The 59,028-nt window shown below is 41.2% G+C and overlaps 1 protein-coding gene across 13 annotated transcripts; it reads left to right on the top strand.

The window, feature by feature from the left end:
* The first annotated feature begins 1,335 nt into the window (after positions 1-1,335).
* On the top strand, positions 1,336-58,649 carry LOC103024189 (MLX interacting protein). 13 transcript variants are annotated; one of them, XM_049470745.1, is made up of 17 exons: positions 1,336-1,922; positions 14,823-14,929; positions 15,018-15,103; positions 15,691-15,780; positions 17,439-17,480; positions 21,077-21,254; positions 22,642-22,731; positions 23,036-23,130; positions 24,290-24,797; positions 25,993-26,102; positions 26,425-26,557; positions 29,325-29,437; positions 32,051-32,164; positions 32,789-32,916; positions 35,660-35,783; positions 37,248-37,377; positions 56,002-58,649. In XM_049470745.1, exons 1-17 carry the CDS (start codon positions 1,594-1,596, stop codon positions 56,118-56,120), a joined length of 2,496 nt encoding a protein of 831 aa, XP_049326702.1. In that variant the 5' UTR covers positions 1,336-1,593; the 3' UTR covers positions 56,121-58,649. The 13 variants fall into 13 exon arrangements, with proteins under 13 accessions (XP_049326702.1, XP_049326699.1, XP_049326696.1 ...); XM_049470742.1 differs by having other exon boundaries at positions 20,993-21,254; positions 26,005-26,102; XM_049470739.1 differs by having other exon boundaries at positions 20,993-21,254.
* The last annotated feature ends 379 nt before the right edge of the window (positions 58,650-59,028 follow it).

Here is a 59,028-nt window from a genome sequence, read left to right as displayed (position 1 = left end):
GTCATTCGAAAATTAAGGTGCCAGAGTCTGGAGGAAGACTGGGGAGAAGGAAATGCCAAAATGCCTGAAGTCCAGTGTCAAGTACCCACAGTCAGTGATGGTCTGGGGTGCCATGTCAGCTGCTGCTGGTGTTGGTCCACTGTGTTTTATCAAGGGCAGGGTCAATGCAGCTAGCTATCAGGAGATTTTGGAGCACTTCATGCTTCCATCTGCTGAAAAGCTTTATGGAGATGAAGATTTCATTTTTCAGCAGGACCTGGCACCTGCTCACAGTGCCAAAACCACTGCTAAATGCTTTACTGACCATGGTATTACTGTGGGATATTGTGAAGAGAAAGTTGAGAGATGCGAGACCAACACTCTGGATGAGCTTAACGCCGCTATCGAAGCATCCTGGCCTCCAGAACACCTCAGCAGTGCCACAGGCTGATTGCCTCCATGCCACGTCGCACTGAAGCAGTTACTTCTGCAAAAGGATTTCAGATCAAGTATTGAGTGCATAACTGAACATAATTATTTGAAAGTTTACTTTTTTTGTATAAAAACACTTTTCTTGTATTGGTCGGATGAAATATGCTAATTTTTTGAGATATGGATTTTTGTTTTTTTCTTTACTTTTTTGCCCAAATCATTAATATTAAAACAATAAAAGGCTTAAGCTACTTCAGTTGTGTGTAATGAATCTAAAATATATGAAAGTCTAATGTTTATTAGTACATTACAGAAAATAATGAACTTTATCACAATATGCTAATATTTTGAGAAGGACCTGTATAACATATAGAGCTCTAAAAAAAAATAAGAGACCACTAAAAATGAGGAAGCTGGATAATCAAAAGCCATCAAAGTTACCCAAAAGCAGTGTGTAAGACTGGTGGAGGAGATTATGCCAAGATGCATGAAAACTGTGATTAAAAACCAGGGTTATTCCAACAAATATTGATTCTGAACTCTGAAAACATTATGAATATGAACTTGTTTTCTGTAGTCTGTAGTTTCTAAAATAAAACAATGTTCATTTTACTCAAACATAAACCTATAAATAGCAAAATCAGAGGAACTGATACAGAAACTGAAGTGGTCTATTAATTTGTAGTAGAGGTCCTCCCTGAAACTAATTTTTGCAACTTGGGATGTCTGGTATGTTTTTTTTATATTTTTTTGCTGGATCACTAATCACTATTTATACTCGTTTTGTCAGAGGGGTGTATTTTTATACCAGCAGGAAAATATTCCACTGACATTCTCTCCTATTGGTCCATATGACCCAAACCCCGGTCGGTGGGCGTGTCAAGTCGCTTTTCTAACCAATCAGAAATCAGTCAGTTTTTGGAAACGCCACAGTCTCAAGCCCTTCATCATCCGCGCGGAGTCCCTGGGCTTGGGTTTGTTGTGTACGTGCGCTGCTGGCTGCTAGAGTGCAGGAAGGGGGGCTTAAAGTGAGCTGGTTGTAAAAACATGGTTCGGGAGAGTCCTTGGCTTCGCGATAAGCTAAAGGAGGGACGGGAGCGGGATAGTATGCGGAGTTAACGGCGCAGGAACGCCTCGGATAACAGCGGAACAAAGAAGCGGTAACGTTAGTTAGCTACAAGTATGGCTACCCGGGACAGCCGAGCGTACCGGAGAGCCGCGGCGGCGGCAGGGGCGAACGTCAAGCGGGAGCAGGACGACGACTCAGACGCGGAGGAGCTTCCTCCCCTCGGCCTGAGGAAAGCTGACGGCCGGGAGTCGCAGATCATCCACAGCGGGCATTTCATGGTGTCCACCCCGCACGTCGAGTACCCGCCGAAGAAAGGCTACGACTTCGACACAGTTAACAAACAAACGTGTCAGACCTACCACTTCGGCAAGACCAGCACGTCGCACCTCTCCATCGACGCGTCCCTCACCAAACTCTTCGAGTGTATGACTCTCGCCTACAGGTGGGATAACCTAGTTACATTAGCCCAAAATTAAACCGGGTATAGACTAAGAACCAGCAGCAGACTGCCGGTGTTTTATCAAATTGTGCTACCCATCGATACGTGCTACTTATTGGCTCTGCGCATGCGCGAAACATTTTTACTGTTTTTATGTGTATTTTCCTAGAGTTGGATAACACAGGTCCAGAAAGTAAAGATTGTTATCCACCTCTAATTTATCCTGGTACTTTAGTTTTTTTAGTGTTCCAGGGTGCACTGTACAATCTGGACTCACAAATCATCGTTTGCTTGTGTGTTACAACCGTTTAAAAAAATAAGTAATACAAAAATATAACAAGCAAATTTTAGGGTTGGCACGGTCATGAAAAACTTGAAAAAAATCATTGAATTTGAACATAGCAATTTCCAGGCCTGGATAAGTTTTGGAAAATAAAAACACCCAAGAAAGTTTGCGAAAAGTCACGGGGATTAGGTACAAATCTTTGTTTTTCAGTTTATCGACGAAGAAAATATATTTTAAGCTAACATAACTGTCAGCTCAGAGTTAATTCAGTAATTTAGACCTTACTACACAATGGAGCTCTTAGGATCTGACACACATTTTATTATTATTAAAGATTGCTTGTTTTTTTGTAACATTTTATCTGATTCATTTTATACCTACTATATTATATCTGTTTTAAATTATAGTTTTAGTGTGTTTTTGGTTTTATTGTCCATGTCTTCACTGATGTTTTAAAAATCGTATGGTGATGAAATTTTGCCTTAAAGGCATTAAAGAATCATGGAAATGTATTGGTTAAAATGTGGGTGCACCCTGAAAAAAAGTTGAAGTACTAGTAGTGTCACTGTATCATGGCAAAGTTATGGCAATGAGAGGTCATTAGAAACTGCTTTTGTATTTTTTTAAATAAGAATTATATTTATTATTAATTTCCGTTTACACTTTTGTGCAATGACAGTGAGCCCAGATTGTTTAATGCACACAAAAAACACGTAAAATAGTTAAAGTATAGATCAGCGCATGCGCAGTACTTTTAGGACGCACGTATTGATGCGTAGCACATCTCGACGGAACACCGGCAGGCTCTGTGGTCAGAAGAAGAAGCTAAGTTAGGTTTGCTAACTGAGACCATAATATAGAGTTTCAGCCCACAGATGGCCACAACAACATTAGACACTGTAGCTGGTTAGCTAAAGTGTTAGCCCTCCAGCCAACCTAGCTTAGTTTAACTAAATAATGCTGCTTTAAACTGAAAGCAAAACAAAGTATGTTAGCTTGGTTAGCTTAGCTTAACTAGCTTTAATTAGTCGGAAACGACACTAAATACAGTTAACTAACTACAGCAAAACAAACAACTGTTAGCTAGCTACGTCCACCTGCAGGCAGTTTAAAGGGAACTTCGGGAAACTAGCTACAAATTTATGCTTAGCAGTTAACCTGGCTGTTCACTAACTCTACTAGCTAGCGGTTAGGTCAGCTAACTTATTATTTAAAAATTCACACGCACAATCCAATCAACAGCACAGCATAACAAACATAAACATACAGCTGTTTATAGATATGTGTTTGAGAGAAAAAGAACATTGTTGTTTTATTTTATAAACTACGCACAACATTTCTCCCAAATTCCAAATAGAAATATTGTCTTTTTTTTTTTTGCAGAAAATGTGAAATGGCTGAAATACAGTCTTACACACTGCTTTTTGATAACTTTATGCCACTTCTGGTGCAAAAATTCAAAGCAGTTCAGCTTGGTTTACTGGCTTGTGATTATTCATCATCCTCTCAATTATATTTCAGAGATTTTCAATAAGGTAAAATCAAACTGGTCATTTGTAAGTGGTGATGATTTTGTGAAAATAGTTCTAGGGATTTGCAAATATTTACAGTAGGGGTGGGCTTTACTTGTGTCAGACTTGAGCTGTCCTTGCCTGGCAGTGTCAAATCTTCATTATCTTGCTAATTCTGGAATAAGGTCAATTAAAGGATAATGTTAGCTAACATCTTCCATCACAGAGGTCACTCTTAATTCCTTTCTTAGTTAGCTAACTAGTGTTCGAGTTGGGCAGTGATGCTGTTCTGTTCAGGTCAGTTAGGCTGAGAAACGCATTGCTTGGGAAAATTGTGAACTACACATACACTGTAAGCTCGGATAAGTTGAATTTACTTTAAAATTTTGAGGAAACCGGTTGCCTTAAAAAAGTTAAGGAATGGGGAATGAAAACTTAGAACATCAAGTTATTACAACTAAAGGGGAACTTGATTTATTTCTATGGTAGCCCAGGGGGAATCACTACATACTGATGGCGAGTGTCAGAAACTGTTGGACACACCCAATATGCAAATAGATTGTGACAGAAGCCAATGGAAAAGAAGCTGCCAATGGCAACAGACTAAACTCATTTACTATAAGTTGATTTAACACAAATATCTCAGTTTAAATGTATACGTGCCCACAAACTAACTCAAAATAGTTAATATCTAATTTTAGGTAAAACAAACTCAAATCATTTGAGTTCAAATAACGTATGGGTTTACAGTAGCTAGTTTTGCAGGTCTGTTATTCTTTTGTACACCTATGGTTTGAAAGTCAAGTCGACACAAACATGCTAGGTTACCGCTTTTAGACAGTTTCACTACCTCACTGACTGAAATATTAATATTGATATATAGTTAATTATGTCTGACAGTTATAACTTACTTAGAGATTACATTACCCTCCAGTGGAAAGTTAAGTACAGTGATTGAAGAAACGGTTAAGGAAAATTACATTTTACTCCAGCTCTATTGCTTAACTACGTTAGTAGATGTTAATATCTTTGTGTTGAGCCTGACATCTCAGTGTCCTGCGCATGTGACTGATGTCACGAGTAAGCAGTTTCCTTTCCCTGGAGGCTTCTTCTGGAAATGTTGTGGTAAAGTGAAAAACAGCCTGCCTCAGTATAGTGCTCTGAACCGCCTTTAACTTATAAAGAAGTGTAGATGTGACAGCTTTTGTTTCCTTTATCAGGAAAGAGTCAGAATTCAAACATTTGTCCTGCTTCTGTCCCTTAGAATCAAACACCCAGTTTTTGTTACTGTGCCTTTTAAGACTGCTATATGTAAACAAGCTCTTTCCTGATTGGTTTGTACAGCATTATTTCGCTTTAAAAGATGACAGCTTGGGTGGGTCTCAGGTGCTGTAGGCTAAACAGGTGGATGCCTAAACTCTCAAACTTGTTGGTTAGATATTGAACATTTTATTGATAATGATATTGGGGTACTTACTAATTGATTGCTTAATTTGTCTTCTTTATTATTGAAGGGTATTAACAGGAGAGTTTATATTGTGTCTGCTTAAGTAACTGTCTCTCTTATCTGGGCAGATGTTCTGCTAGATTTTTTATATTCAATGACAAGCATATTAGCAAAGTTTATTAGTGATGATCATCACCCACCTCATTCCCATGCTCATTCCTATTTTACTTCCTCTACAGATAGACAAGCTGAGTGTCTGCATTTGCACATCTGTGTCAACAATGGGTACACCTTCAAGTAGCTGAAACTTTTGTGCACATATGAACTGTACCCATAAAACTTTGACGGAATATGGAATACACTCTTTAATGGAATTCCCCCCCCCCTCCCCCCCAAAAGTCAGCTTTACTAAGCTGACACTGTTTTAGACCCTGTTAGCTTGGTATTGGATATAGGGCACATGAACAATAAGATTTAAAATATATATATATTTTGCTGCATCTCTAGTCAACAGAGTGAATAACAGCAAGTTAAACAAGCAATTTAACTTAAGTCTCTCATTTGGTCTTTCCAGCTTTAGCTAAAAGGTGATTTTTCCCAAGGGAAATATCTTTGACAGTTTTATTGTCTGTATTCCAGTGCATCCCTATGACATTCTGTAGAGATACATTTAAATCTTTAGCTCTTCCTGAGAATTTGCTCAAAATTACATGATTTAAACAGACACATTTTTTTTCGGTTTATCTGAAAGTAATTTATTGTGTGTTCTTAGTTTTAAAGGTATTCAGGATTCAGAAAAGCACAGTACACACAGTTATTAAGGTGGCTTGTACTTGGAAATTAAACATTTGTTCAGGTGACCCAAAAATGACCTCTCAGCCAGTTGTATTACAGCATTTTAAGTAACTGTTATATTACAAATTTTACAAAAAAAACATTTAATAACTATTTGATTTTTAAAATTAGAATATAGAGATATTGGAAATGGAATATAATGAAAAAATGTATTACAGTATTGTGAAAATTTGGGAGGTTTTGGAAATCTAGTAAGTATCTGGTGTGACAACCATTTACCTCTCTGCAACACATCTCCTTCGCATGGAGTTGATCAGGTTGTTCAGATTGTGTGCTGTGTCTTCAGTGGTTGTGCAAAGTTGCTGAATATCAGCAGACACTGGAACTCGTGTCGTATTTGCCGATCCAGAGCCTCCAAAATGTGCTCAGTGGGTGAGAATGCTGACCAAGCAAGAACTAGGATGTTTCCAGCTTCCAGGAACTGGGTACAGATCCTTGAAATATGAGGTTAAGGTCATGGTTGTTAAAGTCTTAGATCTTTAAGTTTAGCTCATGAAAAATGGGACATCAGGTTTAATCAGTTAAAAATATTGACTTTAGTTAGTTAACAAAATGGGCAATATCATAAATTATATATATATATATATATATATATACAGGTGCTGGTCAACGAATTAGAATAATTTGAAATAGTGCAATCATGAAATTCTTTGAATGCATTTTTTGTGCAGAAAGCAAATCAGGTGTTCACCGCACCTGTCCTACTCGTTAGACTAATCACAGAACTCGTTACCTGGAAAAAAATTTGCTCAGCTGAGCTTTCCAAAAGGCCCATTTAGGCCATTTAACTGTGACACTGTTGTTTTATTGAATTAGAATAATTTTTATTATAATTACAATCATCACTTTCTCAGTATTTTGTGGCTGCCCCCTTGGCTTGTATGACTGCCTGAAGTCTCTGCGGCATCGATTTGACCAGCTTGTCGCAAGTTTCCGCACTCACAGCTTCCCAGGCAGTGGCGATGTTCTGCTTCAGTTGGTCCAGCGTAGTAGGCTTTCTGTCGCGAATTTTCCGCTTGACGATGGCCCAAAGGTTTTCAATGACATTGAGGTCAGGCGAGTTGGCCGGCCATGCCAAAACTTCAAGCTGTTTTTTAGTGAACCAATCTTTGGTCGACTTTGCCGCATGAGCCGGTGCAAGATCCTGTTGAAATATGAAGTCTTCTTCGCCGAACTGTTCCTCAACAGTCGGAATCAGGAACGTTTCCAGAACATCTTGATATACGGCAGCATTGACAGTCTTCTTGAGGAAGCAGAGTTTCCCTACACCTCGAGCGGACATGCATCCCCAGACCATAACGCTCTGGGGAAACTTGACGGATCTTTTCACGCACTCGTGGTTGTAGGTTTCGCCATCACGACGCCAGACACGAGGACCTTGGTCACCGAAGGAGATGCAGAAGCGTGATTCGTCACTGAAGACCACTTTCTGCCAGTCTTCAGCAGTCCACTCGCCGTGTTCTTTGGCCCACTTCAGCTGTTTCTCCATTTGTTTCTTGTTCAGCATCGGTTTTACTGCTGGAACGCGAGATTTGAAGCCGAGCTCGCGCAGACGACGGTAAGTGGTTGATCTGGAGACGTCAGCGCCGGTCTGCTTGTTCCACAAGTCGGTGAGCTCGGAAGTGGACTTGAACCGGTTGCTGACTGCAATCTTTCTCAGCTGCTTGTTGTCGCGAGCAGAAGTTTTTCGGACGCCGGAACAGTTGGTGCGCTTGCTGCAGTTTTTCTTGAGAGCTTTGCAGACGGAAGACTGGCTGATGCCGAGCTGCTCAGCAATTTTAGTTTGGGTCAAGCCTTGTTGGCGAAGGGCTTGAATTTGAGCCACTATTCCGGTTGAGAGGTCGCGCTGCTTACCCATGATTGATTTTACAACTTAGAAATTCTACTCAACCCTGACTTTTTACTGCACAGTGAACACTCTTCACAGAAAACAAAAATTCGAGCATTTATTCTAATTCAATGAAACTGTTTCTCCATTATTCTAATTCAATAAAACAACAGTGTCACAGTTAAATGGCCTAAATGGGCCTTTTGGAAAGCTCAGCTGAGCAAATTGTTTTCCAAGTAACGAGTTCTGTGATTAGTCTAACGAGTAGGACAGGTGCGGTGAACACCTGATTTGCTTTCTGCACAAAAAATGCATTCAAAGAATTTCATGATTGCACTGATTTCAAATTATTCTAATTCGTTGACCAGCACCTGTATATTGCTAATTGATTATAAATAATTATTGGTAAACGCCTATAATCAACAGGAATGTCAGCTGTTTAGCTATTGGACAGATTTTACTTTGGCCCTAAGCTTCTTAAGTACACTTAGAAAAATCTACTTTATTAAAAAGTACCTGCTTGTAAATGGGCAAGATCAGAAGTTGGTCAGAAGCTGGACACCTTCCAACATCCATGTATCTTCAGTGCAGCTCAGCTCTAGTGACCACTTGAGACCACTTCAGATCTCTCACTATGTTTGTTGTCAGGCAGAAGTGTCCTGTGAGTCCAACCTGCTACTAATGTTCAGATAGCATTGATTGCAAACACAAAGTTCACACAGTTAGTAAGCTGTTCATAATGTTATTGCTGGACATAAACAAGCCCTGAGGCTTCTGATTAAAAGCAAAAGAAAAGGCAATGATGATTTTTTTTTTACTCTTGAATTGCCAATTCAAGGTTTCATTTACTTTTGCAGTACACAAACACACACACACACTCACACACACTCACAGAGGAATGCAGAACTACCTTACAGGAAAAACCCACAGCCGCCCAGTCCTGTATTCCTGTAAGAATGTTCAGTCAAAACAGGTTAACGATGGTTCCTTGAAGCTTTATATAGTGTTATGGTATGTTCTACCTGGACATAGACTTACCTGGTTATGCAGAGACACACAAAACATGCAGTAGGTTCAGAACATAACAGGCAAAGTTGTATTGTTTTGTATTTGTACACCAGGGAGTGATCATTTTGCTCAACTAGGGCTCATGTTCACTATGACATATTGCGTGTCCCCTATAGTAATTAAATGTGTAATTATTCCTTATTTGTTTTAGCTGCTGTGCTGTTTAGGGCGTTTTGGAATAAGCCTTCACCATGAGACCATTGTAGGAAAAACTGGATATTAGGGTTCTATGGTTTTGTCTGTAAGTTAAATATGCAGAAATGTTGTTGAATTCCTGCACTTGCTGAAGTGCACCTGATTCAACTCACCTGTTAATTGCAGGTTTAATAGGTCTTTTAGATCAGAAAAATCAGCAGGCTGTGCTGAACAGATATCTCTCTGCAGATTTTAACTCCAACCAAAACTCATTCCTTTCGGCCAATTAAGGACTTCTTAAGGCAGTAATTAATTTGATAGAGTGGGTGGATCAGGAATGTAGGATGCAGGGTTTGAAAACACTGAGCAGATCTAATCAGCACAGAGACAATTTCAGTATTAGTTTAGCATAATAACCTTGAGAGTAGAAAAAATGTGCTACTTCTTTGCTGCAGACTGTGGCCTAAATCGATTTAAATGTGGTCTGACATAAGATATAACCTGAACCTGAACATGTTCACTCTCTTTCTTCACTGCTTTGCAGACAATTTTGACAAAATGGTAGACATTTTTGGCTATATTTTTGTGTAGCGGAATAGAAGGAACCACATTGTCCATGTTTAACATAAGTGAGCTTAAAGGGTCTTTGATCAATATTTTTAATATAATAAGCAATTATAAAATTTTAATAAGTATGATATTTTAAGTACAATATTTTGTAAAATAAATATTTAGGTTATACATTTTTGTAAAATAAAAAAAACAACAACATTGATAATTCCTATAAAATTAAACTGTTTTTTTTTTCTTCGATTGTCACACAGACATGGTTTAGTGTATAGTCAGTGTTAGTCAGAAGCTTCCCTGTTATGGCATTGTGTAAGAGGTAGTTTAAATATTACTGCTTAAAATGTAAATAACACATGTTAGTATTTAAATGTAATTGTAGAGAACATTCATGTTTACACACTGTCCAGGTTAACAAGAGACCGGTCTGCAGCTTGAGGAAGAAGTGTTGTTAAATCCTATGAATAATACCAGGACTCATTGCTATGATAACTTATGCATGTTTGTTATAGAACAGTGCATCGTGCATTGAACACTTGCATGCTGAGCCACATGTTATCCTGGGTATGACCTGTTTAAATGGTGCTAGAGATCTGTGTATAGTGGATGTGGTTTCTTAGAGTGGAAACATGCACCATGACAGTCTGACTGCCCTTTAGATATAGTAAACAGATCAGATTACCCTGGATCTCTCTATCCTCTGCTCTGACTTGGCACTGACCAAATGCTCTTAAATGAGTAGTAAAATCAGACAGCATTTGTGGAATTTCTCCCTGTGCTCTACATCTTCATTTCAATGGACAGATGCCTTCTTTATTTGCTAGGTGGATGACCGTTTAAGCAGTTGTAAAACTTAACAACGTGTAACACTGAGGTGAAGTGTCACTCAGAGCTGTGAAGCTTATAACACCTGATTTCCACTGGTAGTTCCCAAACCTGCTTTATTCTACAATGAGTTACAATGTCATTCGTTAATGCAAGCACTAAGAGGAGACTGGGCAATAATATAAATTGCGTTTATACGTTTTTATATTTCCACTGATTCATTTACGAACAGTAAATTAATAATGTAAGATAATATCATGATGTTTGTTCATCTAATACAATACAATAGATTATTACCCATTCTATAGTATAATAGCAAATTATGCAGGTATTGTTTATCTGACTTGTTGGACTCAACTGTTTCTTAACTGTTATGTAGTAATAGGGTTGTACCACATATATGGCAAAAGTTTTTGAAAATGACAAAATTATGGAAAAGCCTTAATAATTAATAAAGAACAATGAATATTTTAAAAGAATGAACTTTTGGTAAGCAAACATCAGCTGTGTAAAAGTATTTTAAACGGTCAGAAAACGACACAAGAATGGCTTTGTTCTTTGAAAAACGTGGCAAAATTATTGAAATTCAGCAAAAAACTGAATAGACAAGTGTTTAATTTTGTTTGGTTGATTTTTAACATGTACTGTATCAGGAAAACAAGATTGTTGTCTTTGTTGGCCTTTCTATCCTATCAGAAAGAATGAATTGATTCCAAAAAACTACTGTAGGGCCAGACTAGGATACGACACTATGGCTCAAGGACTGCAAGTTTGAGTCCTAGGTCATGCCTCTTCACCATTAGCCTGAGAGAGGCTAGTAAGTAGGTGAGATAAGAGTAGTGCTGGGCTCTATGGCCAAATATGCATATCACGGTATTTTTCAAAATTCTGACGGTTTCACGTAGGGGTGTGCCATATTGTATTGTTTGCGATAATATTGCCAACATTTTTGATATTATACCCTAAATATATGGTGCCACATCACCCACCCTAATTATCACATCAGGGTACTACTTTTGTACTGTTTTTTAACAAAAGAAAAATTCACACTGTTCTCATTTTCCATTATATATCTACTAGAGACAGATTATATGGACAGATGTCCAGTGTCCTTTATTTTATTTTAATCCTGGATATATGGAGATATTTGGAGTGTTCTATAAGTATTATGACATTCTGGATCATTGACTTCTGTTACAAATCTGATCAGGTTCTTGTATTTTTTAATATCTCAGGTAGGGGTGTGACATAAATTGTTTGCAATAATAAAATAAAAAAATAATTTTGTTGCAGTAATGTTTTCTTGAAAAAACAACAACTAATCATTAATTTATATCGCCAAGAGTATTGTTATCGCAAAAGTACCATGAAATATCGTGATATTATTTTAGGGCCATATCGCCCACCCCTAGTTTCACGGTATATCACTGTGTTTTTCTTCTTATTATTTTTTATGATTTTTTGCATGACTGGTTACTGTCTTGTTAGGAGTACATATAAAACATTAAGGCTTTGTATAGGGTTTACTCTGTCCCACCAAATTAAACAATATTTTAGGAAATCAGATTTCATTAGAAGAAAAAGAGCGAAAGAATATAAACAATTAAAAAGAGATATTGCAACAACTTTAACACAACTTCCTTTACAATATATAAATACATTTTTAATAGTTCCATAAACACTATAAATGGACCTAAAATACCGTTTCTGACGCAACAGGCCACCCAACTCCTGGTACAAGCAGTCGTCATCTCACGCCTCGACTACTGCAATGCCGTACTAACTATGTAGTAAAACCACTCCAAATGATCCAGAACGCAGCAGCACGTCTGGTCTTCAACCAGCCAAAACGGGCTCATGTCACCCCGCTGTTCATTGAGCTCCATTGGCTACCAGTTGATGCTCGTATCAAATTCAAAGCTCTTACAATCGCCTACAGGGTGATGACAGAACAGCTCCTTCCTACCTGCACTCACTCCTGAAGGCTTACGCCACCTCCCGCCCGCTGCGCTCCTCCAATGAACGTCGCCTCGCTTTACCAAACAAACATTCACACAAAGCAATCCAGACTGTTCTCATACAGAGTTCCCCAATGGTGGAACAAACTACCTTCCACTACCAGATCAGGAGAATCTCTCACTATCTTTAATAAACTCCTGAAGACAGAGCTCTTCAAAGAGCACTTACTCTCCTAACACCTCTAACTAACTACCTTCTACTACCAGATCAGGAGAATCTCTCACTATCTTTAATAAACTCCTGAAGACAGAGCTCTTCAAAGAGTTCTTACTCTCCTAACACCTCTAACTAACTACCTTCTACTACCAGATCAGGAGAATCTCTCACTATCTTTAATAAACTCCTGAAGACAGAGCTCTTCCACCAACTACTTCTAACCTCATTTCCTTCTTCCCCTCCTTCACTCTATCCCATTATTCCCTTTGACCTCCTTTAGGACCTATCTAAAGATGTGTTTACTTGTAAGTCGCTTTGGACAAAAGCGTCTGCCAAATGTAATGTAATGTAATATTTAAAAGGGCTGTAGTTACGGCTCTATTTTACTGGGATACTGATTTCTCTCCAGGTAGGAAAGAGCTAGACAAGCGTTTGACTCCACAGAGCTGGGTGTTTTTCTTTGACGGTTCTGTTTCGCCCGGCGCTCCGCAGCGCCTTTTAGAGGTATGGTGGTTTGAGACAAATTAGGCCTGGACAATAATTCGATATCGGTATTTATCGCGATAAGAAATGTTTCAATAACGGTGATATCAGTTTTGTGGTATAGCGATATGTATTAGAATCACGGACAGGCGTTTTTTACTGGCGTCAGCTCGCCCCAGAGCTCAACACATTCAGCCCCCGTAGCTGGGCTACGTCAGTGCGTGATGACGTAACCACACAGGCACGTAGCCAAATAGGCTAGGCTAGGCAAGGCTAGGTTAAAATGGCTAGGCTCGGGTCCGCTTCGCTACTCAGCACATATATCTCGCGCTGGAGCCAAACGGAGCCGGGACGAGCGGATCCAAGGCTAAGGTAGACTCGATTCGGTCGGCCCCGGATCCTCGAGGCCGGCCGCGGGTACCCTCGCTCGGCCGCGGGTCCGCTCCCTTGCCGCTTTGCTGCAAATTGTGCCGGAGAGTGCAGCCGACCAGCAGCGGTAATGTTAATACATCTAATCTGTTCCACCACTTCAAGCAACTCCACTACAGACAGTATTTTTCTTATACTGACTGAAGCACTTTTATAGCTTATGTTGTAACTAAGTTATTCATAGTTGATAAAGCCTGTAGGTTTGTTTATTTGACGGGAAAATCTTGTTGCTTTTATGTATATAAAGGCTTCTTGTATTCTATATCCTAGTTGAAACACTTGTTTTAATCTGTTAAATTTGTTCACAAAGAATAAGAAGCTCGGCCTCTGTTGTAATTTAAAGTTATTTTTATTGGTAATAGTTATATAGGCTTATGTTTGACAGGGATGTCATGTTATTATTTTGCTATATGCAAATAATATTGAGCATTCATTTATTTTGACTACTTTTATTTCTAAAGTATTAAAGTTTTTGTGAAAGGAGGTTTCAAAGGCTTAAATTAAATTTTCAGACAGTAGTAGGTACAGATTTCCATTAGATAGATTTATAGATAGATAGATAGGTAGATAGGTAGATAGATAGATGTGCATATAATGAGGGTATCTGATGCCAGCAATACAAAAAGTGCAAATACACAGTTATATAATAATTTAAATTCGCAGTGCTGCAGGGATTGCAGGGCTTCTTAGCAGTTTTCTGAGGCCTTCAAAGTATTTATATCAATATCGAAATTATATCGTATCGACCGAAATTTAAGGAATATATCGTGATATAAATTTTGGCCATATCGTCCAGCACTAAGACAAATGCATACCGGTTGTAGTTCCCCCCGCAGTATACCGAATGAACCGGCATACCACCCAGCGCTAGATAATAGGCTATATTAAATTAAAGTACTATAGGGCTGAGGAATGGAGTGCACATTAGCCCTCAGTGGAAGCACATGACGACCTTTTCTCTCAGAGCACAGGTAGCATTAAATAACCATGCTGTCTCTGGATGGAAAGGATGCTGCTCTGTCCACACCTCACTCTCTCTGTGATGCTGGCTAACACAGTATCAAAACTGGGGATCTGGCCTTTTTCTCCAAACGTGTTTGCTGGAATTACTTTATATATATATCTGAGGAGGCATGTTGTCTTCACTCTCCTGGTGATGGAAGCATTGAAAGTGATGGACTGAGTCTATAGTACTGTGGTAGTATAGAACTATAGGGCTAAGGAATAGAGTGCATAATAGCACCCCCTTATTCATGTGATCTTTACCTGTCTATTGTTGTGTCTTCTTTATCAGTGGAAGGTTGGTGTCACCGAAATGGAAGAACTTCAAAGGCCTCAAACTGTTGTGGCGGGACAAGATTCGCCTCAACAATGCTATCTGGAGAGCTTGGTACATTCAATGTAAGGACCGAATGCATTAATTTCATACAGTTTATCCTTTTTTCTCCATGCATCAATCAAAATGACCTTAATATTTTTATTTAAGCAGATGTGGAGAAGAGAGAAAATCCTGTTTGCCATTTTGTTACACCTTTAGATGGGACCATGGACTCGGGAGTCCATCGACCAACTGAGGTAAAAAAGAAAAGAAAAAGACTGACTGTTTTGGCCTGCATTTTTGTTTCGATTTTTTGTTTATGCTTAAGATTAATTAGTTGGGATTTAGGTTAATAAAGGTTTCTTCAATCCTGGTCCCGATCAACTCTTTTACAAGCTCTTTCAGAGTTATAGTGGATGTGTTATAGCAGGTAATCCTCTAAAATGTGCTGGGCAGGTGGATGCCTTGACCAGGATTAAAGAACAGTGTGGTAGAATGGCCCTTCCTCTCCCCCTCATTACTCAGTGTGATTGGCAGTTGCTCAGCTTTCTATTTGTAAAGAAGTGGTTGGCTGGATTCATGTGATTCAGAGGAAGCCAGCCTTTAACCTCCCAGCACTGGTAGCATCATGTGATATGAAGAGTCCGAAGTAGTGGATGGAAATTGGAAATGAGTAAAATGGGGGATAAAATTGGATTGATGGGCAGTTTCATACAAACATTTAAAAAACCCATTATTTTAAATAAACTGTTTATTTTTTTCCTGTTATTAACTGCTTAATCAATATTTATTGATTATTATCATTAAGTTTCCCTACTCTGTTTTCAACCTCAACCTTTTCAAGGCAATAGCAACAGAAGGAAAGTACTGGAAGAGAAGGATTGAAATCGTTCTTAGAGAGTACCATAAATGGAGAACATACTTCAAGAAAAGGGTAAGATTTTAACATACACAAATTATAAAAATCTCTGATGGGAAGAGCAGTGCAATATGTTGTATGTCTTTTTAACTGCACACACACATGCTGCTTTATGTTCTCATGCTCAGGGGCATTATGAAGTCTCTGTAATACAATCTTGTTCTTTACAGGGATTTATTTGAAATATTTTATTGTGTTAATATAAATGTTAAAAACTTAAATGTCCAATAAAATGTCAATTGCATACATTAGTAAAAACACTTACTAATAGCTGCAGAACTACATGTGTTTAGACTGTTTAGGTCCTGCAAATGTCTGACAAAAACACTATAATGGTCACTTAAAATCCTTTAATGTTCCCAAAAATCATCAGTGTGCCTTATAATCCGATGCACTTTATTTATGAATTAATGGTATTAATGAGCTCGTAGACTGTGGATGAGACCGGCCAAGTCCAAAGCGCCTGTTTAAGGCGAGCTTGCTAAGGTTATCAGGGAGAGGACTAAAGTTAAGGACGGCTAACGTTTTCAGCAAGCTAGCTTACTGGAAGGTCAAAGTAAGTCTTAACTAAGACTATAATAAATAACAAATAATTTTAGGCTGCATTTTACAACTGTGGTTCTCAAACATTTCAGTTGGAGACCCCCTTTGTGCATGGTTAATACCAATGGGGCCTCACACCTTATCCGGGGTACAAACCAAAATCTGCTCGCTTTATTAGTTTGTTTTATGTGTTCAGATAATGATAAACGGACACTGATATTTATTTATAGAGAAGATACTTAGTTTTTTCAGTATTATTATTATTATTAGTAGTAGCAGTAGCAGTGGTGTTAGTAGTAGCATTAGTATTATGAACAACACAATTAATTGATCTTTTTTTTTTTTACCTCAATTGACCTCTGTTTATTGGTTTGTCTTGTTAAGAGTTTGGCTGTTTTGCAAACAGTTATGTACATAATTTTCAAATGATTGGCTTAGGACAGGCTTTTAATTTTGAACTTGTTTATAATGTATAATGGAGACTGCTTTAAATGTTCTTTCGTTTTTCTTTTTTTGCTTTCTACATGCAATTTAATGTGTTGTAACGTAATGCAACTTACATATGTTGGCTCTGTTCTGCATCACAAGGGGACAGAATTTAAAGGAAAAAAAAAAACAAATGGGAAAAGCTAAGTTTTGATTTTCGAAAATATGAAATTAAGAAATAATAATTTAAAAAATATGACTACATTTTTGGGTCTTAAATTATATTTACTGAGGCCTTAAAAAGTAAATTTGACTTTTAAAATGGTTCAAAAACCCTGGATTACTGTGGGACAACCTTGTTTCTTACTATTGTCAATTATGCGGTTAGCGGCTAATGCTGCTCCAGCAGTGCTATCTGGGAATAACAGCAGGCTGCTGGGCGATAATGCTGAACTCTGAAATAGTGGTAAGCAGCTAATGCTAATGCTACTCTGTCCCCGGTGCTGGAGAACTATATACATTAATGCTGTAGTTCCAGCAGATTATTTATATTATTATTATATATTATATATTATATATATTATTAAATGCACAGAAAAAAAATTGTTAAAATTAAAGGATTTTAAGTGCGCCTCATAGTGTAAAAATACAGAATGGTAATTTTGTTTAGTTTAATTGAAGTGAAGTTGTTATTTTTTTTACAGTTACAGAAGCACAAGGACGATGATCTCTCCAGCCTCCTCAAGGTAGTTGTATTTCTTTCGTGTTTATGAAAAGAAGTTTTATAATAATGTATTGTAATGAATTATGAATTGTGAGGATGCAGTGTGATTATTGTGTGGTGCTTAGTGTGTCTGTACTAATAGTCTTGTATTCAAAATTTGAATGATGTAATGCAGTTTCTTGGCTTGTGTAAACAAAGGCTTTTGCTTTTTGCATGTGTTACATATTCATGGTCTTTTCATGGTCTTGTACAGCGTCTTCTTTCTTTTGACAGACCAAAAGAAAACCTATTTAAAAGGAAAAAGAAAAGTGGGTTGACTCCACTGCTGGTCTTCCCTCACATTTCACCTAACACCACATATAAAGTAGATACAACTACACTTTTTGTTTGAAATGCACATTATCTTGTAGTTTATCTTTCTGACAGGTCTTCTCTTGGTTCTTAGATTTTAAATAGTTCTAAAGTGATTTGGAAAATTGTACTTTTTATATACAGAACGTTGTGAAGGAAAATTCTTATGCCTGAAACAGTAGATATGCTTGTGTTTCTGTCAGGAAACCTGTAAATGTGGCACGCTGATGTGCTTGGGCAGGGTATAGAACACATTTGGTCTTTCTGATTATTTAGCTTCTAACTGTGACTTGCTGACTTGTTTGTCTAAAACACAGGTATGTTTTAGTGAGCTCTGTTGTTAAATCATTACAATACCATGTTGTAGCAGGAAGTAGGAACTGAAATGCTGTGTAATGCTACTATACAGATTCCTACCCCTACTACCAGATCTTCACACTGCATGCATAGTTGCTTCCTTAAATGTTTCACTTTCATATTTACCATTCAAAAGGTAAAGGAATTGGCAGGTTTGAAATGTCATCACAGATGTTTGATGTTATAGCTAAGCCAAATAGAAAATACAGTGGCAAGTAAAAGTATATGAATTCTATGGAATTTCATGTTTTTCTGCATAAATTTGATCATCCAATCAAGGGTATTGAAATCTCCACTGCCTGGCCAAAAAAAAAGTCACCACCAAAAAAAGGTCAAACTCTAATATTTGATTGGACTGCCTTTAGCTTTGATTGCAGCACACATTCACTGTGGCATTGTTTCTAAAAGCTTCTGCAATGTCACAAGATTTATTACAATCCAGTTTTGCAAACCAAAACAATCCATGTGTGAAAATGATGATCTCATGCTCCCTGAATCACTTTTTTTTTAATTCCAGCCCCATGAATCCTGATGTTGTCATCTTGGAATATGTCTGTGGAAAGAATAAATCCATTGATGGAATAATCTGGTCTATATTCAGTATATTCAGGTAGTCAGCTGACCTCATTCTTTCAGCACATACTGTTGCTGAACCTAAACCTGCAGACCAACTGCAGCATCAACCCCACATCATTTACTTACTTAAATCCAGGTGGCACGTTTTTTTGGCCAGGCAGTGTACCTAACATAATAAGGTGTTTAGTGAACACACTAATTCAGCCCTTAAACTCACAGGAGGAGTTTTAGCCCATTCTTCCTGCAGAGCTGCTTTTGCTCCGTACTGGAAGCCTCAAGTTTGTCTCTCTTCAAGCCAGTTCATCTGAGATCTGGGCTGTGATTGGCCAATGCAAAAGGCAGATTTGTTTTTCTTAAGCCATTCTGTTGTGGACTTGCTCCAGTATTTTGGGGGGCATTGTCGTGTCACCCAACTTCTACAGAGTTTATCTGATGTACACACACTCTCACAGTATCACATAGAATTTTTTGATGCCCTTGGATATTCACCTTTGCACTAATGATTCTAAGCTGGCCAGACCCTAATGCATCAAAGCAGCCCAAATTTCTTCCACCATGCTTTATGGTCAGGATGATAATTTAATGGTAATGACTTCTTGGCAAAGTAGCATCAGTCCCAATTTGCTTCCATTTGTTGATTGTTTGTTTGTAGTAATCACTTTGTAACTCTGTTGAGCTTAATGTAAATCAACAATTTTTGATTGTAGATCCACAGACAGCTATTTTTGGTGCAGCACTAGCTCACATACCTGTATTGTTCTTGTATGGGAGTTTGAGTGTTCACTTTTTCCACTAGCAATAGAATGGTTTTATGGTTGTTCTCAGTAAACACATTAATGATTTTCTTTTTTCCTTTTTTTGTCACATTACATTTGTTAATACTTTTGACTTGGGTAAAAATCCATGCATTTTTATAAAAAAAAATCCTGTTTAAAACTAACTGTTACAATTAAACAAAGTGACCATTCTACATATTTATTTATATATATATATATATATATATCAGTGGTGGATGCTGGTCTTTCAAGGAGGGGAATCTCAATTTCGGCCTACATCTTAACATATGTAGTTTTATTTTTACGTAAATTCTACTCTCCCTGAGATTTATTTTTTTGGTAAACAAAAGGCATTATTTTCAAGTTTTCACTACACAACAAAAAGGTACCCATTCTTTACATTGAACAATTACATAAAAACAATGCTATGACATGAATAAACATAAAATGATCAGTAAAAAAAACATTACGCAACATCTTTAAAGTTGGTAAAGGAAAAAAATGCAGGTAAATTTTCCTGCCCCATAGACCCCCAGAGACGCTGAGCGTCCGATGGGCGGGACAAAGCCCAGCATTTATCCAATGACTCGTTTCGCAGCGCGCTTTGCTCCGCTATTGAAGTCTATGCACTGTTTACAGCAGCGCTGTGAAGCTGCGGGAATGAGGGAGAGGAAAGCCGCGGCGTTACCAGTGATAAGAAGCTGATTCTGAACTAAGTTCAGCGCGGTGTAGCGCATATTTAATCAGTGACATGTACACACAACAGTATATATTCAATCACTCATATATATATATATATATATATATATATATATATATATATATATATATACATATATATATATATATATATGTATATATATATATGTATATATATATACAGTCTTCTTGTTTGCCAAAGGAAAAGGTTGCTTTTAAATGATGTTCCCAGATGTTTTTGCTTCTATACTGTATGTAAACAAAATTAACAGCTTGGAAGGATTAGTAAAACTTCTTTATAATCAAAAAGTAGAATATCTCTATTCTCCTGCCATTAAGATTTAATCTTTAGCCAGGCCTAAATTGTCATAAATAAGTGTGGTCTAAAAAACAACCCCAGTGTGTCATAATGTGCATTTTTGCTGAACTAAATTGTTGTATTGATGCTTTTTGTTCTTTGTTATTAACACATAGTGTCAACATATGCTTATGCCCAAAAGTTGAACACTGTTACTGCCTCATGATTAGGTATATAAGCTATTTGCAGGTTTAATACAAATGGTTTAATAGAATTATAGTTTTTTTTTCTAATTCTCCACTTGTTAAAGATACATTTTTCTGTTCTGAAATATTCAGTAAAATTCTTCAGTGGAGATATGAAATGTATTTATTTCAGAGGCTGTATTTGTGTCAACTCTGTGCATTGTGCTTTGCATGACCCCCGTGTTTGTTGACTGACCTGGCTTGCCTGTTGCCTTTTTGCCCTCCTATAAAGGGGGCAGAGGAGCAGTTTTCGCTTTTTGGAGAAGTACGACCCGACACCCCCTTCCGTATGCCCTTCTGCATCCCCTTCTGCCAGGATGAGGAGTTGGCGGGAGGCGGTCGCCGTGGCTCCCGGAGAAGCCGTGACTCACCTACCCCCATGGAGATGGACCCCATCTTTGACATGGATGTCCTGATGTCAGAGTTTTCAGACACGCTCTTTTCAACGCTGGCCTCTCACCAGCCAGTGGCTTGGCCTAATCCCAGAGAGATTGGTAAGGAAGTAACTTCTTACTGTTACTGATAAACATAAAAACTCAGTAAAACCTGAGTAATCAGCCTGAACAATGGCTTTACTCTCTCTTCTAGTAGATTCTTTATGTAACAGAAACAGTGATTGTATGCAAACAAAAAAGTAAGAATACTACATAAAATAATTTGTGCTTCACATAGTATTAAAAAATAAAAAAAAATCTGCCATTTTAGAGCTGGAGCTGAACCCGAGGAGAGCTAGAGCTAAACACAGAGAGCAAGAACTGAACCCGGGGAGACCTAGAGCTGAACCTGAGGATAGCTAGAGCTAAACACGGTCTGCGGTCTGCTAGAGCTAAACCCGGTCTGCTAGTGCTGAACCCAGGGAGAGCTAGAGCTAAACCCGGAGAGCTAGAGCTAAACCTGGTCTGCTAGAGCTAAACCTGGAGAGCTAGAGCTAAACCCTGTACTGCTAGAGCTAAACCCGGAAGAGCTAGAGCTGAACCCTGTACTCCTAGAGCTAAACCCTGTACTGCTAGAGCTGACCCCGGAGAGCTAGAGCTGACCCCGGAGAGCTAGAGCTGACCCCGGAGAGCTAGAGCTAAACCCTGAGAGCTAGAGCTAGACCCGGAGAGCTAGAGCTGACCCCGGAGAGCTAGAGCTGACCCCGGAGAGCTAGAGCTGACCCCGGAGAGCTAGAGCTGACCCCGGAGAGCTAGAGCTGACCCCGGAGAGCTAGAGCTAAACCCTGAGAGCTAGAGCTAGACCCGGAGAGCTAGAACTGACCCCGGGGAGCTAGAGCTAGACCCGGAGAGCTAGAGGTAAACCTGGTCTGCTAGAGCTAAACCCAGGTAAAGCTAGAGCTAAACCCAGGTAAAGCTAGAGCTAAACCAGGGGAGAGCTAGAGCTGAACCCTGGAGAGCTAGATCTGAACCCGGAGAGCTAGAGATGGACCCGGGGGGTTAGAGCTGAACCCGGGGAGAGCTAGAGCTGAACCCGGGGAGAGCTAGAGCTGAACCAGGGGAGAGCTAGAGCTGAACCCGGGGCCCTTTAACCAATGAGAGAAAATTGTATTAATTTATTTAGATTTTTTTTTCTCTCAAAACTGTGTTTTTGCGTTAATTTTGTTTTGATATGTAATGCTATAGTGTAGCATATGTATATGTGTATATATAATGTAATAATGTTTTTAAAGAAAACTCAGTTTGAAATTCACAGTCTTTGTGTAATATTTTTATCTCAAGCCCAAAAAAGCTGACATTTAAAAATTATTAAAATATTTAGATGTTGGAAAGATTGTGGCATTTTTAATGATTTAACGTAATTTACCACAAACATCTCAGTGTACTACTCAGTGTTCCACTTTCTGCACTGTCATTCCTCATGCCCTCTACCTTCCTGTCCTTTCAGCACATGCAGGTAATGCAGACATGATTCAGCCAGGTCTCATCCCACTACAGCCTAACCTGGACTTCATGGACACCTTTGAGCCTCTTCAAGGTAAAACCAGATTCAGATTGTTAACTCGGTTGTTGGGTGATTTGCATGTGTTTTCATGTTAGGCATCCTGCTGTTACTGTACAAAATATGTGATGTGGTATTTATTTTGTTATGGTTTGAATTATGTGAAATATGTACAGATTTCTAACTGATTTAACTGAGAGAACCTGATTTTTCACATTCTTTAAAATAACCCCACTCAGAAGTCAAATAAAATAATTCCAAGAGTAGCAGCACTTCAGTGGTGCATTAGCACAAAATTAGCCATCTGAATTGACCCTTCTTCCCTTTTCCTCTTAACCAGATCTATTTCACGCTCTGCGTCAGCCAGTGTACCCCTCCACCTCCCCCACTGCCCCAACCACCACTCCTTTACCCAGCATCAGCACCCAAGCACAGGTAACACCTACACAACTCACTTCCCTCCTGGACGTCTAAGGCAAGGTTGTTAGTTCTGCCTGTGCTCTTTTTCCGTAAAATAGATATAAAAGGCAGCTGTGGAACGGTTTAGCAATTTGTTTAAGATTTTTTTATGTTCAGACTCTCACTCTCACTCTCACCTATTAATTAACACAGTAGATATTAATTAATAACTACACCAGATTTGCACCAATTTTGGCTTAAACCCAACAATTATGTCTTATGCCTGTTTAAACAGGCTGGTAATGATTAGTACATACAAGAAAAAAAGACTAACATTGTGTTTTTTTTTTTTATTCAAATTTTTTCATTTTATTCTCATTGCCATTTTTCGGCACTATAAAGGAGCACCGGAATATAACGTCTATTTTCATACATAAGGTGCACTGGATTATAAGGCGCATTATGTGATAATAGTTAGGAATAGTCAAACAGTCTCGCCGCTGGGTGAGTAATGGATTTCCGTTTACTTCCAATTAGGCTGGGTGTAGCAGCATTAGCATTAGCAGCTAATCACTAGTGCTAGCTGCGGTTAGCGACTATTGCCGCCTGTCAGCGCTACACTGAGAAACCCTAAGTGTTTTGGTAAACCAGGGCAATATTAGCTAGTTGTTCGTTCCACGTAGCTTATTTCCATAAGGTAAGCGCGCAGGCTACTGGCTGTTAATAATCACCTCTGATTGGCGAAAAAGTTAGCGAGTAGCGGGTAATGCTAATACTGCTGAAGAACTAAACTGATACTCCTGTATAACTCTGTACTTCAGCAGAGTGTCTTTACTGCTCCTTAATACCTGACTGGTAAAATACATAAGGTGCACTGGATTATAAGGCACGAATTTGGGAACATTAAACGATTTTTAGTTGAGCCTTATCGTGCGAAAAATATGGTAATTTGTAAAGCATTTACTCTCTAATGTGTTTTTAAAAATTCTAAGCCAATTTGGTGGCTGAAATGTTGGTGCATTTTACCTCTAACCCATCCTTGCTTTCTCTGTTAAAATTGACAGTCAAATTGTAGCTAATCAGCATACAAATTGATCATCATTTACAAAAATATTTTGAAAATATAGTAAACCAATACAGATGACATTTATTGCATTGTGTGCTTAATACCTTACCTGTGTGTTCATCACTGCAGACGTCCTTGATGTCACCCATACATCTCCCTCCGGAACTTCCATCCATCTCACTGCCCACTCCTTCAATACCTAATCAAGACAATATTAGCTCTGTTGACCCGTCCTACCAGCAGAACTACATGCCTCTGTTCACAGGACCGTTAGCATCCTCAGCCCCTCACTCTCTGCAGTGTCAGACTGTGGTCACACTCCCTCAGCCTGTAAGCAGTCTGCCCCAGTCCGCCCAAAGCAGTCCCTCTCCGTCGGTGGTCACGCACACTGCCTCCTCCACTGTTACTCCCAGTGCTGCCGCTACCAGCCACAGGTCAAACTTCTCCTCCCTCTCCGCTGTCCCCTCTCATCCATCTCAGCCCCCGCCCGGGCCTGCACCCCCACCCTGTGCCTCTTTACCTCCTCAGCCTCAGAACTTTGCTTTACCCCGACCCATCCAGCCCTCGCTGTCCAGCAAAAAGACCCGCCATGTGAACATTGCCCCTGCTAATTCAACATCCCAGCTCGTTCTGACCGGTGAGTTCTTTCCTCAGAAACTAGCTGACCTAGCTGATTCAGAATTCTGCTGACCAGGAGATTAGGCACACTTCACAGAAAGTAAAATGTATAAATCTGCACAATTGTGGCTATTTAAAAAAAACCCGTACCGGTGGGACCGTAAACAAAACCGCAGTTTCATGTTCGGTGGTTATTCAGGCAGAAAGTCTAGATCCAGAATAGAAAAAAAGGCAACAGGAAAACAAGTGACTGTAATTATCCCACACCAGCACTGTTTGGTCTGGTTAACATTTAACTAGTCCGGGTCTGAAGGAATCTGGAGCAGCATTTGTGGTGAAAATGTGTTCCAACTATCAAATATACTCCTCAGGTTTAAGCTAAATTGCTCTTCAGATGCAGTTTAACCTGATTTTTTTTACCCAGATAATTAATAAAGTTACTAAATAAATCCAGTTCTCCTACTATTCCATGCTAATCTGTTCCACACTAAACACGGCATTGCTCGCCGCTTACGTCCACACAGCTCCTTTTACCGTGTGTACATCTGCGCCATGCATCACATTTTTGCTAATTTACTTTCTTGCTTCTGTGCGAGACGTCTCTGACCAATCAGATGACAGAACGTTTTGCGTTTGTAGATCGTTTATTCGTTTGTAGATCTGCATTTTGGTGACTGAGAGAGAAAACACTCCATGTAAAGGAACTTAACTGATTCGGACTATAGAAACCATAGAAAACCATAGTTTTTTAGTAGGAACACAGAAATTAGAGATAAAAAGTGAAATAAATGGTTATGATTTTGATTTGAACTTGCTTCTTGCCTTTTGGGGGGGGGGATGTAAAATTTTCTTTTACCAAAGGGTAAAATGATCACCAGAAACGCGTACAAGACCAGGGGGGTTGGGCTCACACATCATCAGCCAGAACTATTTGTTTGACATCCTCAACAATATGTATATATAATTCTATCAAAGGTGCTTCATATATTGTGCAGTCTTTTGTCGAAAGTTCTATATAAATAAAAGTTTAATTAGTTAATTACAATATGGATTAAGTATATTTGTAAAGGTAAACTAAAACTGCTTTATTGTACGCCTGTACTGTAATAATCATTTTGGAAGCTGTTTGGTTAGTATAATTCAGCCATGTGTTGTGTTATATTTTAATTAAAGTATGCACATTAAGCACTGTTGTATATGTGTACATTTATAAGCTCCCTTTCCAGGACCTGCTGGTGCTGTATTTGTCACTCCACCCTCACTAAAACCCACTGATGTGGTCCCTACTACAGGCATGGTCATCACCTCATCCAGTATTCCACGTGTGAGTGATCATGTTCTATGATAACTAAATACTTCTGGATTGGCTGACTTCACATGTCTCGGAGGAAGCATGTGTTAGTCTTCACCCTCCTGGTGTGTTGGGGCATCACTAGTGAAAGGGCGAGTCCTAATTCAGTGGGTTGGGTAATTGGCTGTGCAAAATTGGGGAGAAAATGGGAAAAATTAGAAATAAAATCATAAATAAATTAATAACAAAACAACTGTATCTGATAGTAACATTAGATTAATTAAAGTCTTTCTGAACATCAAAAGCAAGGTAAATAATGTACTAATCTCTGTTTTTCTTCTTCTTTGTGTTCTAGGGGCCTGGGTTTCATATACTCACACAGAGTCAGAAATCCCCTCAGCTTATTGTTCCTAAGGAGGAAACAGCCTTAAGTGCTTCTAGTATCATGAGCCCAGCACCATCTTCAGCAAATGAGATTCTCTTTACTGGTTAGTTTTCATTTCTAAAGCCAAAAATAACTGAGATCACATTTCAGTCCTTCTGTTTCTCTACATACTTTCTTTATTCTCCTTTCCTTCTGTCCTTATCAGAAACCAACAAGACCACCACAGATCAGGTCTTATTTGTGTGGTGAATCATTCGCAGCACTGCAGTGACACTGGCATGGTGTTGTTAAGTGTGTTCTTGCTGATATGAGTGGTACAGACACATCAGTGCTGTTGGAGTTTTTAAACATTGTGTTGATGTAAAGTAAGAGACAGGATCTCATCTGTTGCTGCACAGTTTGTGTTTGTTGTCCTCTGATGCTGCAGAGGGTCAACCTACACAAATTAATGCAACTAGTTCAATCACCATGGCAAGCAATGTTGTAACCCATTCTAGATTGTTCTGTAACTTGGTCCATAGTTACCTAGTTGGCTTCAAATCAAATCAAATTTATTTGAATAGTGCATTTTACAACTGATGTCACAAAACAGCTTTACAGAAATGTGATCACAGGACAAAGAATCAGCCAAAACCTTTAAAAATAAAAATACAGAACACAGAACCCCCAGTGAGCGCGGAGGCAACTCCCTCAGAGCTGCAGGAGGAGGAAGAAACCTTATGAGGACCAAGACTCATATATAAGAGGGGACCATCCTACCACTGGTCAAACGGCTTTTAAATTAATTTTAAAAAGTCATTATACATCCATATAGGTCTAATATATTCAGGAGTATAGCAGCGCCAGTAAGGAAAGCAGTTTGTGTTCATGTAAGTTTGGATGCAATCTCTAGTGGAGAGTAAGCAACTAGTCTGAGGCATGTTGCAAAACTGGATGATGAGCAGCTGATCTGCAGTGGGTGATGGAGAAGAGCTGACTTTATAAACTTCCATCAGTCTTGCCGGACAGGGGGCATGAGAACCAACATCCAACATTCATTGGTCAGTAACTCGGAGGAAGGCACAGAGATGGAATTAGTTTTAACTGGATTTATGTAAAACAGAGAATATAAAACATTATCAGAGTGTGGCAAATGACTCCGGCAGAACTGAATAAAACAGCCTAACTAAAGGCAGAGAGCCAGAAGGTAACATAGACACGGAGGCTCCCTGAAAAACCGGCATCCACCCACTCCACCCTCCACAAACCTGAGTGACCGTGTGCAGTGGGAGAACAACAGCACCAGCATCTCAATTTACCCACAATTCCCTCTGTCCATGAACCCCTGAATCTGCAGCCTTATCTAAAGGGAAAAACATTAATTACCAAAAGCTAAACTAAACAAGTAAGTTTTCAGTCTTAAAGACTTAAAGATTGAGACTGTGTCTGAGTCCTGAACATATTGGGGGAGATTATTCCAGAGTTGAGGCGCTTTATAAGAGAAAGCTCTTCCTCCTGCAGAGCTCCTCTGAATTTTAGGAACTACTAAGAAACCAGCACCCTGAGATTGCTTTATACGTTAACAGCAGAATTTTATAGTCTATGTGGAATTTAACTGGAAGCAGTGCAGTGCTGACAGGACTGGACTAATATGCTCAAATTTTGTAGTTTTAGTAAGGACCCTGGCTGCAGCATTTTGAACTAGCTGAAGTTTATTTAAGTTACTGCAGGAACATCCAGACAGTAGCGCATTACAATAATCTAGCCTTGAGGTAATGAAGGCATGGACTAATTTTTCTGCAGGGATAAGGCATTTCTTGGTGTAGCTGTTCTAGTAACATTAGATATGTGTTTATTGAATGCTAGATCTGAATCTATAATAAAGCGAAGGTTTTTAGCTGCTGAACCATGCGTGACGGAGAAGTCGGCTCGGTTTAACATTAAGTCTTATAATTTATTTCTAGCAGCTTTGAGGACTAATAGGAGAACTTCTGTTTTATCACTATTTAATAGGAGAAAGTTCTGAGACATCCATAATTTCACATCTTTTATACAATCCTCAATTTTCTTTAATCTCACTCTGTCATCAGGTTTGGCTGATATGAAGAGCTGTGTGTCATCCGCAACAGTGAAAATTAACACCATGTTTTCTGATGACTTTAAAAATAAATAATAAATCATTTTAAAATGAAATAATAACGGTCCTAAGACAGAGCCTTGTGGAATTTCATATCTTACCTTAGTATAACTGGAAGGTATATCATTTACCTTCACAAACTGATAACGATCAGTTAAGCTATGTCCATTACACCCAAAAAATGTCCACTGGGTTTTATGCTGAGTAGCAGCTAAGATTTGAGCTGAACTAGCCCGCTTGCAAGTTTCCATGGCTTATGGCCTGCTGTTGTGTTTTTAAACTTGGCAACCCCAGGGGTGGGGAATGTGTGTTGGAGAATAAGCAGAAGGCGGAGTCAGAGACCACACCACAGTTTTCTGTAATGTACTACACAGTTCTAGTTAGAAATTACTTTCTTTACCTTTGATGATAACAGATAGCAGTCCTTTAACTTTGCATGTTTCCTTGATCATTTTATCATTTACTACTAAAAATATAATCCTAAATGGTCCTTTAAGAACTTCAGCATCACCGCTGTGTTTAATCGACTCATGCCAGCACAACACAATAAACACCACCATGTCAGCGTCAGTGCAGTGCTGAGAATGACAGACCACCCAAATAATAGCTGCTATGTGGGGTCCTAAAAATAGCTTAAACAGCGTGTCCTATATGTGTATATGCAATGTTATGCTTGATTGATGTGTCATAACTGTCTTATATCTATCTTTAGTTTTACATCCTGTAATAACATGTCACACTGTCATGTTTTCAGCAAGAGATGGACGAACTTCAGGTCAAGGATCGCCTCTAGGGGCTGAGCAGGTGCCAAGCCCCCAGTCTCCACTAAGCAGTAGCACAGGCCTGCCAAAGAATGAGGGCAACCAGGTACCTACAGATTTCACTTTTAGTGATTTGCCAGTGGATGTATACCAGCTGTACCATGCTGTCTGTGTCCATGCATCCAGAATTCTCTCACAGTTTAATTAACCTGCCAACATGTTCACACTCTGACCTCGTAGTACGCTTGAACGGTTCTATGTTTCCATGTTTACGCTAAACAATAAGTACGCTTATTGTTTGATCTTGCATTTCACCATGTCATCCAAAGTTTGTCTGCGCAAGTGTATTCATGGCCACTCACGCTGTTTATAGAAGTGCTACAGTCATCCACACTTTTCATCCAAACTCTCCCTCTTTCTTTCTCTCTCTCATTAATAAAAGCTTAAAAAATCTGGTAGGTCACATGGTTTACACATTACATGCACTGTTTGATATTTTAACTGGCAATTTAAAATATTTTGCTTTAAATGAATTAAAAAATGCCCTAAATAAATAGTTTCCATTAATGTATTGGGTAATCACTATTTTAAGAAGTACCATATAAGACTTTTTACAAGCAGATTTTCGAGTAATACAAATGTCATTTTCCCCAAAATCCTAATTTCTGTGAATTGTCTGACGGAGGGGGTTGGATTTGTACTTTTATTTGTAATTTTTTTCAAGGTTGGCTGGTCTGTGTTTGTGTGTGTATTAAATATGTATAGTACAGTGATTAAATAAACAATGCATGTTTTGCATCCCTGGCATTAATGACACAAAGGCACACAGATTGATTAGAGATGGTGATCTAAACTTACAGGTGCTGGTCAACGAATTAGAATAATTTGAAATAGTGCAATCATGAAATTCTTTGAATGCATTTTTTGTGCAGAAAGCAAATCAGGTGTTCACCGCACCTGTCCTACTCGTTAGACTAATCACAGAACTCGTTACCTGGAAAAAAATTTGCTCAGCTGAGCTTTCCAAAAGGCCCATTTAGGCCATTTAACTGTGACAGTGTTGTTTTATTGAATTAGAATAATGGAGAAACCGTTTCATTGAATTAGAATAATTTTTATTATAATTACAATCATCACTTTCTCAGTATTTTGTGGCTGCCCCCTTGGCTTGTATGACTGCCTGAAGTCTCCGCGGCATCGATTTGACCAGCTTGTCGCAAGTTTCCGCACTCACAGCTTCCCAGGCAGTGGCGATGTTCTGCTTCAGTTGGTCCAGCGTAGTAGGCTTTCTGTCGCGAATTTTCCGCTTGACGATGGCCCAAAGGTTTTCAATGACATTGAGGTCAGGCGAGTTGGCCGGCCATGCCAAAACTTCAAGCTGTTTTTTAGTGAACCAATCTTTGGTCGACTTTGCCGCATGAGCCGGTGCAAGATCCTGTTGAAATATGAAGTCTTCTTCGCCGAACTGTTCCTCAACAGTCGGAATCAGGAACGTTTCCAGAACATCTTGATATACGGCAGCATTGACAGTCTTCTTGAGGAAGCAGAGTTTCCCTACACCTCGAGCGGACATGCATCCCCAGACCATAACGCTCTGGGGAAACTTGACGGATCTTTTCACGCACTCGTGGTTGTAGGTTTCGCCACCACGACGCCAGACACGAGGACCTTGGTCACCGAAGGAGATGCAGAAGCGTGATTCGTCACTGAAGACCACTTTCTGCCAGTCTTCAGCAGTCCACTCGCCGTGTTCTTTGGCCCACTTCAGCCGTTTCTCCATTTGTTTCTTGTTCAGCATCGGTTTTACTGCTGGAACGCGAGATTTGAAGCCGAGCTCGCGCAGACGACGGTAAGTGGTTGATCTGGAGACGTCAGCGCCGGTCTGCTTGTTCCACAAGTCGGTGAGCTCGGAAGTGGACTTGAACCGGTTGCTGACTGCGATCTTTCTCAGCTGCTTGTTGTCGCGAGCAGAAGTTTTTCGGACGCCGGAACAGTTGGTGCGCTTGCTGCAGTTTTTCTTGAGAGCTTTGCAGACGGAAGACTGGCTGATGCCGAGCTGCTCAGCAATTTTAGTTTGGGTCAAGCCTTGTTGGCGAAGGGCTTGAATTTGAGCCACTATTCCGGTTGAGAGGTCGCGCTGCTTACCCATGATTGATTTTACAACTTAGAAATTCTACTCAACCCTGACTTTATACTGCACAGTGAACACTCTTCACAGAAAACAAAAATTCGAGCATTTATTCTAATTCAATGAAACGGTTTCTCCATTATTCTAATTCAATAAAACAACACTGTCACAGTTAAATGGCCTAAATGGGCCTTTTGGAAAGCTCAGCTGAGCAAATTTTTTTCCAGGTAACGAGTTCTGTGATTAGTCTAACGAGTAGGACAGGTGCGGTGAACACCTGATTTGCTTTCTGCACAAAAAATGCATTCAAAGAATTTCATGATTGCACTATTTCAAATTATTCTAATTCGTTGACCATCACCTGTAGTCTAGGAGCAAAGTGAGGTTTCAGTGTTTTTAATATTAATAATCATAATTTTTCCACTGCTTCTAGTTCCTGTTGTTTTGTTGTATGCATATTAAACATGACATGAGAGTCAGATACTGTATTGAATAATGAGGGATCATCATGCAGAGTGGCTTTTTTTAAACAGACCTTACTTTTGTGTGCTTGTTAATAAACCTGTCCTTCTTTTGATTGCTTGTGGCCAGAGTCGTCGAGTGAACCACATATCAGCTGAGCAGAAAAGACGATCCAGCATCAACGTCGGCTTCAAGACGCTCTGCGGTTTAGTCCCTACGCTCAAATCACAGTCAAATGTAAATGTAAATCAGTCATTTAATTTAATTTGATTCACTTACAGATATTTGTATGTACATAATACTGTGAGCGGTGTCCCTGTGATATACACAACAAGAGCAGCTGCAGATTAGGTATGAAGGCATACTAATAAAACTGTGTACTGTAGTAATAAAACATTATGGTACTGCGTCTCCAAATGAAGACCTTATTCCAAATTGTAACAGCCATAATAAATCATACATTCATGTGCATTTGAGATGGTTGTGCTGTGATTGCCCTAACCCTCCTCTTAAAGGAATTGGATCATCATTCCAGAGAGCATTATTCCACAGCTCAATAGTATGGGGCTGTGGACCTCTGTATCCCACATCTGGCATTAGGCAAGGTGTCTTTAGGTCCATGTTTATCAGATCCAGATTCTATTGGCAGCACTTCTGTCCAGGGACTAGTCAAGCAGAGTGTGTATATGTGCACGTCATCAGTCAACAATGGATTGTAATTATTAAAAGGGGTGTCCACAAATATTTTGACATATAGTGTGTAATGTATGTATGCTAAAATCAGTAACAGCCATCATAAATTTTGTTCTTAGTTTGTTTATTTTGTTAATTCTGACTGATTTACCACCTTTTGCTTTTGGTTGCCAGATCAGTAACGCTACAACTCTTCAGAAGACAGTGGACTACATTGGGAAGCTGCAGCAGGAGAGGCAGCAGATGCAGGAGGAGACGAGGCGACTGAGGGAGGAAATCGAGGAGCTTAACGCATCCATCAAGTAAGTGTGGTTTTATTTGATTTGTATTTTGATGTTAAACTCTACTAAGCACTGCACTGCAGAAATTGTATTGATTATATGTACCATAATGCATAATGGTCAGTTGTTGATGCCTCGTAGATGTTCCCTAAGTGCAAATTAATTCTTAGTTGAATGTAAATTATTCTGTGTTAAATGTAACCCTACACCTGACCCAAACATTACACGCTAACATTAAGCTTTAAGAGTTGGGTTTTTAATTAGATTTAAGTTTTAGGGTTAGGGTTTAGGGTGGATTTAGCATAAGCATTGAGAATAATTTTCATTCATTAGTTCTTTAGCATCTTTAATGGTCCATCTGAGTAAAGCGATACCAAACCTTCCACTAGAAAGATAATGTGTGGAATTTCTTTGTGAATGCGCATGTTCTGCACGTACATACCTACAACCAAACAGATCACTCGCTGGGAGATACAGCTTTGGAACAAATTTAAGAGACGACATCAGTTTCTCTGATTTTTCTATTTATAGGTTTATGTTTGAGTAAAATAAACATTGTTGTTTTATTCTATAAACTACAGACAACATTTCTCCCAAATTCAGAGCATTTATTTGCAGAAAATGAGAAATGGCTGAAATAACAAAAAAGGTGCAGAGCTTTCAGACCTCAAATAATGCAAAGAAAACAAGTTCATATTCATAAAGACATTTCCGAAATCAATATTTGGTGGAATTATTTTATTCATAGTTTTTATGCATCTTGGCATGTTCTCCTCCTTACACACTGCTTTTGGATAACTTTATGCCACTCCTGGTGCAAAACTTTAGTATTAAACAGTCACTTTAGAATACTTTTAGAGGGGTAGTGTTTAAAGGAAAAATCTGGTGTGAAATCTGTAGTAAAACATAAGTATGAACTTTTGTGAAATAGCCCATCCCTACCATTCTGAAATACAGCACTTTCAGCTGATGCTCCCTACAGGCACCCATGGAAAGCTCAAGTATCTCCGCACTTCATTGGTATAATTCTGGTATAATTTATATACATAAAAATCACTATGTATATAAATAATTTTAGGCCATATTTTCTACCATTGTTCTCCCAATTTAGCTAGGCTTGTTGTCACACCCATTCAGCTGCTACATAGCTGTATATCCCCCATCACAAGTGATGCCACAAAACAAGGAGAATGAAGACTCCAACACATGTCAAATGATGCAGCATTGCTGAGTAGCCAGCATGCGTGGAGAAAAGTGCAGCAGCGTGGTGTCCGATACATCAGCTCACACCTTGTGCTGATTGACCCCTAGAAGTAATGAGGGGAAAGAGTGCCATCTACCCACCCAGAGTGAGAAAGGCCAACTGTGCTCCGGCAGCTGATGGCAAGCTACCTGACCTGGATTCGAACCAGCCATCTCCCGATTATAGTGGCTGCAATTTAGACCACTGGACGACTCAGTGCCCCTGAATAACACCTGTTTTAACCTGTTTAAACACACTGTGGTACAGTTTCTTTCTTGTGCAGAGAAGAGACGAGTCGATGCGATTGCGCAGGCCTCGGGACTGTTGGAGTTGGGAGCTGGGGAAGCTGCTGGCAGCCAGCCGTAAGGGTGGTGGACTCTGCTTTGCTCAGAGTCTAGCTTTGACTGACCATTTGAACAAAGCTAAAACCTTCCTGCAATTGACGGTCTCTTAGACTCCTTTCTTCTGCAATCTACAAGAACTGCTACGTTGTTGAACAACAGACGTCAGCAGACGTCAAGAAGATCCAATGTTCTTTTCACTGCTTCGCTGACCCATTTAGAGAAATCTAAATGTCTGGTCAGAAGAAAGAAGTAAGCACCAAGAAAAAATACTGGGCACACATGTAAAAATAACTGTTAATCGTTGAAGGGTATCTTTTAAAAGTTACAGGATGGCTTTCTATTTGCCCAACTGTGACCTCTAACCTAGGACCTGTGGGAAATAATTTCCGTGGCTATTATCTGTTTCTAATTGGCACCACTTAAGAACTCTTGACATTGCATGGTGCCTTAAAGTCTGGTAAATATTTATACATTGTAGACGTTTAAATCACAAGTTTACATCAGCACAGCACTTTCAGGTATCTTGAAATTAAGTCGACTAAAGTGCAAGATTATATGTTTATAAGCAGAGCCCTCAGAATTCTACCAATGAAGTGTGGAGCTATTTTGAGTTTGTTAATGATGGAGAAATAGTGATTTAATTGGATGGGTTTTTCGGTATGCTGGAAGCATACAGAGGTGGGCTATTTAAGTTCATACTTTGCAAAAAATAAATTGGACCAGCTAAATGTTTAATTTGGGTTAGCATGTAAAATAATGAACAGGACAGCAAATGAGAATTTTACATTTATACTCCAAATATAAGAATATAAATATAAGTAATTAGAAAATGTTAAACTCTATTATTTAGTGTAACAATTTTTACAGATTCAGTTGGGTAACACAGTCCCTTTTCCTGCTGTTCTCTCTCTGGTGCACCTGTTGTCACTTTCATTTGTTCCAAAGCAGGGGAACTCAATTTACAATCACTTATGCTCCCTAACTAGACAGGTTGATATCCCTGAAGTTTAACTGACTATGATAATTAAGTGATCTCGTAATTGTTTGAGCAGTGCAGTTGAGTCAGGTAGACACTAGTAACATGAATGAAATTGTGATACTCAGTGTCTTTCAGTAGTCAAAGCAAATGTCTTTCTGTAATTTTAATTATTTCAAATTGTATCTTTTTGTGTAACAGTTTATGTCAGGAGCAGCTCCCAGCCACAGGGGTGCCCATTACACGGCATCGCTTTGATCACATGAAGGAGAAGTTTGATGAATATGTGAAGAACAGAACTCTTCAGAACTGGAAGTTCTGGATCGTATCCTTTTATCTTCAACCAGAATTAGCCACAATGAACAGAACAACCTTTATCTGATTTAACGATCACATCTGAATTGTTTAGTTTTATTGTTAAAAGATAATGAGTCTTTTATAGTGGCTAAATCAATCTTAAACATATGAAGGGTCAAGAAAAGAAATGGCTGATCAGCATTTTGTTGTCAAAGATTTCCATCTTTTATCCACCACTGACTGTAAGGCTAATATTTCTCACAACCTCTAGAAGTCATAGATACATGCTTTAATTCTTTTGATCAAACCACATCAACCTTTTCATTAGTCACACAGCTTCATCAGTTCACACAGCATGGTTTGTACATGCTATGAGTTTCTCTGGATTACTCATCAAAAACAAAAAAAACAGGCATACATAAAAGGAGTCCGGAATGAAACTTGGTCTTATATTTGACATGGGTGAGAATGTTTGACAGCAAGCTTGGGGTTAGGATCAGGACTAACAATAACCCTAGCATGCAGTTGGTGGCAATAGATACAGAGGAGCATGCACCAGCCAAGTTAATTATCTGGAAGATGCGCGTCGAGTGGTCCAGGGGTCTAAAGCGCTGCCACTATGAGCGGGAGGTCGCAGGTCGAACCTTAGCTTTGCCATCAAGCTGCCGGCGCTCAGAGGGAGCACAATTGGTCGTCCTCCCTCCGGGTGGGTAGATGGCGCTCTCTCCCCACATCACTCCAACGGTGATGTCTGCAGCACAGGGTGTCTGTGAGCTGATGTATCAGAACCGAGTCGCTGCACTTTCCTCCGAGCACACTGGCTCGAAAAGAAGCGGTGGCTGACTTCACATGTATCGGAGGAAGCATGTGTTAGTCTTTGCCCTCCTTGGGGCCTTACTAGTGATAGGGGGAGTCCTAACGAGTGGGTTGGGAAATTGGCCGTGTAAATTAGGGAGAAAATGGGAAAAATTAGAAATAAAAATGTATATATATATATATGGAAGATCTAAACCACAGAGACATTCAGATTTTTTTTAAATAACAGTCATGACTGCGAACAATCAGCGAGAAACCATACCCTCCATCATTCATCCTGTTAGTGCCGGCACCATTGGCAGACAGATGCATTACAGAGGACTAAAAATCTGGATTTGGGAAGGAAGAAGTGCTCATGTGTGTTTGTGAAAAAAGTGACTTTTGTCTGTTATTGTTTGATTGTGACGTTTGCCTAATGGTTTCAGTGCAAAATATAATTAATTTAATTAATTTAAGGTTTAGATAACAGGCCAATAGAGGGAAGGGTTGGAGTAAAGAAGACCGGTTTGAAGGAGTTTGTTTAAAAGAAGTGTGAACAGCAGTAGATAACAATGGGAGAAGTTAGCAGCAGTGTAATTTTGAGTTGTCAAATTTAGTGGTGTCAAGGTATTTATATTGTAAGCACAACTGGCTTCACTTTACCCCATCTGCATTTTCTTTAACAGTCTTTCCACAGTTTAGCATCATCATCAAACCTCTTTTCGAGTCCTTCAATGGAAGTGTGTCCACCACCAACGAGAGCGAGCTATGTGAGACCACCCTGCAGTGGCTGGACCGGGACTGTGCCCTGCCTGTCCTCAGACCTAGTATGTTTTCAAAGTCAATCAAATTTATTTTATTTGTCACATAAACACATTCTGCACTGCCTGGCCAAAAAAAAGTCGCCACTAGAAAAAGGTCACACGCTAATATTTGATTGGACCGTCTAAAGCTTTGATTGTAGCACATATTCACTGTGGCATTGTTTCAATAAGCTTCTGCAATGTCACAAGATTTATTTCAATCCAGTGTTGGATTAATTTTTCACCAAGATCACTCAGCATTGATGATGGTAGAGTCTGACCAACCGCTGCACAAAGCAGCTCTTCTCCATCCAGCACATCCCAAAGAAAGGTTAAGGTCTGGACTCTGTGGTGAACTCTCTCAATCCATGTGTGAAAATGATGATCTCATTCTCCCTGAATCACTCTTTCACTATTCCAGACCCATGAATCCTGACACTGTCATCTTGGAATATGCTCCGTGTCATCAGGGAAGAAAAAATCCATTGATGGAATAATCTGGTCTATATTCAGTATATTCAGGTAGTCAGCTGACCTCATTCTTTCAGCACATACTGTTGCTGAACCTAAACCTGCAGACCAACTGCAGCGACTCCAGCTCATTGGCTTAGCTAAATCCAGGTGGAGACTTGTTTTTGACCAGGCAGTGTACCTAACATAACCAGCACTGAATTTGCAGTCAGCTGTCTTGTCGTATGAAAATGAAATAAAAAAACAATGCATGGATATAATGCATAATTTTTAACATACTTTTTTTTTTAATTACACAAACTACAAATAAATATAGACACAAAAATTGTTTAATTTATGCAGGATTTATTTCTGATTCCCAATGAGTGAAGTGTTAAAGTGATCATTAATGATCATCCGTTTTCCTGTAGATGAGACAAGATTGGAACATTTCTTTTGGTCTGTTTTTCAGGAAGTTGTGTGATAGTATAGGAGGGAAGCTGGTGCTTTATAATGATGTAAACGGTAGACAAAACTAAGTCCTAATTTTTGTTGTTGTTGAAGGAAGAAGACAACTCAAGCAATTCACTCGCTGTAAATATGTGGAGTTATTTAATTAAACGGTTGAAACGGATTGACGTCTCACTTCATTATTTTAGTCGCCAACAAGATTAGTTAGAACAGACTGTGGCTGTAAATCAGTAACCATGCTGCCCATCACGCGCTGTTTTTCTCCAGAGTGTGATGTGCAGGAGTGAACTGGGCAGACGAATTTTCTTTACTCATGCAGCCACGTGTACAAAAATAATAGAAAAAAACTCAACAGTTATAGATAACAGTTATAGGTTTCTCTTTGTGGTTTAATGTAGTGGCAAGCATTGATTCAGCTATTTTAGAGCTCTTCACAGATCCATAGGGGAATAGGTGATAGCCACTGTATGAAGAATGCTGATTGTAATGCAGATTGTAATGCACAAGTTTTACCCAGAAAAATGTAACTGAGAGTAATTACCTTCAGTTGCCATGTTCATAACATGCTAAGCTTAGCTCAAGCTGATTGTCGTCTAAGGCGAGTTCTTCTTTCATGCTTATTCATTGTTTATTTTGCTGCTTAATTTAATATAGGCAGAACCACCTTATTTTATTTTTTGTGCTGTCAAAAGTGACTGTAGTGTATGTGTGAATCCACTAGAGCAAAATGCCCAATACATCAGGCTTTTATTAATTACTTTGATTTGGTCTTCTGTTCTTAGGAAAGGGCTGTCTTCTCTGCAATCATCTTTACAAGTCAAGCTCTGATGTGCTTTAAACTTAATTAAAGTTAACTTAACTTAAATTACCATTTCCTCTTACAAAGCAAATCTCGTCATAGTGATCACATGGACAGATGGGCCCTAGCTGCTCTATTTTTCTAAGCTCTTTATGGGCTTGTGTTTGTGGCTTTATGCAATTCAGCAGATTTTCTGGATGTGTGGTTTTACTCTAAATGGAAATACAGAGAAGTTCCATGTTTGATCTTGATCTGTGATGCGGTCCTGTAGAGCTTGTGATAAAGAAATGCGTCACCAGTCATGAGGTTATCAAACAATGACATAAAGAAGCCCTGCAACTGCAACCTGCAAACTCTCTCTACCTCCCTCTACCTCTCTCTACCTCTCTCTACCTCTCTCTACCTCCCTCTAACTCTCTCTACCTCCCTCTAACTCTCTCTACCTCCCTCTACCTCTCTCTACCTCTCTCTACCTCTCTCTACCTCCCTCTAACTCTCTCTACCTCCCTCTACCTCTCTCTACCTCTCTCTACCTCCCTCTACCTCTCTCTACCTCTCTCTACCTCCCTCTAACTCTCTCTACCTCCCTCTAACTCCCTCTAACTCTCTCTACCTCCCTCTACCTCTCTCTACCTCCCTCTAACTCTCTCTACCTCCCTCTAACTCTCTCTACCTCCCTCTACCTCTCTCTACCTCTCTCTACCTCCCTCTACCTCTCTCTACCTCTCTCTACCTCCCTCTAACTCTCTCTACCTCCCTCTAACTCCCTCTAACTCTCTCTACCTCCCTCTAACTCTCTCTACCTCCCTCTAACTCTCTCTAACTCCCTCTAACTCTCTCTACCTCCCTCTACCTCTCTCTAACTCTCTCTACCTCCCTCTACCTCCCTCTACCTCTCTCTACCTCCCTCTAACTCCCTCTACCTCCCTCTACCTCTCTCTACCTCCCTCTACCTCTCTCTACCTCCCTCTAACTCTCTCTACCTCCCTCTACCTCTCTCTACCTCCCTCTAACTCTCTCTACCTCCCTCTACCTCTCTCTACCTCCCTCTAACTCTCTCTACCTCCCTCTAACTCCCTCTACCTCTCTCTACCTCCCTCTAACTCTCTCTACCTCCCTCTAACTCTCTCTACCTCCCTCTAACTCCCTCTAACTCTCTCTACCTCCCTCTACCTCCCTCTAACTCTCTCTACCTCCCTCTAACTCCCTCTAACTCTCTCTACCTCCCTCTACCTCTCTCTAACTCTCTCTACCTCCCTCTAACTCTCTCTACCTCCCTCTAACTCTCTCTAACTCTCTCTACCTCTCTCTACCTCTCTCTACCTCCCTCTAACTCTCTCTACCTCCCTCTAACTCCCTCTAACTCTCTCTAACTCCCTCTAACTCCCTCTAACTCTCTCTACCTCCCTCTACCTCTCTCTAACTCTCTCTACCTCCCTCTACCTCCCTCTAACTCTCTCTACCTCCCTCTAACTCTCTCTACCTCCCTCTAACTCTCTCTACCTCCCTCTAACTCTCTCTACCTCCCTCTACCTCTCTCTAACTCTCTCTACCTCCCTCTAACTCTCTCTGCCTCCCTCTAACTCCCTCTACCTCTCTCTACCTCCCTCTAACTCTCTCTACCTCCCTCTATCTCTCTCTAACTCTCTCTACCTCCCTCTAACTCTCTCTACCTCCCTCTACCTCCCTCTAACTCTCTCTACCTCCCTCTACCTCCCTCTAACTCTCTCTACCTCCCTCTAACTCTCTCTACCTCCCTCTAACTCCCTGTAACTCTCTCTACCTCCCTCTAACTCTCTCTACCTCCCTGTAACTCCCTCTAACTCTCTCTACCTCCCTCTAACTCTCTCTACCTCCCTCTACCTCCCTCTAACTCTCTCTACCTCCCTCTAACTCTCTCTACCTCCCTCTAACTCCCTGTAACTCTCTCTACCTCCCTCTAACTCTCTCTACCTCCCTCTAACTCTCTCTACCTCCCTCTAACTCTCTCTACCTCCCTCTAACTCCCTGTAACTCTCACTACCTCCCTCTAACTCTCTCTACCTCCCTCTAACTCTCTCTACCTCCCTCTAACTCTCTCTACCTCCCTCTAACTCTCTCTACCTCCCTCTAACTCTCTCTACCTCCCTCTAACTCTCTCTACCTCCCTCTAACTCCCTGTAACTCTCTCTACCTCCCTCTAACTCTCTCTACCTCCCTCTAACTCTCTCTACCTGAGCAGAGCTGGAACTCAGGGCAGACTCTGCTCGTTCTCTGGTAGAACCGGTTTCTCACAGACTCATATCTAGAACATTCTGTGAGGAAATGCAGCTCTGTCTCCACCACTGCGAGATCACAGTGAGAGCACAGCCTGGCCTCTCTGGGAGCCCAGCTCTGTCTGTGACGCCCAGTTTCTACAGCCAGACTGTGCTCACTGAGTCTGTACCTGGTGAGGATCTTCCTCAGTGACCTCTCTCTGAGAACTGTGAGGTATGGGGCCAGTGTGTAATCACGATTGAGGGCTGTGTAGCATTGCAGTTTGGATTGTTGTTGTGTAGTGTGGGTCCAGTGTGTGAGGTAGTGTTGTTGGGTTGTGATTTGGTTGGGTCTGATGGTCTGAGTGAGTGTGTGGTGAGGATATCTGTTATCAGTAATGTTGTTGGGTTTTAGGTCACTGAGGTTGAGGACCAGCTGGCTGAGGGGACTCCGCTCAATGTTGAGCTCCTGTTCGGACAGTGCTTGGTAGTGCAGTGACTGGGGGTCACTGGATTTTATGTGCTTCCAGAATTTTAGAGCTCGTTTCTGTATGGTGATGAGGAGGGGGTGCTGACCTAGCTCAGCCCTGCAGCCGTTATTGGGGGTCTTTCTCTGCACGTGCAGGATGCTCTTACAAAATTCTGTGTGCAGAATTTCAACCGGATGTTTGTTCCAACTGGTGAAGTCGTTTTGTGTCAGGGGTCCCCACACCTCACCGCCATACAGGGCTATTGGTTCTATAACAGATTTAAAAAGTTTGATCCAGATTGTAATGGGTATTTCAAAGTTTATTGATTTTCTGATTTCAAACAGAGCTCTCCTCGCCTTCTCTCTGAGTTCCTTCACAGCCAAGCCAAAACTTCCTGTGGAGCTGATGGTTATCCCCAGATAGGTGTATGATTTAGTGTGTTGGATGTTGGTGTTGTTAATTGTAAAAGTGTGATTCCGTTGGTTTTTAGATCTTCTCTGAAAGGTCATTATTTTCGTTTTTTGATGATTGACTTCTAGAGCCCAATTTTGACTGAAATTCTCCAGAACTTTTAAGCTTTCTTGCAGACCCTCTCTGGTGGGTGACAGCAAGACGAGGTCATCTGCATATAGAAGGCACTTGATTTTGGCATTCCCCAAAGTGAGGCTGGGTATTGAGTCACACTGCTCCAATGTTTCAGCCAGTTCATTAATGTAAATATTAAAGAGTGTGGGGCTGAGGCTGCAGCCCTGTCGTACTCCTCTTGACTGTGGAAAAAACTCTGTCCTTTGTGTTCCAATTTTCACTGCACAATTACTGTGAGAATACATTGATTTAATAAAGTCATACACTTTCCCTCCCACACCACTTTCTATAAGTTTAAAGAATAACCCTGTGTGCCAAATGGAATCAAACGCTTTTTGAAAATCTACAAAACATGCGAAGATTGTGTCTTTGTTCTGGTTTACATATTTATCGATGAGCGTGTGGAGGGTGAAAATGTGGTCAGAAGTTCGGTGGTTCGGTAAGAAGCCGATCTGAGTTCTGCTAAGGATGTTATGGTCAGTGAGGTAGTCTGTGAGTCGAGTATTGAGAATGCTACAGAAGACCTTACCCAGGTTGCTGTTCACACAGATTCCTCTGTAGTTATTTGGATCATATTTATCACCAGATTTGAATATGGGGGTGATGAGACCTTGGTTCCAGACAGAAGGGAAATGTCCTGTATTTAGAATAAGATTGAAGAGTTTAAGAATGGCCAATTTAAATTTAGGATCTGTGTTTATAAGCATTTCGTTTAAGATGCCGTCTGTACCGCAGGCTTTTCTGGGCTGGAGGTCTCGGAGTTTTTCCCTTTAAATCTGATTGTGTGATGGGGAAATCTAGTGGGTTTTGATAGTCCTTGATTACTGTGTGGAGTGTTTCTAGTTTGTTTGATACTTTCTGTTGCTCTGTATTTAATGATGGACGACTGTACAATGATTTAAAATGGTTTCTCCAAATGTCTCCGTCATTAATTGTTATATCATCTTGTTTGTTTTTATTTAGGGATTTCCAGTTGTGCCAGAATGAATTGGAATTGATTGAATTCTCTAGGTTGTGTATTTGTTGTTGTGTGTGTTTGTACTTTTTAGCTTTGAGTGTATGTTTGTATTCTCTCAGTATCTCACAGTATTTAATGCGTAATTCCTGATTATGTGGTTCCTTGTGTTTTTGATTGGATAATTTTCGTACTTCATTTCTCTTGATCTTGCAGTCATGATCAAACCATTGATTTGATTGGACTATTCTGGATTTGTGTTTCTTGATGGACAGATTTGATATTTGAGCTGCATGATCAAAGATTCTATTTAGGTTTTCCACAGCCACTTCAACACCATCTTTACTCTGGGGAAAGGTGTTTGACAGAAAGGAGTGGAGGCATGTCTGGATTGCCTCGCTGTTTGTGGCCTGCAGATATTTATCTGTACTGTCCTGATCCCACCTGACAGGAAGTCTGAGTTTGATCAGTTTGTTTGGGGGTTTCCTGTGGTCATGTGTAATGGTTCTGTTCAGATATAGGGTAATTTGGCTGTGATCTGAAAGGGGTGTTAGTGGCTTGACTGTAAAGGCTCTCAGGAAGGCCGGGTCCAGATCGGTTATAGCGTAATCTACAGTACTGCTGCCCAGAGTCGAGCTGTGGGTGAACTGACCGAAGGAGTCCCCTCGCAGCCGTCCGTTTATGATGCACAGACCCAGGCTTCTACAGAGCTGCAGCAGGTTCCTGCCGTGAGCTTTTACAGATGTGTCACAGTTTTCTCTGGGGGAAGAGGCTGGGAAGTTTATATTAGTCCCTGTTATAAAGTGATCACCGTGAGGGCTGATAAAGTCTGGCTGATATCCTGTTCTAGCATTTAGGTCTCCACAGATGATGATGTGTCCTTGGGATTGGAAGTGGCTGATCTTTTTCTCCAAATCTGGAACGGTTTCAACACTAAAGTATGGTGATTCTGCTGGGGGGATATAGATGTCACAAAGAAGTATATTTTGGGGGGTTGAGGTTAACTGCTTATTAATTTTTATCCAGAGATGATTTTCTCCTTGTTTGACCTTTTGAATCGAATTGATTAGTTAAGATTTATACCAAATAAGCATCCCTCCTGAGTCTCTTCCCTGAGTTATACCTTTTAATTTAGTAGAGGGAACCACTAACTCCCTGTAACCTGGGGGACAACCAGTGGGCTCATCTCCTCTACACCATGTCTCCTGCAAAATGAATATATCCACATCTCTTATTTCCCTCAAAAAAATCTGGATTTTTGCTCTTTACACCAAAAACAGATGAGTTTAAACCCTGCACATTCCATGAAGAGATACTAAAAGATGCCATTCCGTGTGAAAAAAAAAAATGTTGGTTCTGGGTTTCAAAATAAGAGAACAAATTGGAAATAAATAAGTATATAGGTAAATTATGAAACTGAGTACATAAATATTATAAATATATATATATATACACTGCTTCTGTGAAATTAAACTGTCCACTTAGGAAGCAACACTGATTGACAATCAATTTCACCTGCTGTTGTGCAAATGGAATAGACAACAGGTGGAAATTATTGGCAATTAGCAAGACACACTCAATAAAGGAGTGGTTCTGCAGGTGGGGACCACAGACCACGTCTCAGAACCTATGCTGTCTGGCTGATGTTTTGGTCAGTTTTGAATGTTGGTGGTTCTTTCACACTCGTGGTAGCATGAGACGGACTCTACAACCCACACAAGTGGCTCAGGTAGTGCAGCTCATCCAGGATGGCACATCAATGCGAGCTGTGGCAAGAAGGTTTGCTGTGTCTGTCAGCGTAGTGTCTAGAGGCTGGAGGCGCTACCAGGAGACAGGCCAGTACACCAGGAGACGTGGAGGAGGCCGTAGGAGGGCAACAACCGAGCAGCAGGACCGCTACCTCCGCCTTTGTGCAAGAAGGAACAGGAGGAGCACTGCCAGAGCCCTGCAAAATGACCTCCAGCAGGCCACAAATGTGCATGTGTCTGCACAAACGGTTAGAAACCGACTCCATGAGGATGGTATGAGGGCCCGACGTCCACAGATGCGGGTTGTGCTCACAGCCCAACACCGTGCAGGACGCTTGGCATTTGCCAGAGAACACCAGGATTGGCAAATTCGCCACTGGCGCCTTGTGCTCTTCACAGATGAAAGCAGGTTCACACTGAGCACATGACAGACGTGACAGAGTCTGGAGACGCCGTGGAGAGCGGTCTGCTGCCTGCAACATCCTTCAGCATGACCGGTTTGGCAGTGGGTCAGTAATGGTGTGGGGTGGCATTTCTTTGGAGGGCCGCACAGCCCTCCATGTGCTCACCAGAGGTAGCCTGACTGCCATTAGGTGAAGGCATTGAAGCTATGGACTGGCCCGCCCGTTCCCCAGACCTGAATCCGATTGAGCACATCTGGGACATCATGTCTCGCTCCATCCACCAACGTCACGTTGCACCACAGACTGTCCAGGAGTTGGCGGATGCTTTAGTCCAGGTCTGGGAGGAGATCCCTCAGGAGACCATCCGCCACCTCATCAGGAGCATGCCCAGGCGTTGTAGGGAGGTCATACAGGCACGTGTAGGCCACACACAATACTGAGCCTCATTTTGACTTGTTTTAAGGACATTACATTAAAGTTGGATCAGCCTGTAGTGTGTTTCTTCACTTTAATTTTGTGTGTGGCTCCAAATCCAGGCCTCCATTGGTTAATAAATTTGATTTCCATTGAGGATTTTTGTGTGATTTTGTTGTCAGCACATTCAACTTTGTACAGAACAAAGTATTCAATGAGAATATTTCATTCATTCAGATCTAGGATGTGTTATTTGAGTGTTCCCTTTATTTTTTTGAGCAGTGTATATACATACACATACACACACACATAAGTATGCAAAAACATGTACTCACTAATACATTTTTTTTCTTTCTTTTTTTTTACATTTGTGTATCTAAGTTACCATACAGAGATTAAATTTAATAGTCTGTGAAATAATGTCCTTTACCTTATTGGTAATGTGCCTCTTACCACGGACAGTGTCCCATCAGATGGGTGCAGATGTGTTTGAGCAGTGTTTGGGTTTGTTGCTCTGCTGACTGCCTGGGCGTAGGTCAGAGATCCTGGACTGATCTGGATGGGCTGAGGTGCTATTGCTGGGTTCTTGTTCAGTGGTGCATTCTGTGTACCTGTAGTAGGTAAGGGTGCTGACTGGGGAACAGGGTATTCATGGTGACTCCTCATCCTGTCTGGTAGCAGTGGATAATGAGGGCCATGTTGCTGAGGTCTCAGATGGAAAGGTGGTCCTTCTGCAGGTCGTGTTGATGGTCTTGAAAGCCGTGTGGACTGTTGTCCTCTTCCAGTGTTGCGTTGGGGGGTGGTGATGTTCAGGGCCAGTGTGACGTCCTTTAATGTCTTGGCAAACACAGGAATTACCTCTTTAAATAAATGGACTTGGTCAAAGAGGCAGGTTGTATCTAGTGTCGGGTGGTGGGCGAGGTGTGTGTTTGGTCGTAGCTCTCACACTCTGGAGATGATGGCGTTAATGTTCTGGATTGTATGTGGGTGGAAGTCCTTGCGAGGCAGCAGGGTGGAGACAATGATTTTTGTGTTAGGGAAGGTGTTGTAGGACTTCTCTATAACTGCTCTCAGGGATAACGCCACTCTCTCTTGCTGAGCCCTCAGGTCATTTGTTCCTGTATGGATTATGATGTGCTTTGGGGAGCCCAGTTTTGCCTCTGTCAGTAGCTCCAGTGCTCTTTTTGTATTGGAACACCAAATTTTAGCCACTGTGTGTTTAGGGAAAAGCTTTTTCTCATCAATAAACTTCCCATTGGAATCCATCAAAAGTACAATGTCCAGATGTTGTGTAGTTCTTCTTTCACTGATGTTTGTGTCCTGACCACTTGGCTCCAGGTGTGTCTGCTGGTTAAGAGGAGGCTGCTGTGAGTCGGTGGGGGTTAAAGGTGGAGGATGATGGAGGTTGTTGGAGGTTGAGGGAGGAGGTGGCTGTGGGCTTGTGGAGGTGGAAGCTTGAGGTTGGGCATACAGGTTCTCCTGGGTGGAGATCTCTGCTGCTGTAGTAATCTGTTGCTGATGTAGGGAAAGGAGCAGTTCTTCCAGACCCTGCACTATGGTATCTCTTTGTCTCAGCTCCTCTCTTAGAGCAGCCATCTCCTTCTTGTGTTTGTCCCTGTCCTCCTCTCTGTTCTTTTGTAGTCCTTTCACCTGTTCTTTAAGTTCAGCCAGCTCTGCTCTGTATGTCTCTCTGTCCTTTTCCAGCTCTTTGTCTTGCTGTTGTTTGAGAACCATCTCCCGAAGGTGTACCAGCTCCACTTCTAGTCGTGTAAAGTGCTCCTTTATGAGTGTAATGGAGGTGTGGAGTGAAGGGTGTTGGTCTTGCTCAGAATCTCTCTGTTCCTGATCTGAGGGTTCTGCTGTGTTGTCCTGTTTGTGAGTGTTCAGTGCTGTGGCGCTGTGTGTGGGAGCAGAGTCTTCTTCCTGCAGAGCGTCACAGGGTCTTTCTGTCTCTGCAGTCTCCTTAAGGCCATTAAAATTCTTCTGAAACTCACTGAGGTTCCCCTGAATCATTAGTGTTCCGTTCTTATAAATGTTGACAGTGGTCATCACAGTCTCTGTGTCATTGAGAGTAGAAGATGAGGTTGCTGACCTGACCGGTCCTGTACAGATCTGCAAACAGAGTTTCCGGCTTCTCTTTCAGGAGTTTCTGTTTGAACTGCTTTTGGGCGGTGTCATTCTTTATCTCAGAAGGGTATGTGATTGTACAGAACTGCAGAGTGAGGCCACACTCTCTTCAGGACAGCAGGGGAGGAGCAGCGCTTCTTCTGATTGGCTCATTCCGAATGCTCGTATGAGTGTCTCTCACAGAATGTTTATTTTCAAAAGTCAACTGACAATTTAGCTTTAGCCTTTAGCTTATCTTAAGCTTTGTTACTAAAAATCACTTAAAAACAGGTAAATTTAAGTGAATAAACTCTTAATTTTTCCCTCCACTGTGTGAACAAAACATGTCACTCACAGATGTGCTGCTGTTGATTGTAAATGCTGCTGTAGGAGATGAGTTTTCCTCTGTTTCTTCTGACTTCAGTTCTGCTGTTAGCTGTTCTGCCTGGATGTGTCCTCTCTTATAGTTATATGAAGAAATCCTTTAAATTGTTGCAGATTCTGTTGTTTTTAGTCTTGTTTTTTATAGATACGTACTTACTGATCCCTTATGTAGAGTTTCTTCATATTATTTTATGATTTCTCTTATTTAAAACCAGAAAACAACAAGAAAATCTGGGAGCTCACACTAACATGACTGTCATAGAACTCTCTCTCTCTTTCTCTCCTCTAACTCTCTCTACCTCCCTATAACTCTCTCTACCTCCCTCTAACTCTCTCTAACTCTCTCTACCTCTCTCTACCTCCCTCTAACTCTCTCTACCTCCCTCTAACTCTCTCTACCTCCCTCTACCTTCCTCTAACTCTCTCTACCTCCCTCTAACTCTCTCTACCTCCCTCTAACTCTCTCTACCTCCCTCTAACTCTCTCTACCTTCCTCTAACTCTCTCTACCTCCCTCTAACTCTCTCTACCTCCCTCTACAGTGAGTCCAAGAAGTATTTGATCCCTTGCTGATTTTCTTTGTTTGCCCACTAATAAAGACACTATCCTTCTGCACTTTTAATGGTAGATATATTCTAACATGGAGAGACTTTTATTTTAATATTTTAATTAATTTGTATTTCAATGAGGAAAATAAGTATTTGATCCCTCTTGCCAAACACACTCAATACTTAGTGGCAAAGCCTTTGTTTGCAAGCACAGCGGTGAGATGTTTGTTGTAGTTAACCACAAGTTTAGCACACACACCAGGGGGAATTTTGGCCCACTCTTCTTTGCAGATCCTCTCCAAATCATGAAGGTTGGTGGGCTGTCGCTTGGCAACTCTGACCTTCAGCTCCCTCCATAGATTTTCGATCGGATTGAGGTCTGCCGACTGGCTGGGCCACTCCATGACCTTAATGTGATTTTTCTTGAGCCAATCCTTTGTTGCCTTTGCTGTATGTTTAGGGTCGTTATCATGTTGGAAGACCCAACCACGGCCCATTTTCAGATCCCTGGCAGAGGGGAGGAGGTTGTCCCTCAGGATTGTGCGGTACATTGTGCGGCTCCATCCATCTTCCCAGTGATGCGGTGAAGTAGCCCTCTACCCTTGGCAGAGAAACACCCCCAAAACATTATGCTTCCACCTCCATGCTTGACGGTGGGCACAGTGTTCTTGGGGTCATAGGCAGCATTTTTCTTCCTCCACACATGGCGGGTGGAGTTGAGGCCAAAAAGTTAAATTTTGGTCTCGTCTGACCACAAAACCTTCTCCCAATAACTTGGTTCATCTTTCAAATGATCATTGGCATACTTGAGGCGCGCCTCCACATGTGCTCTCTTCAGCAGGGGTACCTTTCGGGCACTGCAGGATGTGAATCCATTGTTGCGCAAAGTGTTGCCAATTGTTTCCTTGCAAACTGTGGTCCCAGCTGCCTTCAGGTCATTTGCTAACTCCTGCCGAGTGGTTGCAGGACGATTTCTGACCGTTCTCAGCATCATTGCCACCCCACGAGGCGAAATCTTCTTTGGAGCACCGGGCTGAGGTCTGTTGATTGTCATGTTATACTCTTTAAACTTTCTGATAATTGCACCAATAGTTGTTACTTTCACATCCAACACCTTACTAATCTTTTTGTAGCCCATTCCAGCTTTGTGAAGGTCAACAATTCTGACTCTGAGGTCCTGTGACAGCTCTTTGGTTTTACCCATGTTGGAGACTTGAAATCTGTGTGATCTGTCTGATTCTGTGGACAGGTGTTTTTCACACAAGTGATTAGTGAGAACAGGTGGCTTCAGGTCAGGTAACAAGTTGATTGGGAGTGTCTAACTGGTCTGTAAAAGCCAGAACTGCTAATGAATACTAAGGGATCAAATACTTATTTCACTCCATGAAATACAAATCAATTAATATATATTCCTTAGATTTATTTTCTGGATTTTCTTTTTAATATTCTATCTCTCCATGTAAGAATACATCTATCATTAAAAGTATAGAATGATCATGTCTTTATTAGTGGGCCAACGAAGAAAATCAGCAAGGGATCAAATACTTCTTGGACTCACTGTACCTCCCTCTAACTCTCTCTACCTCCCTCTACCTCCCTCTAACTCTCTCTACCTCCCTCTACCTCCCTCTAACTCTCTCTACCTCTACCTCCCTCTAACTCTCTCTACCTCTACCTCCCTCTAACTCTCTCTACCTACCTCTAACTCTCTCTACCTACCTCTAACTCTCTCTACCTTCCTCTAACTCTCTCTACCTCCCTCTAACTCTCTCTACCTCCCTCTAACTCTCTCTACCTCTACCTCCCTCTACCTCTCTCTACCTCTACCTACCTCTAACTCTCTCTACCTCCCTCTAACTCTCTCTACCTCTACCTACCTCTAACTCTCTCTACCTCCCTCTAACTCTCTCTATCTCCCTCTAACTCTCTCTACCTCCCTCTGACTCTACCTCCCTCTAACTCTCTCTACCTCTACCTCTCTCTACCTCTACCTCCCTCTAACTCTCTCTACCTCTACCTACCTCTAACTCTCTCTACCTACCTCTAACTCTCTCTACCTCCCTCTAACTCTCTCTACCTTCCTCTAACTCTCTCTACCTTCCTCTAACTCTCTCTACCTCCCTCTAACTCTCTCTACCTCCATCTAACTCTCTCTACCTCTACCTCCATCTAACTCTCTCTACCTCTACCTCCCTCTAACTCTCTCTACCTACCTCTAACTCTCTCTACCTACCTCTAACTCTCTCTACCTACCTCTAACTCTCTCTACCTACCTCTAACTCTCTCTACCTCCCTCTAACTCTCTCTACCTCTACCTCCCTCTAACTCTCTCTACCTCTACCTCCCTCTACCTCTCTCTACCTCTACCTACCTCTAACTCTCTCTACCTCCCTCTAACTCTCTCTACCTCTACCTACCTCTAACTCTCTCTACCTCCCTCTGACTCTACCTCCCTCTAACTCTCTCTACCTCCCTCTGACTCTACCTCCCTCTAACTCTCTCTAACTCTCTCTACCTCTCTACCTCCCTCTAACTCTCTCTATCTTCCTCTGACTCTACCTCCCTCTAACTCTCTCTAACTCTCTCTACCTCCCTCTGACTCTCTCTACCTCCCTCTGACTCTCTCTACCTCCCTCTAACTCTCTCTACCTCTACCTCCCTCTAACTCTCTCTACCTCCCTCTAACTCTCTCTACCTTCCTCTAACTCCCTCTACCTCCCTCCATATCTCTCTCACTCTACCTCCCTCTAACTCTCTCTACCTCCCTCTACCTCCCTCTAAGTCTCTCTACCTTCCTCTAACTCTCTCTACCTCCCTCTAACTCTCTCTGCCTCCCTCTAACTCTCTCTACCTCCCTCTGACTCTCTCTACCTCCCTCTGACTCTACCTCCCTCTAACTCTCTCTACCTCCCTCTGACTCTCTCTACCTCCCTCTGACTCTACCTCCCTCTAACTCTCTCTACCTTCCTCTGACTCTCTCTACCTCTACCTCCCTCTAACTCTCTCTACCTCTACCTACCTCTAACTCTCTCTACCTCCCTCTACCTCTACCTACCTCTAACTCTCTCTACCTCCCTCTAACTCTCTCTACCTTCCTCTAACTCTCTCTACCTTCCTCTAACTCTCTACCTCCCTCTAACTCTCTCTACCTCCCTCTAACTCTCTCTACCTCCCTCTGACTCTCTCTACCTCCCTCTGACTCTCTACCTCCCTCTGACTCTCTCTACCTCCCTCTGACTCTCTACCTCCCTCTAACTCTCTCTACCTCCCTCTGACTCTCTCTACATCCCTCTGACTCTCTCTACATCCCTCTGACTCTCTCTACCTCCCTCTAACTCTCTCTACCTCCCTCTAACTCTACCTCCCTCTAACTCTCTACCTCCCTCTATCTCTCTACCTTCCTCTAACTCTCTCTACCTCCCTCTAACTCTTTCTACATCCCTCTAACTCTCTCTACCTCCCTCTATCTTCCTCTAACTCTCTATCTTCCTCTGACTCTACCTCCCTCTAACTCTCTCTACCTCCCTCTGACTCTCTCTACCTCCCTCTAACTCTCTCTACCTTCCTCTAACTCCCTCTACCTCCCTCCATTACTCTCTCACTCTACCTCCCTCTAACTCTCTCTACCTCCCTCTACCTCCCTCTAACTCTCTCTACCTTCCTCTAACTCTCTCTACCTTCCTCTAACTCTCTCTACCTCCCTCTAACTCTCTCTGACTCTCTCTGCCTCCCTCTAACTCTCTCTACCTCCCTCTGACTCTCTCTACCTCCCTCTGACTCTACCTCCCTCTAACTCTCTCTACCTTCCTCTGACTCTCTCTACCTCTACCTACCTCTAACTCTCTCTACCTCCCTCTACCTCTACCTACCTCTAACTCTCTCTACCTCCCTCTGACTCTCTCTACATCCCTCTGACTCTCTCTACATCCCTCTGACTCTCTCTACCTCCCTCTAACTCTCTCTACCTCCCTCTAACTCTACCTCCCTCTAACTCTAACTCTCTACCTCCCTCTAACTCTCTACCTTCCTCTAACTCTCTCTACCTCCCTCTAACTCTTTCTACATCCCTCTAACTCTCTCTACCTCCCTCTATCTTCCTCTAACTCTCTATCTTCCTCTGACTCTACCTCCCTCTAACTCTCTCTACCTCCCTCTGACTCTCTCTACCTCCCTCTAACTCTCTCTACCTCCCTCTAACTCTCTCTATCTTCCTCTAACACCCTCTACCTCCCTCCATATCTCTCTCACTCTACCTCCCTCTAACTCTCTCTACCTCCCTCTAACTCTCTCTACCTTCCTCTAACTCTCTCTACCTTCCTCTAACTCTCTCTACCTCCCTCTAACTCTCTCTACCTCCCTCTGACTCTCTCTGCCTCCCTCTAACTCTCTCTACCTCCCTCTGACTCTCTCTACCTCCCTCTGACTCTACCTCCCTCTAACTCTCTCTACCTTCCTCTGACTCTCTCTACCTCTACCTCCCTCTAACTCTCTCTACCTCCCTCTGACTCTCTCTACCTCCCTCTGACTCTCTACCTCCCTCTGACTCTCTACCTCCCTCTGACTCTCTCTACCTCCCTCTGACTCTCTACCTCCCTCTAACTCTCTCTACATCCCTCTGACTCTCTCTACATCCCTCTGACTCTCTCTACCTCCCTCGAACTCTCTCTACCTCCCTCTGACTCTACCTCCCTCTAACTCTAACTCTCTACCTCCCTCTAACTCTCTACCTTCCTCTAACTCTCTCTACCTCCCTCTAACTCTTTCTACATCCCTCTAACTCTCTCTACCTCCCTCTATCTTCCTCTAACTCTCTCTACCTCCCTCTGACTCTACCTCCCTCTAACTCTCTCTAACTCTCTCTAACTCTCTCTACCTCCCTCTAACTCTCTCTACATCCCTCTAACTCTCTCTACCTCTCTCTACCTTCCTCTAACTCTCTCTACCTCCCTCTGACTCTACCTCCCTCTGACTCTCTCTACCTCCTTCTGACTCTCTCTACCTCCTTCTGACTCTCTCTACCTCCCTCTGACTCTACCTCCCTCTAACTCTCTCTACCTCCCTCTAACTCTCTCTACCTTCCTCTAACTCTCTCTACCTCCCTCTAACTCTCTCTACATCCCTCTGACATTCTCTACCTCCCTCTGACTCTACCTCCCTCTAACTCTCTCTACCTCCCTCTAACTCTCTCTACCTTCCTCTAACTCTCTCTACCTTCCTCTAACTCTCTCTACCTCCCTCTAACTCTCTCTACATCCCTCTGACTCTCTCTACCTCCCTCTGACTCTCTCTACCTCCCTCTACCTCCCTCTGACTCTCTCTACCTCCCTCTGACTCTCTCTACATCCCTCTGACTCTCTCTACCTCCCTCTAACTCTCTCTACCTCCCTCTAACTCTCTCTACCTTCCTCTGACTCTCTCTACCTCCCTCTAACTATCTCTACCTTCCTCTAACTCTCTCTACATCCCTCTGACTCTCTCTACCTCCCTCTGACTCTCTCTACCTCCCTCTGACTCTCTCTACCTCCCTCTGACTCTCTCTACCTTCCTCTAACTCTCTCTACCTCCCTCTAACTATCTCTACCTTCCTCTAACTCTCTCTACCTCCCTCTAACTCTCTCCAACTCTCTCTAACTCTCTCTACCTCCCTCTGACTCTCTCTACCTCCCTCTGACTCTACCTCCCTCTAACTCTCTCTACCTCCCTCTACCTTCCTCTAACTCTCTCTACCTCCCTCTGACTCTACCTCCCTCTAACTCTCTCTACCTCCCTCTGACTCTCTCTACCTCCCTCTGACTCTCTCTACCTCCCTCTGACTCTCTCTACCTCCCTCTGACTCTCTCTACCTTCCTCTGACTCTCTCTACCTCCCTCTGACTCTCTCTACCTTCCTCTGACTCTCTCTACCTCCCTCTAACTCTCTCTACCTCCCTCTGATTCTCTCTACCTCCCTCTGGCTCTACCTCCCTCTAACTCTCTCTACCTCCCTCTAACTCTCTCTACCTCCCTCTAACTCTCTCTACCTCCCTCTACCTTCCTCTAACTCTCTCTACCTCCCTCTGACTCTACCTCCCTCTAACTCTCTCTACCTCCCTCTGACTCTCTCTACCTCCCTCTAACTCTCTCTATCTTCCTCTGACTCTACCTCCCTCTAACTCTCTCTAACTCTCTCTACCTCCCTCTGACTCTCTCTACCTCCCTCTGACTCTCTCTATCTTCCTCTAACTCTCTACCTCCCTCTGACTCTCTCTACCTCCCTCTGACTCTCTCTACCTCCCTCTAACTCTCTCTACCTCCCTCTGACTCTCTCTACCTCCCTCTAACTCTCTCTACCTCCCTCTAACTCTCTCTACCTCCCTCTGACTCTCTCTACCTCCCTCTGACTCTCTCTACCTCCCTCTGACTCTCTCTACCTCCCTCTGACTCTACCTCCCTCTAACTCTCTCTACCTCCCTCTGACTCTCTCTACCTCCCTCTGACTCTACCTCCCTCTAACTCTCTCTACCTCCCTCTGACTCTCTCTACCTCCCTCTAACTCTCTCTACCTCCCTCTGACTCTCTCTACCTCCCTCTGACTCTCTCTACCTCCCTCTGACTCTCTCTACCTCCCTCTGACTCTCTCTACCTCCCTCTGACTCTCTCTACCTCCCTCTGACTCTCTCTACCTCCCTCTAACTCTCTCTACCTCCCTCTGACTCTCTCTACCTCCCTCTAACTCTCTCTACCTCCCTCTGACTCTCTCTACCTCCCTCTGACTCTACCTCCCTCTAACTCTCTCTACCTCCCTCTGACTCTCTCTACCTCCCTCTGACTCTACCTCCCTCTAACTCTCTCTACCTCTCTCTAACTTTCTCTGTCTCCAGTGTTCCAGCAATTTGTGTAAAGTGAGATAACATGTCATGCAGAGTCTAATCAAGTATGATATAAAATGTGAGTGTGGACGTTTGCACATTAGCCTTTTTGTTTATATCTAAATTACCTGTGTAAAAGTTTACTCTTGTCAAAATTGAGCATAATTTTTTTAAAGCAAGGAAAAAATGTTCACACATTAATTCTTTTTTTCTTCTGCCTCTCTTTCTTCTTAGTGGTTTTAAGGACACTGCGCCAGTTGAGCACCACCACCTCAATACTGACTGACCCTACACTGCTTCCGGAAGAATCAAGGCAGGCCGTCATCAATCCCAGACGCTCCTCAAAGTCCTAGGCTGTGATCCCTGTAAAACAAGCATAGAGCTAGGAACACCTCTCTCTCTCTCTCAGGCAGAGCAGAATTGAGGGATGTAATCAGGAGAATGAGAAGACGAGGCGCAAACCTTCGGCGTGCCTTAATTAGGGTCCCGACTGAACGTGGTTTTCTATAGTCAGGGTTTTAATGCTGATTAAAGGTCAGGGAAGTGTGCTTCTTTCGCATCTTCAGTGCTTTTGCTGCAATATTATAAAACCATGTTTTTGGTTTTACCAGTGTTATAAGAACTGCCGTGGACTTTTAGGCACTTGGGTTTTTCATGCCTTTTGTTTAAAAGGGACGCTGTACTGAAAACGAGATGCTGTGGGCAGAGCTCAAAAGGAATAGCTAAAAGCCTTAATATAGTTCATGTTCTTGGACATCAGAACACCTAATTTTCAAAGGACAAACCAAAGTCTCATCCCTGAAAGGACATGATTGTGTTTGCACTATAGTTTTTTTAACCTAAAGCTCTGTTTGATCTCCTGTTTGATCAGCAACCTCTCCAGCCTGTTTTGGACATGCAGTTCATTTAGTCTTCCACTTTGTAATACTGATGCCTCTCCTCAGCATAATCTTTTATATGTCTTATGTGTTGTAGTTAAAGACATTTTAAAGTAATTATCATATATCAGTACTTACATTAAATTACAGCCTTATCAAAAGCAATTCTCGCAGTATCCCTGCTGAAAGAATGTAAATCTCATTTAAAGATTCTCATTTTAGCTTGCTTGTCCACCTTGGATGTAAACACACATTCTAGATCAGTGTATTTGGATTAAACAGGTTCCAGACCCCAAGAATGTGGAACAATATTTTAAAAATCTGATATTTGCTCCTCAGGTTTCCCTCCCTCTAGTCAGCTGAACTAGTGTATGAGTGAGAATGCTGCATTCTTGCAAATGAGCATATTAAAGAAAGTATTTTAGTCTGTAATTTCTGACGTATATTACTTGCATTTGCATGTACATCAAAAAAAAAAGATTAAAAAAGGGAAAAGGGGAAGTAAGTTTTTTTTGTATTTATTTTATATTGAAATATGTTACACAGTGTGAGTGAGAGTGTATAGTCAAATTATACTGAAATACAGAGCTATGAATAAGTTTTGAGCACCCCTGATAATTTTCTTTTTCTTTTTTCTTTTTTTTTTAATTATTGTTTTGATCAGCAATTTCAGTTAAATATATCATATAGCAGATGAACACAGTGAAATTTCAGAAGTGAAATAAAGTTTATAGGATTTACAGAAAGTGTTCAATAATTCTTTGAACTAAATTAGACAGATTCATAAATTTGGCCCTTGTCGTTTAGCACTAATTATTCGAACACAAAATTTGTTTGGTAAGCTCATTGACCCTTGTCCTACATACACAGGTGAATCCAATTGCAGGTATTTCTCCTTTTTTTTTTTTTTTTACATTTTCTCTGAAGAGCGGCAACATGGGAGCCTCAAAACACAAAACTCTCAAATGACCTGAAAACAAAGATTATTCAACATCATGGTTTAGAGAAAGAATATAACAAGCTCAAATCTCAGAGATTTCAGCTGCAGTTTCCACTGTGAGGAACAGAGTGAGGAAATGGAAGAACCACAGACACAGTTCTAGTTAAGGCCTGAAGTGACAGAACAAGAAAAATCTCAGATAATCAGAGGAGAAGAATTGAGAGAACAGTCATAGTGAACCCACAGACCTCCAGAGCTCCAAACACCTACATCATCATCTTACTGCAGATGGAGTCACTGTGCATCAGTCAGCTATTCAGCTCACTTTACACAAGGAGAGTCTGTATGGAAGAAAAATGCAGAAGAAACATTTTCTGAGCCACAAACAGAGTCGCTTCAGGTATCCTGAAGCTAAAACACATTTAGACAAGCCAGCTTCATTTTGGAATAAGGTTCTGTGGGCTGATGAATCTAAAATTGAGTTATTTGGAGGGCGGTTATGGAATGATAGTTATGGAGTTATGGTTATTGGAATGATCATCTCAGATCATCTCCGTCCCCAGACCTGAATATTATTGAATCTGTGATTTAAAGTGAGCTGTTCATGATCAGAAACCATCAAACCTGACTGAACTGGAGATGATTTATAAAGAAGAATGATTCAAAATACCTTCAACCAGAAGCCAGACTCTCATTGGAAGCTACAGGAAGAGTTTAGAGGCTGTTATTTCTGTAAAAGGAGGAGCTACTAAATATTGATTGAATTTTTCTGTGGCGTGCCCAAATGTATGCACCTGCCTAATTTTGTTCCAAAACATGTCATCTGCTGGTGTTGGTCCACTATGTTATAACGAGTATAAAGTTTTCACTGGTTCTTCTCAGTCATACAGGGGTCTTTACAGCTGCAAACAGTTTGATCATTGTTTCATCAGGTGGCTATAAGGGCCATTCAAATAAATGGGTGCCATTTGCTTGCAGTACCTCTTACAAATTAAGCTAATTATTTTTTTATTTTTTTATTTTTTTCACCTCTGAATCTAATAAAACATGTACTGCTCAAACTTATTTTTTTCCAAGGTTTCTAAGCCAAAGATGTTTTACAAAACTCGTGACATTTAAAAACATGTTTAAAAGCAAATCCACCAATTTCTTTGCTTTTCTCTCAAAGAAAGTCTTTATGGTAAAGAAATGCATGTTATTTGACTCATGTTCAAATCATTTATATTTATAACAAAAAATCACTCCTGTTACTGACACTCATTCCTTTTGCTTTTAATGTTTTGATAAACAGGACTGAAAGTAACAGGAATATGTTTTTAGCATAGAATTACCAAAAACTTTCAATTTTCCCAAAAATTGTATTTTAAAAATTAACAAATAAGATCTAAGAAGTAACTCAATAAATAAAATTCAGGTAACAGGACAGAGTGTTGAGATTGACCT

Source organism: Astyanax mexicanus, chromosome 22 (genome assembly GCF_023375975.1).
Source record: "Astyanax mexicanus isolate ESR-SI-001 chromosome 22, AstMex3_surface, whole genome shotgun sequence".
NCBI classification, from domain to species: domain Eukaryota; kingdom Metazoa; phylum Chordata; class Actinopteri; order Characiformes; family Acestrorhamphidae; genus Astyanax; species Astyanax mexicanus.
The sequence above is the reverse complement of the archived record's forward strand: the minus strand, read 5'-3'. Positions and strand labels throughout refer to the sequence as shown.

Coding starts and splice junctions, on each gene's coding strand:
- LOC103024189 (XM_049470736.1), top strand. CDS start 1,594: ATGGCTACCCGGGACAGCCGAGCGTACCGGAGAGCCGCGGCGGCGGCA. Junction 1,923..14,822: donor TGTATGACTCTCGCCTACAG/GTGGGATAACCT, acceptor CTTCTTTATCAG/TGGAAGGTTGGTGTCACCGA. Junction 32,917..35,659: donor GAGCTTAACGCATCCATCAA/GTAAGTGTGGTT, acceptor TTTGTGTAACAG/TTTATGTCAGGAGCAGCTCC.